The 72089-nt window shown below is 33.5% G+C and overlaps 1 protein-coding gene, 4 long non-coding RNA genes and 1 other non-coding gene across 7 annotated transcripts; all 6 read left to right on the top strand.

The window, feature by feature from the left end:
• Nucleotides 1-353: 353 nt before the first annotated feature.
• Nucleotides 354-4035, top strand: LOC107953020 (uncharacterized). Of its 2 annotated transcripts, XR_001699026.2 has the most exons (5): nt 357-986; nt 1086-1262; nt 1814-1837; nt 1940-2607; nt 3740-4035. It is a non-coding gene; the product is annotated as an uncharacterized lncRNA (long non-coding RNA). The 2 variants fall into 2 exon arrangements; XR_001699025.2 differs by having other exon boundaries at nt 354-986; nt 1086-2607.
• Nucleotides 4036-13549: 9514 nt separating this feature from the next.
• Nucleotides 13550-13656, top strand: LOC121203867 (small nucleolar RNA R71). Its single transcript, XR_005898801.1, has one exon. It is a non-coding gene; the product is annotated as a small nucleolar RNA R71 (small nucleolar RNA).
• Nucleotides 13657-19001: 5345 nt separating this feature from the next.
• LOC107956492 (uncharacterized) lies at nt 19002-26000 on the top strand. The gene is made up of 4 exons (XR_001700126.2): nt 19002-19189; nt 20693-20789; nt 21028-21127; nt 25547-26000. It is a non-coding gene; the product is annotated as an uncharacterized lncRNA (long non-coding RNA).
• A 253-nt stretch (nt 26001-26253) lies between these two features.
• On the top strand, nt 26254-26712 carry LOC121232254 (uncharacterized). The gene is made up of 3 exons (XR_005930601.1): nt 26254-26301; nt 26379-26471; nt 26546-26712. It is a non-coding gene; the product is annotated as an uncharacterized lncRNA (long non-coding RNA).
• A 12513-nt stretch (nt 26713-39225) lies between these two features.
• On the top strand, nt 39226-47261 carry LOC107953021 (chaperone protein DnaJ). The gene is made up of 6 exons (XM_016888248.2): nt 39226-39376; nt 39654-39746; nt 40655-40685; nt 46572-46598; nt 46679-46811; nt 46916-47261. The coding sequence occupies exons 1-6, from the start codon at nt 39311-39313 to the stop codon at nt 46968-46970; spliced, it is 405 nt and encodes a 134-aa protein (XP_016743737.1). The 5' UTR covers nt 39226-39310; the 3' UTR covers nt 46971-47261.
• LOC107953022 (uncharacterized) lies at nt 40692-44824 on the top strand. The gene is made up of 2 exons (XR_001699029.2): nt 40692-42554; nt 42679-44824. It is a non-coding gene; the product is annotated as an uncharacterized lncRNA (long non-coding RNA).
• Nucleotides 47262-72089: the final 24828 nt, after the last annotated feature.

The raw sequence follows: 72089 nt of genomic DNA, 5'->3' as shown, positions 1-72089 counted from the left end.
ATGTAAGAGCAAAAAACAAAACACAAAAAAAAGAAAAAAAAGTGAAATGGCAAAATGATTGCAAAATGTTGCCGTTTCCAAGCTTTATTTTATATGTTAATTTAAAAATTATAAAGATCTTTAAAAAAATTAAAAATTAAAAATTAAAAATTAAGAATTAAAAATTAAAAATTTAATATTTAATATTTAATATTTTAGTTCATATTTCAGTTAAAAAGTTCAATATTTAAAATTTAAAAAAAAATCTGAAAAATAATAAACTCAGCACAAAAATTTTGAAAGAAAAAATAAAAAAATGTTAAAAATGAAAAAAATTAAAATTAAATAAAAAGTTTAGATATAGTGGCGTTTTTGACGAAAACGCGGCAAAAAGACCAATAATTTTTAGTTCCCCGCTCATTACTCCCTCCTCTTCTCATCTCTGTCGCGCCCTAAATCCCCAAATAAAATTTTGTACTTATTCCTTTTTCCCTTTTACTTCAAAGTTTCCCCCAAATTCGCCCCTCTTCTCTCCCTCGTCTCTGCAAATCAGTTTTTTTCTTCTCATCTCAGTTCTCGCCCACCGCCGTCTCCGCTGATTTTTTTTGGATCTGACCTAATTTTTTACGCGTTTCCTTTCGCTACAAATTCTTTCATTTTTCTTTCCTTTTTTTCTGTAAACCAAAAGCTTTGGCAGCAAATTACTAATCAATGGCTTTCTACTTGAACTACAATACCCACTTTTCACTCCTTTTCTCCCTTTTGAGCTTCTCCTTCTCCCAATTCGATGTCGTCGAGGCTCCATCTCCGGCCGCCGATTCTTGTAACGGGATCTTCTTGTCTTATGCTTACAGTTCCAGGACCAAGTTGAAACCCACTGATCCTACCCACCAGCCCTACAGGTTCGAGTCGGTTTTGATGGTGCTCAACAACGGCGATGAGGAGCTTAAATTGTGGAAGGTTTCCGTGGAGTTTCAAAACGATGAGTAATACAAATTCTTGTGCAGGTAGTCAAACTTTCTTGTGCAGTTAGATTCTGCTATTCTTTTGAAATCTCTTATATCCCATCTCCTAAAAAAGCTTAATACAAATTCTTTTTTCTGCAGTACATGAAATTGAAACCATTCGCAAAAGTTTCCCAGCTAATGCAGTCATTAAGTCCATTAAACTCTCAGAATGGGACTCATGGTGATGCCTTATCCGAATCGAGCTCAATGGATTCCAACGGAGCAGCTTGGACTAGTCAAAATGTTTAATCCACTTGATAAAATTTGAATGCATGGGTGAAGTGGCTATCCCTTTTCTACCCAGTTTTTTTTTTGCTTTATATATTGAGATGAAAATACGATGTGCCTGTTATCATCAGTGACAGTGGATTGGAATAAGTTACAACGGATCCAATCCTAAGTTCTACCTGGGTTTTTAACATAGGATTTTCTAAGGTATAAAAACAAGATTGAGAGAGAGAGGGTGGGAATAGGTTTATATTATGTCTGCAATGTAAGGATGTGGGGGTAAATAGTGCAGTCTCTGGGTTTTAACTAGTGGTTGAGGGGACACAATTCAACAAATAGCTTATGGTTTATTTATTTTATCATTTGATATTTAAGAAAAGAGGAAAGAAAAATTAGTTCTATATGTTCTTTTGGGTACCCTTTTCCATTTCTTGTGCTTCTACTTTAGATTTATTTTTGTTTCACATAAAAGCAATTTGGGTATGAAAAAAAGCTAAAGATTTTGTTTAGAAGTGATGTAGTGAATGGTTTAATAAGTATAGCAGAGCCTAACAGATTTTGATCCTGATTTTACTGATTTTAATTACATTGTCATGCAGGTCTAGACTCTACTTCAACAGATAGTGAGTTCTTATTTTGAACTGTTTTGGTATTCTATAAGGAATTTAAGAACAATAAATTTTAAACAGATTTAGCTAATACCACCCTTCCATTACATATTACAGCAACAAAGGTTCCAAACAATGTCTGACTCCATCATTACGAAGAATATCCTTTTCATCTTATCTAGTTGTTTCTATGCGAGGGGATGAGTTGCATGATTAGTTTCTATAAAGCATCAGGGAAGTTCTGTTTTGTTGATCTTGTGGTTGTTTGGTGGAGGTTTTTAAGAATTTCACTTTTGCAATAAGCAAAATATTATTTGATGGTACTTTAATATTTTAATATATGCATATAACACTGCAGTATAAGCTAGATGGATCTCCCTCTTTAAAAAGACCATAGAAATCTTGGTTGTTTTTGCACATTTCATTATATGCCAACAAGATTGAGAAAGGTGATCAAATTGTGATACACTCACTTTTCCTTGTAGGTTTGATGGTTAGAGGATGCTAATGGTGATTGGGACTGTGTGCAAACTTTAGGTGAATCTATCAAATTGTGATACACTCACTTTTCCTTGTTGCTGCAAATGGTCTTGAATGCTACTGGAATGCATTTGAGTTGCCTTATACTTTTCCTGCTTCATACCTTGACCCTCAAAACTACACTTCATTACTTCCATTATATTCCATTCCACCTGAAGTCATCCCATACGAAACTTTCACGATCCATTGGTGATATGGATGTTGAGGAGTTCATTGTTCTTGTTCCATACGTAAAGCAAGTAAAGGTTTGTCTTACTCTTTCATAATCTACTTGCATAATGTAATTTATATCTTTTAGTTTGCCTATCCTAATATCTTGATTTAACTTGTGCACTTAATAGCATTGGATATGGATATTTTATTTGAAATTGCTAGCTAAAATTACATATTTTTGTTTCTGGTATTTCTTCAAAAATGTATATATAAAAGATATATGCAAACAATATATCAATTAAAAAATAAAAATCTCACGAAATGCATTAGTTTTAGCTATTCATAAATTTCAAATCTGTTATCAATTTATTCTTCATTATAAAATCTCAATAAGCAAAAGTATCTAGTTTTAAGTTTTGTAAAAAGAAATTTTTTTTATAAGCGGTTAAGATAAGCTGATTTATCTAGCACTAAACAGAGACATCAAAAAGAACATATGAATTTTGAGAAAAAAAATAGAACTTTTAAGATATTCATATGAAGGCAAGAATATATGTATATATATTTGAAAAAAAGCTTCTTAACAAAAAAATGGGCTTTGTAAAAGCTGTTGGTAAGTGGTAACTTAATTTCATATCCGTATCCTCATGTGTCCTATACTTGCACGTTGAAGTGCTTTTGCATTTGGAGTTTTCTTTCTTAATCAGTTTTCTTTAAAAGGGTCTGCTTGAACGAGTTAGTGTTTTATCTAAAATTAGAAGACATTTTCTTGATTGTTATTAATTGTTTTCTTTTACCAACTAGCCTAGCTATTTTCTGTAGCTGTCTATTGCTGGTGGTAGGATGATTATATCTAGTGATGGTGTTTGGGATGCAGTTGTCTAATTTTGCCCAGCAGAATTAAGCTAATTTTATGCTACATTCTAACTATCATTTTTTTTTCTTTATGGATTTTCACTAGCGTTGATGATGCAAATTAATCATTATTCATTCCAATATATTTGAAGAAAGGAACTTTTGTTCAGATAAAATATAGTATATATAGTATATATTATTATTCTTTAAAGAATAATTTCTATATAAAGTTAAACAACAGTAGGAGGTAAAATATAGTTTGAGGTGGAATTGAGCAAAGGCTTTAGAACTGTGATTTTGAGTTGAGTATCACAGCTGTGAACTAATTTTCTCATCAAATACCATAATCTCATGGACATTTATATGCAGGAATTGGAGAGAAGAGAAGAACTTGAATAATTGCTCTTGGGAGAAAGGGTATGAGAGAATGTGGGTGATTAAGTCAAATGGAGAAAGGGACATCATGTCCTTGTTGTGTGCAAGTGTTTTCTCCCTAAGACAGGCAAGGAACCTGACATCAAGAATGGTTCAACTTAAAGATGCTTCCTTATACTCATTCTCATCCTCTTTATATTTTCCAATGCTTTCTTCAAGTAGGATACTAAGAATTTCCTGTACTATTCTTTCTGATTGCTTATAAAATAGTTTGCTTATTAGAACCTTCATTTTCTCGTCTTTTATTTATTTGTGTAAATCATTTTTCTTTGTTTAGTGACAACGAATCTTTGAACATAATTTCTGTTGAGTTACATATAAATGGTTTTAAAAAAATTGTGTATAGTTTAAAGTTCAAATTTCAAAAATAAAACATAATATAATATTTATCATAGAAAATAAATATTATTTAATTGAAATATATTTTTTAAAGTTTATATTTTTTAGCGGCGTTTTTAAAAAAACGTCGCTAAAGGTCTGTCATATAGTGGCGTCCTGAAAAAAGCGCCATTAAATGTCATGGTCTTTAGCGGCGTTTTCAAGAAAAGTGCCGCTAAAGGTCATGGTCTTTAGCTGCATTTTTGAGAAAAGCGCCGCTAAAGGTCCTGGTCTTTAGCGGCGTTTTTTTCTAAAAAATGCTGCTAATTTTTGTGGCGCTGCATATATTTTTTGCGGCGCTTGGGAAAGCGCTGCTAAAAGTATTAGCCGCGTTTTTAAGCACCGTTAAAGGCAAAAAAAACGCTGTTAAAAGTCTATTTTCCTGCAGTGTTTATTAAAAAGTTAAAATAAAATTTAATTCTAAATGTTTATGTTTTTATCAATTTGGTCTTTATTTGGTCCTTACCTTTTAAATGTATATTAAAAAAATTAAAATTTTTGTTTCTTATTTTTAATAAAAATCGTAAAATTTTTAAAAACTATTTTAAAAAAACCAAGAAGTATTAAAATAAAAATATTTAAAATTGAAAAATAAAAAAATGAAAAGGTAAAAAAATTATTTTACCTTTTCTATAATTGTCATGTCAATAGCTCTAACTGGTAAAATTGGACGTATGGACCAAACTTTTTAAATAAAAGATACGGGTATTTAATGACAAAATAAAAAAATAGCAATGATATAATTCAAATTTGTTTTAGCAACAGCTTAGTGAAGCAAGAATCCAAAATTTGTGACAACAATTTAGATGATAAAACCAAAAACAAATTGAAGAGGTTGGAAGTTCAATAAAACTTACATCAACGATTTTAGTTTCACTAATTAAAAAAAGAAAAAAGAAAAGGTTATTATAATTTGTATAGGAAAGGTTTTGGTGATAAAGAAGTATTAGCCTTTACCCCTAAACCACCAACTTTCACTCTCTCATCTCCCAGTTATTGTTTTTGTTTTTGGGGGTCGTAGTTGGCTTTATTTATCTACACTGAATGGAATTCTCTGAAATATGAAAAGGGGCGTTCTTGAAGTAAATTGAAAGCGTGGGAATGAAATAAAGTCCAATCCTGTTGGCTATTATATGCTTTCATCTTTCAACAGTTCGATATTTTTTCTGTCTGCTACGTACCAAAAATAAAAGATATTTTCAGTTGCGTCCCTTAATAAATAATTATGATGCAGACTGCAGCAGCTAAACAATAAGTAGGAACATTTAAGTTAACAACCAATTAGCATCAAGCCCTTTCTGCCTGTCTACGTTAGGAACACTTTTCCACACGTTTTCATCAACTTGGCACTAAATTAAAGCTTACTTCCACAATCTTAAACTGCAGTATACTTGTCATTTTTTAGTGTAGATAGGCCTGGGTTCCATTAGTTTCCAGTTCCAACTAGAATAACCACGTACGGTCTAGGTTCAATGAATTCAACACAGCTTCAACTGGGATGGAGGACAAAGTCATTGAAATTTATGATGATATGAAAATTAACTCCTATTCCTCTTCATAAAGCATCATTTCTGTAAATTTCTAGTAATCTTTTGCAGTTTTTGACAGATAAAGACTCTTGGTAGCTCTTGATCACTACAGCCTGATGCACACCCGTTTATAACATGATACAATAACACTCTCTCTGCAAATTCAAGTCATACCTCCTCATTACACCGAGGAGCTAAGATCAGTTTCTTTTTCGCAAGAGCTGTAGTCTAAAAAGTCTTTGTATGTCAAATTCTTGTACCCATACCCAAATCTTCATGTGAACCATCTCCTACATAAAATTTAAGTAATAAACACTAAAATTAGTAGCATCGTGTCCAAAAGTTTATTAAAATAAAGCACATGAATATGTGGATTTGGCACACCATCAACAAGAGACCAAAGACTCAAGAAAAGAGCATCAGATATATTATTTATTATATCATCTCAACACTGGTGCATGTTTGGTTAATCCCAAGTTGATGTGTGATATTCGTAACAGGTTTTAAATATTTACAAATGAACGTTCTTAAGACTAACTTATTATCACGATTAAGGCAAGTGTACCTATCGAACAGTAGTATAGTTCAGCAAGACCGGATTGTCAAACCCAAAGGAACTACGAGTACTAGTATTTACTTCTTTTTTATTATCTAGCCTAAAAATTAAGAGGTTTGGTTATCTAAACTAATTACTAACTAAGAATGCACAGAAAGAAAACTTGGGAAAATACTTTTGGGAAAATTTGATTGATTAAGACAATACCTAAGGAAAAATCCACCTAGACTTCACTTGTTATTTGACTCTGAATTAGATGATTTATTCATTTGACTTTATCCGTAGAAATCCCTAAGTTATATTATTATCCCTCTCGAGACTAATAACGTCTAACCCTAGGTTGAATAATTGAAATCTCTTGCTAATTAACATCCTAGAATTGCATTAACTCAATCTATGAATTCCCTTATTAGGTTTCACCCTAATCTAGTAAAATCTTGTCACCCTATCTCTAGGCGCGCAATCAACTCCGCTTAATTATGACAATTTTACTCTTAGACAGGGTCTATTCCTCCTCTGAATAAGAGCGTTAACTTGAATCAATATCCTAGAATATTAAAACAAAAATTAAGAACAAGTCAAATATTTATCATACAATTCAGATAATAATAACAAGATCTGTTTTACGTTTCATTCCCCTAGGTATTTACGGGGTTTAGTTCATACTTATGAAAGAAAACATCTCAAAAGTATAAAGATAACAAAACATAAGAAAACCCAAAAACTTTTGAGGGAACTTAAAGGGAGATCTTCAGTCTTGATGATGAATCTGGCTTCTGAGATGGATCAATCGGCTTTTCTTGAGTAATTCCTTACTTCCTCCTCTGAGTCCCCCTTCTAAGTGCCTGTTCAGGTGTTTAAATAGGCTTCTGAATGCCTAAGAGCCCTAAAAATTAGCCTTTTCCGAATAGGACTATACTTAGGCTTGGCAGGGACACGTCCGTGTGACACGCCCATGTGCGATTACTCCAGCCCGTGGTTAAGGCTGTTGAATAGGCACGGGTGTGTAGTCTACCCGTATAAGTCGTGCTTCAATCCTGCCAAATGGACACGGCCGTGTGACACGCACGTGTGAGGAAGTCCGGGCTGTATTGATTTCCCACGTGGGTCTATTTTCTCTGTTTTTGGCCCGTTTATTGCTCTTTTTACCCTCCTATGCTCACCTAAGTATAAAACATGAAATTAAAGGATTAGGAGCATCATATTCACCAAATCTAAGGAGAAACCATTCATAAATGGGCTAAGCATGAGATAAAAATATGTATAAATTATGGTTTATCAAATACCCCCACACTTAAGCATTTGCTTGTCCTCAAGTAAAATCCTTAACTCACAATCAAAATAAATTCTTCTCAATTTATAATCCCTATCAATAATATCTCAAAATAATCCATAAGTATTTATACATTGAAAATTCAACTAAAAGTACATCAAAGTTTCAGACATTCTAAATTGAGCATTTTATCATGAAAACATAGGTGTCTCCCCTCATCTAAGTGATTTCCTTGATCAAAATATCACAGAGTTTAACATCCTCACTAAAGATTCACTCAAATCACTCAAGGTGTTTAAGGACATCAATTAAAGCACTCATTAGTCAATATGAGAAGTTGTTACCATAGGCTTGCTTGAAAATTAAATCTCCACCACTATATATTGAGATGATACCTCAATCAAAAAGGTCTTTAGAAGGTTGTAACGTGGCTTTAGTTAGGGGGTGTGGTCATAAGCTGAAAGAAAAGGTTAAAATCAAGATTGAATTGAAAAATTACCTAGCTAGAAAAATGACTAGTCATCAGTTGAATACAAGTGAGCTTCTTCTCAGAATATGGAATTAATACTCAAGCTCAAAAAAATGGTGAATTACTACTAATATGTAAGTATTGTTGTTGTTTTTTTTTTTAAAAAAAACAACTTAAATACGTAGAAGAACAAAACATAGCTAAGCAATTAGTTCAAATTAAATCTCAACAAAAATAGGGATCAAATTAGGAGATTTCAACAATAATAGGTTATGGGTTAATATTAAAGGTAAATCAATTAATGGTTTGTTAGGCTCAAAGGGGTTCACTAAGGGTTAATTATGAAGGTAGGCTTTTGAAGAGTGAGTGGGTTAAACCTAAGTGCCTTTATCATCTTGACATATCAAATCAAATGGTGTGGTCTTGACATGCATGATCAAGCAAGTTTTAAAATAACAATTCAATACTGACTCACTCAAAACAACAATAGAAGTGAGCATGAAAGAATAATAGATGCTCTAAAGGCTCAAAATCTCATAAAAATTATGGCTTTTTGATGTTTAAACCTGTGAATTTCAACTCAAGATAATACCTAAACTTAGGAAAAACAACCTAAAAGTTTTTAATTCTTCAAAAATCAACTTATCATGCTTGATTCCCTAATGTCTTAAAGTTTTAACACGTAATGCATAAATGCCTATGTTTTAATTCAAGACATATCAATAAAAATCATAAATTAATTAAAATTCATTCTAATAGTAATATGAGTGATTCACGTGAGAATAAGACACAATTCAGGAATTTCTAATGATGATATAAAAGACCCCCCACACTTAAGATGTACATTGCCCTCAATGTAAAAAGATAGATATATTGAAAAAGATAGATTTATAATCATAAGATAGGGAGAGAAGTGAAACCTCCTGAATGATGAATGAATTCATTGAACTAGAGTTTTGGAGAATAATTGACGTGAGAGTGGAGGAGGATACTCCGGTGGTGGTAGAGGTTCATTAGTCCATAAGTCCTGCGCCAAAAGAATATTATATCTGGTGGTAGCTATGGTCGTGGTCGAGCAGAACATGGCAATTGTGGAGAACCTTTCCCGGTGGAGTTTTTAGTTCCTATGCGATGATGAGCTTTGGAGCTCTTTTATAACTATGATAGAATCAGGAACCTTTTAGGAAATATAAGGAAGCATAATTACTCGTAATGAAATAGCCGAAATTGAAAATTGTAAAATAATAATTATAAAACCTAATAAAAATAAGCTTAAAGAAAAATAAAAAATAGTCTTAAAATAGAATAAAAGTAAAAACATAAAATAATAAATAAAAGTTTTTAAACATCTTCATCACTAGATGGTTCGCAAGGTGGTAGTGGCGATGAGATGTGGAAGTGCTGACAAATCTGCTGTAGAGTAGCATCAATGTTATTGAAGCGCTGAAAACACTATTGCTCGAATCGAGTAAGGCGCTCAAAGATGTCAGCGTATGAAGCCGTCGTACGAACTGGACGAGAAGGGGGTGATGGCTGAGTCGGTGGATCCTTGTGATGTGGAGGGACATCATCAAGAATGTCTTCTGGGTCCTCCTCCTCGATGGACTGGGCGATGCGGTACCGAGGAGGGTATGTGCCATGTCTTTTCTCGATCATCCTCATACTTAGCATGCTCAAGATGCCCTATGGGGACATCTGGATGATGAGAGTGAGGGAGGATGATTGGGCTGCTATGTTGAAGAGTCTGAAATACTAAGCCAGTCGAGTCACATAGGGCCCGATAGAGATGACCCCTCTCTTGTGTCGCTCCATCTGGTGGCGAATGGCGAAGGCAATAAAGTAGGCGAAGTCGATGATGTGCTCGTTTGCCATACTCCATAAGAAATAGGCATCGTGGGTGGTGACGACGCTGGTGCTCTCTCGTCTCCCTGTTAGAGTGTGAGCCAAGATGGCGTATAGATACCTCAAGGAAGGAGGGAGAGCTAATGCCTTGGAGCGGCTAGGATCGTAGGTGGCTGAGGCAGGGACGAGGTCCCTCCAACATTTCGAGGGGAGTAGTGGATGTGGCGGTGGAGGGTGTCGAGGTTATTGTTGTCCATAAACTCCTCTGTATACAGCCCTAGTGCAATCCTGAACTCGGGTATGCTCAACTGGCCTACTAGACCACCGATGTGAAATTGGACTGTTCTAGGATCGTCGAAGTTGGTCATGACTATCTGAAGATGGAACGTCGAGAAGAGTTCCAATGTATACTCGAGATACGTCGGCTCGACGATCTCGAAGAAGAGCCTTCACGGGTCAGTCGTTAGAAGGGCTCGGACTGCGTCAGCCAATTGAATCTGCTCGAGTGTAGTGAGTCAATGCAGCGACCCATACCTAGGGGTCAGGCCCGTAATATCTGATATAATTCCTCTTGGGGTCCCAAGGGAACTTGGAGGAATGGGTGCCTAATCTCCGTGGTAGGACCCGAGGATGACACTGCTCTTTTCCTCTTCTTCGAGGCGGGAATAGCAGTCTTCTTACCACGTAAGGACGACATTGTACCTGCATTGAAAAATCAAAGTTCAATCAATATTCCCCAAGAATAGTATGGAAAATCAAGGCTAAATATGAATATTTTATGAGATGATAAAAACTAAAACCGCTAAATATATCAAGTTAGAGGATTATGGGAATAATGAATGAATGCATGTGAGGAGGCATAAATTTCATGGAAACAAGGAAAAAATGGAAGAGTATAGCATAATGGAGTAACTAAAATGACAAAAATTTTTATTAAACAAGCATTAGTATTTTACTATTCTAACTATGAATATTCAAAAATAGTTCAATATAGCAAAGGAATCATGAAATAAGCAACATATTTAGAGAAAATAGAGAGAAAAGAGTAAATAAACGCAAAAAGAAGGAACTTGGGGCGTTGGAATCGGTGTTGTAGGCGGCGCACGGGCATAGGGGTAGGGCGTGTGGAGTTGCAGAGGCTAGGGTTAGGGATTTTTGGGGAGGGAGATGATGAATAGTGAAGGGTTTATTTTTTGCCTATGTGTTTCGGGAATTTTGAATTTGGGCGTGTCTAACATTCGACCGACACCCGTGTTGCTTGGGCATGTGGGTGCACGCCCCGTGTACATAGGTCCACGCCCGTGTTCGTTTTGATAGTGTTGACCACAGGTGGAGGGCACGAGCGTGTCGCACGCCCGTGTTACATTCTCAGTTTCAACAATGGTTTCAAGGCACGGGCGTGTCTCATACCCGTGTTGTTTTGGCAGTTCCGCCCATGGCCATGTCTCACGACTGTGGCAACTTATCACATCCTGTGTTGGGGAAAAATTTTACCCTTTTTTCACACGGCTGTATTGCACGGCCATGTCTCCACCTATGGTGTGAACACTGCCTAAGGCACGCCCGTGTGCCTGGCCGCGTGGATGGGAAAACCCTGTGTTTCAAGACTTAGTTAATAGGTTAAATGTGAAAAACTAGAATTTAAAAAAGTTATTATTGTTAATGCTCGGGTTACCTCCCGAGAAGCATTTATTTATAGTCTTAAGCTAGACTTACCTCTCTTCTGCATGGTCAAGGTGGTGCGAGGAGTTTACACTCCTCATCCCTGCTATCAACTTTATCAACATAAGGTTTAAGACGAGTATTGTTTACTTTAAAAGTACCGAATTTGGGATGAATTACCTCGACTGTACCATATGGAAAAATACTGAGTACCATAAGAGGAATTTCTTCATTAGGTTCAGAAGTGGTAATGCGAGGATTTGCTGCATCTAGTAGTACTTTGTCTCCAACCTTAAGTTGATTTAGTGAGGTATTGAGCTCGTCCTGGCTCGGTTTTGGTTTATCGGGTGTTCTCGATTTCTGTGTCCACCATTCATCTAACTCCTCGATTTGTAGCCTTCGTTCTTTATAGGTAAGTCATTTGTTGTTGTTTGAACACGACTCATATGCGTTCTTCGTAACTGTTTCCTGTACAGAAGGTTTTACCACATGATCAGTACTAGTAGAATGATTTATACAACCACTTTCAATTTTCGATGTGTTACTCAAATTACGAGCTTAAAGGGTGATTGTTTCGTCTTTCACATGAAGTGTGAGTTCACCTGTGCCAACATCAATAATGGTTCTAGCAGTCGCTAAAAAGGGTCGTCCTAAAATTAAAGGTGTGTTACTATCCTCTTCCATGTCTAGGACAACAAAGTCTACTGGGTATATAAATTTATCGATCTTAACAAGAATGTCTTTAATGATACCCCTAGGAAATCTAATGGTTTTATCAGCCAAATGAATGATCATCCTAGTTTGTTTGGGTTTTCCAAAACCTAGTTGTTTGAATATTTTATAAGGCATAACATTAATGCTTGCCCCTAAGTTAGCCAATGCATTATGAACATCTAAACTACCAATTAAACAAGGAATCGTAAAACTCCCTGGATCTTTCAATTTGTTGGGTAGCTTATTCTGTAATAAGGATGAGCTAACTGTATTCAATTCCACATGCGGCGCCTCATCCAACTTTCGTTTATTTGTTAAAAGCTCCTTTAAGAATTTGACTGCATTTGGCATCTGCGGAAGGACTTCAATAAACGGTAAGTTTATATGTAGTTTCTTTAAAAGTTTAAGGAATTTACCAAATTGTTCGTCTGATCAGTCTTTCCTTGTCGTATTGGGGTATGGCACATGAGGTTTATATTCTGTACTCACTGGGTTTGGGTTATTTTGGCCTACCTCATTCTTACCTTTGCTTACCACAGTTTCTGGCCTTGGTTTTGCAACTAACTCTTCCTCATCTTGAATGGAAATCACGTTGAGTTGCTCTCTTGTGTTAGATTCAGTTGCTTGGCAGGCTACCTTGTGGTCGTTTAGAAATTAACTTAGCGAGCTGTCCAATCTGAGTTTCGAGCCCCTGGATTGATGCTTGTTGATTTTTGAGTGCTATCTCAGTATTCTGAAAACGAGTTTCTGACACCGAGATGAATTTGGTTAGCATCTCCTCAAGGTTCAGCTTCTTTTCTTGCTGGTAAGGTGGTTGTTGAAAACCTGGAGGATGTTGTGGCCTTTGATTTCCTTGACTGCCCTACGAGAAATTGGGATGGTTCCTCCAACCTGCATTATAAGTGTTACTATATGGGTTATTTTGGGATCTAGAGTTATTGTTACCCATAAATTGGACTTGTTCCTCCTTGATGCTAGGGTTGAAGGGTTGATATTCTGTGCATGCTCCTCCTCCATTCGAATCGCAACTCATCACTGGATGTACCTGAGTAGAACCACACAAACCGTTAATCATTTTATTTAAGAGTTCTACTTGGTTAGATGGCATAGTAACCGCGTCGAGGTTGAAAACACTGGCTACTTTCGTCGGTTTTGTTCTCATAACTTGCCACTGATAGTTATTCAGTGACATCTCCTCAAAAATTCGTAAGCTGCCTCAGGTGTCTTATTATTGATAGTTCTTCCAGCGGCTGCATCAATGATCTGCTGAGTCGAAGGATTCAGGCCATTATGAAACGTTTGAACCTGAAGCCAAAGTAGTAACCCATAGTGAGGGCACCTTCTCAAAAGGTCCTTGTATCTCTCCTATGTATCGTAGAGTGTTTCTAAATCCATTTGTACAAAAGAAGAGATATCATTACGTAATTTGTCAAACCCAAAGGAACTACGAGTACTAGTAATTACTTCCTTTTTATTATCTAACCAAAAAATTAAGAGGCTTGGTTATCTAAACTAATTATTAACTAAGAATGCACAGAAAGAAAACTTGGGAAAATACTTTTGGGAAAATTTGATTGATTAAGACAATACCTAAGGAAAAATCCACCTAGACTTCACTTGTTATTTGACTCTGAATCAGACGATTTATTCATTTGACTTGATCCATAGAAATCCCTAAGTTATATTATTATCCCTCTCGAGACTAATAACGTCTAACCCTAGGTTGAATAATTGAAATCTCTTTCTAATTAACACCCTAGAATTGCATTAACTCGATCTATGGATTCCCTTATTAGGTTTCACTCTAATCTGACAAAATCTTGTCACCCTATCTCTAGGCGCGCAATCAACTCCGCTTAATTATGACAATTTTACTCTTAGACAGGGTCTATTCCTCCTCTGAATAAGAGCGTTAACTTGAATCAATATCCTAGAATATTAAAACAAAAATTAAGAACACATAATTAAGAACAAGTCAAATATTTATCATACAATTCAGATAATAATAACAAGATCAGTCTTACGTTTCATTCCCCTAGGTATTTACGGGGTTTAGTTCATACTTATGAAAGAAAACATCTCAAAAGTATAAAATAACAAAACATAAGAAAACCCAAAAACTTTTGAGGGAACTTAAAGGGAGATCTTCAGTCTTGATGATGAATCTGGCTTCTGAGATGGATCAATTGGCTTTTCTTGAGTAATTCCTTACTTCCTCCTCCGAGTCCCCCTTCTAAGTGCCTGTTCAGGTGTTTAAATAGGCTTCTGAATGCCTAAGAGCCCTAAAAATTGGCCTTTTCCAAATAGGACTATACTTGGGCTCGGCAGGGACACGCCCGTGTGACACACCTGTGTGCGATTACTCTAGCCCATGGTCAAGGATGTTAAATAGGCACGGGCATGTAGTCTACCCGTGTAAGTCGTGCTTCAATCCTTCCAAATGGACACGGCCATGTGACACGCCCGTGTGAGGAAGTCCAGGCCATGTTGATTTCCCACGTGGGTCCATTTTCTTTGTTTCCGGCCCGTTTCTCGCTCTTTTTACTCTCCTATGCTCACTTAAGTATAAAACATGAAATTAAAGGAATAGGAGCATCAAATTCACCAAATCTAAGGAGAAACCATTCATAAATAGGCTAAGCATGAGATAAAAATATGTATAAATTATGGTTTATCACAAGTGTAACAGGGTGTAACTTTATTTTTGCTGCAGTTGGAGTTCCACTTTGAGAGTTCAAGACCCTTAACATTTGGAGCATTCTTTACACACAACAACAGTAGTCTCTACATCAACCTTACGCTCAAACATGTCTAACAAAGAAGCAGCTCCCAGCATCTTGCACTTGCCACCAATGCAAACTTCACCTTTCTTGGCTGATCCTCCTTCCATAATGCTTCCTGATACTTTTTTCACCATTTTTGAAGCCATTTGAATATTGAAGTACTTTCACTTCGCTTCCAAATCAGATCCAATAGTGACTTAGCCAGTGATGCTTCCTCTGTCACCATTGGCCTTCCATGTCTTGTGGTGGTCTCAAAGCATTACTTGTTGGAGTTTTCATGTCAACTACCTCCCCACATATATTCTCTGTCAGTCAACCTCAGAAGAGGAAGAGAAAGATGATGATTTTGATTTCTCCAAAATGGCTTTAACAAAACAACACAAGCACAAATACTTACATATAAGTTTTATTCAATATTTATTTAAAAAAAAACAAATATCATAGTTTATTTGCGGCAATTGTTGTTATAAACCAAAGAGAAACTGTGGACTAAATTTTCAGAAATAAACTGTATCAATCCAAAAAGGACGATAAAGATAGTAACCAAAGAAAGGGGAAATTAATTTCTTACTGAAATCATCGTCACATTAAGTCTAGTGCACCAATCAATCCAATCCAGTATCATTTGCAACAGCCATTTGAGGACGCAATGACAAGTCCTTGGACATTCTCTTAAACCTTAACTTCTTTAACTCTTCTAATCTTGTCACCTTTTTTCCTTTCTCTCTTAGCAACATCACATATTGGGATGCATAATACTGGGGATACTAGATCAAGATATTCTAAGTGACAATGAGACCCTTAATTGTTCTCTTGACTACATGATCTAGTCAAGACCCCATTTTTATGATAAAATACTATCATCAAATTTCACTATTCGTGGTTTGTAATTAATTTTATGATAAAAGAAGTTTACTAGAGTGGCAATTAGACTTATTTCAATATTTAAAAGAAAAAGTTCTTACAAAGATTTCTTATGAAAGAACTTGATGTGTTAGGCAACTTAAGAGCTAAAAGGCAAACTTGTCACTTTTTGATCCATAAAAGTGATATTACAAATGAAAAAAAAAACAATAAAACTAAAAAAATTAATGAAAATTTCCCACTAACTTTTACACAAAATAAAAGTAAAAAAAATAAAACATACAATGACATAATAACTGGGTAGTATTGATTCAGTTTCTCAGATTTGGTGGAAGATTGTTGTTTTTCAATCCTTCCAGGAAAGATTAAAATGAAAATTGTAAGTCTCCCACGACAAATATTCCTAAGCCTAATTGAAACCAAGGAATCTCCAAGCTTGGAAAACCCGTTGCCAAAATCAACCATTGTGGCCACCAACATTGAGACAGTCCTGCAACCAATAATCGAGGTTATTCATGGTGAATGAATTCGGTACACTACCAAATCCTATTTTGCTGAGAGAAATAAATAAATAATTAAAATAGGAAAGACTTTTTGCCTTTTCTTATCCAATCATATAAATATATATTACAAGTCAAAAGCGAAATAAATCATTCATTAAAATTTGAAAGGTTACAATTTAGTCACTAATTAAAATTTACGAAAGTGACAAATTAGTCACTCGAAAACGTAACAGACAGCTGACGTGGCCTGTTAGGATGCCACTTTGGACATGATCCCACCATCAAATTTTTCTCTGTTTTTTTTAGTTGTTATTATTAACTTTCTAAACAAATACAACCAAAATTTCTTTTTTTTTTCTTTAATGTCCTCTTATCCCTTCTTTTTACCTTCAATTTTTTTCTATTCTGAAGCAACCCAGACACAACAGTAAAAAAACCCAAAAATCGACTTCGGACTGTTGTGCCTGCTTGCCAGCGGTGGTTGGAAAACTCCAAACTCTTAGCCAGTCTCTTTTTGACACTTTGAAGATGAATCCAGAGTCTGATTCTCCAAAAATTGCCACTACAGCAAAACAGGTTTTAAGCGGCGTTTTTAGTAGCGTTTGAAACAAAAACGGCTTAAAAGGTATACATTAGTGGCACTAAACGGAAAATGCCGCAAAAGGTTTAGCATTAACGGCGTTTATGATAAAAACGCTGCAAAAGGTCCAGCATTAGCAATGTTTATGAGAAAAACGCCACAAAAGGTCCATAATTAGCGGCGTTTATGAGAAAAACGCAGCAAAAGGTTTAGAATTAGTGGCGTTTATGCTAAAAACGCCGCAAAAAACATTTTATTTTAATCAAAATGGCATCGTTTTGCTCCCTATCTATTTATTATTTAACTTGTTCATTTATATTAATTAAAATACAATTTATTTTTAATTGAATATTTAAAATCTTCATAAAAATTAATGACACGTAGAAAAAATTTTAAAGTAAAAACATAGAAAAATATATGTTAAAATGAAAAAAATTAAAATACTATTATTTAAAATAATTTTAAAGTTTTTTGGGTATATGACTGATTTTTTTAATTTATATATTAAATAATTTCTTACATAATTGTAAAAGAGATAATATTAATATGAATATATTATAATTATAATTATAGTTTAAATTATTTAAGAGATAATAGATAAACTTTATATATGTTAAAATTAAAAAAATTGGTAACCCATGTATCTCCAGAGAAACAAAATGAATTAGTAAATTGAAAATGTTATTTAAATTTCCTAAAATATTGAAAGAATATATAATATTCAAATTTTATCTAATTAATTTAGGGTTTAAGGTTTAGAGTTAAGAGTTTAGGGGTTTGTTGTTTATGGGATAGGGGTTTTAAGTTTAAGGTTTTGAGATTTAAGGTTCAAATTTTATGGTTTAGGGTTAGTGTTAAGATTTAGGGTTTAGGGTTTAGTGTTTATAGCTTGGGTTTAGGGTTTAGGGAAGATCAAATGAAGACGGGAGTGAAGGAGAGGCCAATGCTACTAAGGAACGGTTAGGCTAGTGAATCAGTTAACCGATGTCAACCGGAACTGAGCTATTTTTAATCAAGCCTTTTTCACCTTTATTTGTAGGGTTCTTAGAATGTCATATGTTCGTACTCGTGTTGGAAACAAGTTTCAGACACGAATAATTTTAATAAAATCAAGAGTCAAAGGAATAGAATTAACCTTTCTATTAACCAGCCATGAACTTCTTTCGGATTGATTTGATCCTTTTGATTTGTTCGATTTTATTGTAACATCATAAGCTCCATCTTCTTTAATACAAAAAACTACGTATTCTTCATCAGGAAGACATATCCAACTCGAGTTTTCATATTATTTAAAATTATTTTCATACACAATTATAAAATTTAAAAATTAAATATATAGTGTGGAACAAAACAAATTTAATTTAAAGGAATTTAAGAAGTAATTAAACCTTTCAAATATAGAAACAAAAAAGAAAATTGGATTGAATCTTTAAATATTTAGTAGTATCAAAGGCATTAGCAGCGTTTATGAAAGCAAAAGGTAAGCAATAGCGGCGTTTTTTGCAAAAATCATTTTGTTTTCATAAAAATGGCGCCGTTTTATTGGATTTCTTAGTGGCGTTTTTGGTGAAACGCCGCAGTATGTCGGGCTGTAGCGGCGCTAGAGTAAAAACGCGGAAAAATGTTATTCTATTTTAATCAAAACGGCACCGTTTTATTTGATTTTTTAGTGTTGTTAATGGTAAAATGCCGCAATAGGTTGTGCTTTAGCTGCGCTACATGGAAAATACCTCAAAAGGTTAATTTGTTTTAATCAAAACGGAGCCGTTTTATTTTTTTAGTGGCCTTATTGTTAAAACGAGGCAATAGGTCGGGCTTTAGCAGCACCATTGAAAAACGCCAAAATGTTTTTTTTTTGTTTTAATGAAAACGGCGCCATTTTGTAGGTTTTTTAGTGGCATTTTCGGTTAAACGCCGCAATGTGTAGGGATTTAGAGGCGCTAGTGGATAAACGCTGTAAGAGTTGATTTCTTTTAGGCAAAATGTCGTCGTTTTGCTCTCCTCCATTTTACCCAACCAATAAATCCGATGAACCTTATTCATTTCCCCCTTTTTCCTAGTCTGAAATCCCTAAATTTCACCCAAAAATTGTAGCCCAACCTTTTTTTCTCTACTTTTTTTCCCCAACCTTTTCTCCTTATTCTTTTTCCCCCGAAATCCCTAAGTTCCACCCGAAATTAGCAGCCTAACTATTTTTCCCGAAATCGGCAGCCTTTAAATCGATATTGAAGGTTTGTTCTCGTGTCTTGATTTGTTTTTTCTACTATGGATTTTATATTATTTTTGGGTATGTTTTAAATGTGCGTAGCTATATTTTAGTTTATTATTGCTCAAAAATGGTTAATTTGGATTCAACTGATAGAAAAATGGATATAGGTGTTCATGGTTGTTCATCTTTTGATTATTTTCATTGGTTGCATGGTGCTATGCTAGTGTGTGATATAAATACAATTTATATAATTTGTTGTTCATCTTTAGAGGATAAATAAGAATTTCATGGCTACTTTGTTGTAATGAATGCTGCTTTGGAGTGGTTTAAGTGAAAATATACCTACTCGAGAAACTGCTGTTCTGCGTATAGAACCCTTCCCACCGGCCTTCCAGTCAATACCTCGTAATCCAATTATTTTAGACTTGACTTATAATGCCATTGATTTCCCATCTATAGAAAATAGAATGAAGAAAGACAAAAAGGGTTTCATAAGTAGGCTTTGGGGTTGAAGAAAATAGTTCAAGGTAAGATTTGATTTGAAAGGAATATAACCAAAAATTAAAAACTGCTTTCTTTTCACATGCTTTTGACTTTTGACTTCATGATTTTGGTTAACTGCAAAATTTTGGAATTTATACTGAGATGATGTGAAATATTTGAGAGATGATATTTTGGACAGTAAAAAAATCGTTTTTTTTTATTTGGATGATATTCAGATTCTGATATTAGTTTTTTTGTATCTGATAGGAAATTTCTTAAATTTGATATCTGAATCCATTTTTATTTTAGTTTAGATATTTGAATTTGTTTTGCTTGTATGGATAATAGATTTGAACTGATCTTACATATTTAATTTTTGAATTATTATTTTGTTAAGCCAATTTTTTTTATCTTCAAATGCATTTTGGATGGAAATATTTAAATAGATGTTTTACCATGTAAAATTAAAGTGATAAATATTAAAATTATACATGAATTTTAATCTAATGTCATATATGAATTTTGATTTTGTGGTTTTAACTAACAACATTATCGATATATTATGTACATAAACAATTATATTAATTCAATATGAAAATAAATAAATGTATTTATTAATTTAAATATATATGGTTGAATCAAAATTAAATTTATAATTCAAGTTATTGTACAAAATTAATTGACATGAATTTATATAAAAATTTGGTTTTTATCCTTAAATTAAATAATTTATAGCTTTTTGGTTTGGAAAATACATTAATGGATCATGTTTTTAACTTATTTAATTCTTGTTTATCCTTAGATTATTTTTTAATTTCATGGCTGTTCATTGTTATTTATTTTCTGAATGATGCTTCCTAATAAACGACAATTGAGTTAGAGTTTACAAATTACCACGTCGATGATAACGAGAGTGAATCAATGAGGTAGTCATTTAATGTTACCTCTTTTTTGGAGTCTACTCCTAGCAATTTGTTTATACTTTATAGTAGTCTTTTTTACATCTTTATATGATATATGCTGATTTATTGACACTTTATAGCAGGCATGCAAATGCATCAACGTTCAAACAAGCAAGTGGATTTTCAACCTACAAACTTCTGGAATTACATTAAAAAAAGTAAATTAAGAATATTTAGGTACATTTCTTATACAGATAAATAACTAGTATCATGTTAATTTATAATTGTTTTCAACTTACGTGCATTTAAATTTTAGATTTTTTAAAATAAAATTATTTTTAAAAATGCATATTAAGTTATGAATGACTCATAATATATTACTAAATTTAATATTTTGCAATCAAATAATAATACATGGATTAAATAAATCTAAATTGTAATATTTACAGTAACTTTTTTTCATGGAAAATGTTAGGTATATGCCTGAAGCTAGAGAAGAGAACAATGGTGAAGCTAGATTTAACGTTTGGATTGAAGCTTGGTGTTGAACCTACTGTTTTCGAAAGCTTATTAAGGTTAGCGTTCTCTTGAATTTTAGCATGCTTGTGCAAAATAAAATTTAAATATTTACCGGGCATGATTGTAAATGTAAAGAATATGGAAAAGAATCAAAAGAATGGCTTGCTGATATTACATCTCCATTGCTACCAATACAAATGTTGAGCTGAAAATGTTGAACTGAGTTGAGGTGTGTATATTAGTGAAATGGTAAAATCTTCTTTTGACAATACAAATGTATGCCCATGCAGATATTACTCAATTTACATTATTTTCATTTTCATTTCTTTAAAATTACATAACTTACATACCTTACATAAATATATATCATATCATAACTTACATACCTCACATAACATACATAACTTACATAACTTATATAAATATATATCATATCATAACTTACATAACTTACATAATGCATAAATATATATCATACCATAAATGTCATAACTTACATAACTTACATAAGTTACATAATTTACATAATTTACATAACTTACACAATTTACATAACTGACATAAATGAATATCATAATTTACATAACTGACATAAATAAATATCATATTGTCAACTTTAGACTTCAAGAACAATGAAATGGATAAGAGTTGGATGAATTTGTCAAGGGTAAGCAACGACTATCGAAATAGAGTACAAACTTTTCTAAATTTTGCATTTCAAAATGCAAGCCAAGAGAATATGATTCTTTGCCTGTGTAAAAAGTGTGGCAACATTAATTGGCATTTTTGTGAAGTTGTCTACGAACATCTAATTGTTGATGGCTTTATTCGTGGGTATAAAAAATGGATTTTCCATGGAGTGTGTACATCTAGTAGAATCTCTTCAATGATTAATCCGGCTTATCCTCATAGTGCTTACCATCAGTTTGTTAGAGAAGATGACATGGAAGGTATGTTATGAGATGCATTTAATACGCACAGTCATGGTTTGTAATCGTTTCCACCTGACTTTATTGCATCCGATGATTGTAATATTGGTGGAAATACTTTTACCGAAACGAGAAGAAGTGTACTTGATGAAGAGCCAAATAGAGAAGCGGCGAAGTTCTACAAGTTACTTAATAAAATGAATGAAGAACTTTACGAGGGATTAAAATATTCAAAAATGTTTTGCATTCGTCTATTTCACTTAAAATGTTGGGGAGGGTGAACCAGAAACTCTTTACAATGCTGTTGGAGTTTTGGAGAAATATGTTTCCGTTTACAAAAATCCCTCATTCATGCAAAGATATGAAGAAATTGATAAAAGATTTAGGCCTTGGGTACGACAAAATTCATAGTTGCCCAAATGACTACATGTTGTATTGGGATGATCGGAAAAACCAACAGTCTTGTTATGTTTGCTGTAAATCTCGTTGGATGAATATGAATAAAGAAGATGTGAATGAGGATGAAGGTGAGGCACAGTCAAGAAAGAAGCCAATAAAGATTTTGCGATATTTTCCACTAATACCAACGCTTCAAAGGCTTTTCATGTCATCAAAGACAACCGAGTCTATGACGTGACATCATGATCAACGAACTGATAATGAATTATTAAGGCATCCTGCGAATTCTTTAGCTTAGAAATCATTTGATAGTAAATTTCCAAGCTTTGCAAGCGATCCTCGGAGTGTGAGGCTTGGGCTAGCATCTGATGAATTTAATCCTTAGAAAATCATGAGCACTTCGTACAGTACTTGGTCTGTAGTGCTTGTTCCTTACAATTTGCCTCCATAGATTTACATGAAGCAATATTATTTTATCTTATCTATGATTATCCCTGGAGAGAAAGGTCTCGGAAATGATATTGACATTTATTTTCAGCTACTTATTGAAGAGTTAGAACAGTTATTGGCTGGTGTTGAGACATATAATGTATTGAGAAATGAGAACTTTTATTTACGTGCGGCTTTATTGTGGACTATTAATGATTTCTCGGCTTATGCCAATTTATCTGGTTCGAGTACTAAAGGACGTTATGCTTGTCCTTGTTGTGTTGTGTAAACATGTTCGAAGTGGTTATATAATGGGAAAAAGTTCTCTCATATGGGGCATCGCCGGTGGTTAGATGGAAATCATAAATTTAGATTTTAGAGGACTCTATTTAACGATACTGAAGAGTTCAGAGGAGCTCCTGAGCAGACCATTGGTTTTGAAATCTTGTTTATGTTAAAAGATATCAATTTTAGTTATGGGAAGATGAATCAACCACCCAACACGCAAACAAAGAGAAGATCAAAGGATGAATCTGATGAAGAGAATGATCCTAATGAGGCGGACTTATGGAAAAAAAAGAAATATTTTTTTAAGTTACCTTATTGGGAGCACCACATTTTACGCCACAATCTTGATGTCATGCATATTGAGAAGAATGTTTACGAGAACATCATTGGGACAATTTTGAATGTTGATGGAAAATCGAAAGACAATCTTCAGAGTCGACTTGATTTAGTTGACATGGGAATTCGGTGTGATCTTCATCCCCAAGTACTTCTAAATGGGAAATATCAGTTGCCGCCTTCTATTTTTGCAATGTCAAAGGAAGAGAAAGACGTGTTCTGCATGGTGTTTAAGGATATAAAGGTCCCAGATACGTATAAATCAAATATATCTCGATGTGTGAGTCTTAAAGATCGAAGACTATATTCCTTAAAATCACATGATTATCACATCTTGATGCAAGATTTACTGCCAGTTGCTTTACGGTGTTGTATGTCAAAAAAGGTGACGTCCTGTATAATTGAACTATCCAATATAATGAAAGCTATTTGTGACAAAGTTTTGAATGTTGAAAAAATTGAGAAAGTATAAGATCGAGTCGCTTTGACTTTATGCAATTTGGAGAAGATCTTTCCACCTTCCTTCTTCACTATTATGGTACACTTGCTAATCTATCTCCCTCATGAAGTAATTCTTGGTGGACCAGTTTTCTATCGATGGATGTATCCTATAGAAATGTGCTAATTTATTTGTAAAGTATTCATTCATTCACCTCTATACCTTTAGTTACAACTTTTGATAATGTTGTATATAGTGTTTAGGTTCCTATGCAAATTAAAGTCTTATTGTCATAATAAGCATTATCCAGAAGGATCAATTGCTGAAGGTTACTTGGCAGAGAAGTGTATGACTTTCTGTTCTAGATATTTAGAAGATGTTGAAACAAGGCTGAATAGACTAAGTAGAAATGCTGGGCTCACTGATCATAACTTGGCCGAAACTTATTTATTTCAAAGTTATGGAGAACCAATTGGTAAAGTTGAAATTGCAGAATTAGATGATAGATCTTGGATACAAGCACATCAATATGTTCTTTTCACTACGATTCAATTGAACCATTACGCAAGTAAGTTCTAGAATTTGATAAATATTCATGTTTTTGATTTGTTTATCTTCTAACCAATTAAACCTCTTTTTAACATAGTGAGTACAAACAAATCTTGAGATCTCGTTCACACTCCCGAAGATTACAACATCGAAAGATTAATAAGTTATCCACAGAATCTTTTCATGAATGGTTAAGCCAAACGGTATGCAACTGAAATTAATAAGTTACACATAATCACGATATTTTGCATCAAATAATAATGTTTTCTCATAACATTTATGATTACTCAATTTACTTTCGATTCAATAGGTTTGGAATGGGAAGGACGTCAATGACAAAGTTAAATGGCTTTCCCAAGGTCCGAATAGAGTAGTAAAAAGATATAGTGTCTTCCTTATCAATGGATTCAGATTTCATACAAAATATCGCGAGAGATTGAGGAGAACTCAAAATTGTGGAATTGTTGTTAATTCTTCAATTACAAGTAACGCTAGTGTTAGGGACAGTAATCCTGTTGAGGGAAATGTGGAGTATTACGGACTTCTTTCTGACATTATTGAGTTGGATTACTATGGAAAATGGAAAGTTGTCTTATTTCGATGTGATTGGGCTGATGGTAATACTGCTTGCGGAATTAAAAAAAGATCAATTTGGTTCTACAATGGTGAATTTTTCTTGCTTGATTCACACTGGACAACAATTGATAAACGAGCCGTATGTATTTTCTTCTCAAGTGAAACAAGTTTTTTATTCGAAAGATCCAACTAATGAGGTTTGGTACGTTGTACTCCGAAACACCCTCAGAACTTGTTTGACATGGGCAATGGAAGTAGATATGACATCGTCGAAAGATCAAAGACTTTGTCTTTTCCAGAACAAAACTTAAATGAAAATATCCATAGTACTAGTACACAATTTCAATGGGTTCGCCAGGATGTGGATGAAGATATTTACGAATTATGATGTAGTAAGATTTTACAATTTTTTAATTATATGTAATATTATAATTTAAATCTTAGTCTTGTTAAATATTTCAACTATTTTATATGTACTATTATTGTAGTAATTAGTTACTAAAATTTCAACTATTTTATGTGTATTGTAGAAAAAATGCCTAGAAGAAGATTACGAGATCTAAGTATTGTTCAGAATACTCCAAATTCGAAAGAAACAAATAGTGAACAATAGACTGCTATTGGATCTTTGAATGTTTCGAAAACACCTAACGAGCCAGCAGAAATTCAAAGTAATGTTAAATTTAATTTACATGTGTATTGACTTTTATTACTGATTTCTTTTTGAAATTATTATATTATAATATACCATTTTTTAGCTGAAAATTGTGGGATGCGCAGAGGTCGAGGACGTACGCTACTTAAATATTTATAAGAGTTAAATCCTGTCGAACATGTCAAAGTATCTAGAAACAATCTTGGTCAGCCTGTTGGATCAGAAGCTCGACTTTTAGCATAATATTTGGGCATTATAGCACGAAATGCCAATATGTTGCCTATCAACTACGAATCATGGCATCAAATGCCTGATAGTAACAAAAATCAAGCTCTTGATAATATTAAGGTAACAAAACATGAATGTAATTTATAATACTTTAGTTTAAGTTTCATTTATATTTACTTTCTAAACTTGTGTTTTTTAGGAGAGATTTGCTTTAGAGGTCTCGGATACTTATATCAAGAAGGCATTGGGAAAAAAATGGAGAGACCATAAAAGCCCTTTAAAGAAAGAATATTTTAATAAAGATATAAACCTCGAAGAGAAATTGTGAAATGTCCCTCTGGGAATTCTGAGGTACCAATGGGAAGATGCGGTGTTAGATTCTGGAATTCAAAAAAAGGAGAGGTATTACGTACTTTCAAACTCTTATAATTATTTCGATTTATAGTATTTACCATATACATAATAATTTCATAATGTAGGACCGTGAGCAAGTTAGAACAAACAGCAAGCAAAAACAAAAATTCACTCACACAGTAGGGTCGAAAAGTTTTGCTTGTGTAGCTGAGACCGAGGTATTTTGAATTTATTAATTGTGTCAAATATTAATTACTTTATATTAAATAATATTTTTACTAATATATTGTAGGAACTCTCGTCTGGGCAAAAAGTTAGACGCCTTCAGCTTTTTGACATTACACATAGGAAGAAAGATGGATCTCTAATGACTTAAACCTGGAGAAATTATGTTATATTTACTTAACAAAATTTGATTTATTTTAAATATTTATAATGTTTAATTATAATGGTTTAATTCGTCGTTAGTAGTTTTAAATAATGTTATGTTGCATTTATTTTTATTATATATTTTGTTTCTAGCTCTTTGATTGATTTATTAGGAGAAACTAAAGGATAAAAAGGCAGAGTATGAAGCGATTGCTTCGAGTGATAGTTCTGTTAATCTTAAGGACATTGATAACAGAATTATTACTAAAGTTTTGGGTCCTGAAAGGTATGGTCGGGTTCAATTTCAAGGATTTGGTGTTAACCCAACCCAATATTTTGGATCCAACTCGCAGTAATACATGCCTTCGGGGAGTTAAGCTCAAGCTGAAGTTCAGAGATTAAGAGACCAGATGGCTCAGATGCAAGTGAGCACAGTTGAGCAAACTTTTCAACTTAAAGCAGAGGTAGCATCGAGAGAAGCAGAGGTTTAAAGAAATATGAATAACTCCAGCTACAACTTAAAAAGGAGGTAGCAGCGAGGGAAGCAGAGCAAAACAGAAAATACAACGAACTCCAGCTACAACTTCAGAATATGATGAAGATGTTTCAGCAGTCGCAAAATCCACCATCTTAGACATTTGTTTTCTTATTGTAAGAATGTTTTAACAATATAACTTTTAACATTACTATAAGAATATTTTGTTATTTCATTTATTAATTTAGATAATATATCTTTCATTGAATTTTTGAAGTATCATTTAGATTTGCTGTTATTGGTTGGATTTGATGTTACAAGAAGGGTTGTATATGAATGAAAAATAGGATATTAGAAATCTGCTAAAATTACTGGCGTTTTTACTAAAAACACCGCTAAAGAACATGACCTTTATCAGCGTTTTTGTAAAAGCGCCGCTAAAAGTCATATTCTTTAGCAGCATTTGTATGAGAGGCGCCGCTAAAGGTCACGTCCCTTAACGGCGTTTGTATGGAATGCGCCGTTAAAGGTCACGTTCTTTAGCGGTATTTGTGTGAAAGGCGCCGTTAAAGGTCACGTTCTTTAGCGGCGCTTTATCAAAAATGCCACTAAAGGTCATGTTCTTTAGCGGCATTTTTTTACATAAATGCCGTAAAATGTTAGCGGTGTTGTCTTTAGCGGCATTTTTTGCAAGCACCGCTAAAGGCCCAAAAAAACGCAGCTAAAAACCTATTTTGCTGTAGTGTGCCCCGAACTACTCGAATCTATGCTTGAACGTTTGAACTTCTCCTTGCCTGATATTAAAATCCAACCATCGAATCAGTCTAATTCCAAGGTATGTTGTCTTTTGCGACCTCTTCTACATTCTTACCATTTAGATTTTTTAGATGACGACTCAAGACCTCAAAACTAACCTTAATGTCCTCTTATTTCTTTTATTTATTTATATTTTGTTTCTTCTTTCTTTGATTTGTTTCCCTTTTCTCCATTGCAGGCTTCCACTTGGTTTTCCTTTAGAGTTTTTTTTCTTTCATTTTGCATTTTTTGTGTTGTTGGTGGTGTGACTTTTTTGGTTGTTAAGGGTGTGGTGAGGATGTGTTTATGGTGGCAATGGTAAATAGAGTGGTTGTGAGGAGGTTTGGATTTGACAGTGATGGTGATGTATGGCAGTTGGTTAGATAGTGGTGGAGGTTAGTGTTGGGAGAGGTTGATGATGGTGTGGTTAAGAGAAGAACAAATTCAAAGTTTTTAAAGTTTTTTGAAAAAAAAAAGGAGTTGAAAGATGTTAAAGCGAGAAGCGAAGTTAACAGGGATGAGACAATTGAAGCGGGAATCGAACATGATCGATTTGAAGAGCTTAATAGAATGAGTTCTATGATACCCATTGCGATCCCCCTTTCTTCTTTTTCTCTTCTTCTTCCAGCTAGTCATGTCTAACATGCTAGTTAACGGGCCACGTGACTTGTCCCGTTAGGCCTATAATGGAAAATATTAGTGGATAATTGATTTATCACTTTTCAATAACGTTAATAAATATTTTGTTATTTTAATCAAAATTGAGTGGTTGTTGGTGTACATCACCCTAAAAATAAAGTAAAAAAATACACAAACTTAAAACCTCATATTTAAAAAAAATATAATAAAGTAAAACTAGATCAGGCAAAAGAAATAAATTTAAGAATTTTCTCTTATGACATTTTAATTTTCCAGCACTAAAATCTGAAATGATACAATTTAATATCTAGGTCGAAGTTTGATTGGGTTAAAATTGGTTAGAACACCAAATTGGAAAAATTAAATGAAAGAAAAAAATGAAAAGTTTAATTAAAATATCAAAAAAAGAGAAAAAAAATATCAATAAAGAAGAAGGAAGCATATGAAAGGAACCTGTAAATGAAAAAAAAAAAAAACAATTTGGAAGAGGAACCTATCTAAATGAAGATGAAAATAAAAAGAAGAAAAATTGCCTATTTTCTTTTCTAAACAAAAGAGGAGGGGAATATTGCAATATAAACCCCTCAGTGTTGTAGACTGTTAATTAAAGTTGCTCTATCTTTTTTATTTACTAACAAAATCCTTAATTTCTTTTTTCGTATTATTGTATTTCATTAAAACTTCATTATTTTATTTTATGACTTTATTTCTCGTTACTTTTATAATGTTATAAGAAAAAGAGGTTTTAGTTTTTTCTATCTGCGTCTTGGCACATATTGTTGGGTTTCCCTATCTGAAGTCTATGTTTTTTGTGGTTTTGCTGCGGTTTGTTTCTGTTTTTGGCTCATTAATTTGTTTATGGAATACGAGATTACGGATCTCACTCTTCATAATGATGAGAATGATGTGTGGCTGGTTCCTCCTGGTGTTTCGAAACTTGAAGCCGAGTTTGATTTCTGTTTGATGGGTTGTTTCTGATTGCTAGTGTTGTCTGTTTTAAGGCAATGCGATCCACCATGGTGAATTTGTGGCACCCAATTGAAGGCATTTTTATTTCTAATTTGGGGGAGAAGCATTTCCTTTTTTTGGTTTTATGCAGAAGGTTTATTCAGGATAACCCTTAGACCTTTAATAACCACTTATTGGTGTTTCATGGATTGGTGACAAGGGAGGACCTTCTTCAAGTCTCATGAGTTATGTTGATTTTTAGGTTCAAGTTCACGACCTTCCTTTTGGATTCTAGAATGAGCATTTGGCCAGGTAATTTGGGAATTTTCTTGGAATATTTCTAGACTACTATTCCACTGCTCTTGGTTTTGGTTTGCAGCAGTGCTTCTGAATATGGGTTTTTGTGGCTGTCCAGTTTTCATTGAAGTGAAAAAAGCATTTTGCTTTGTCTCTCTACCACTATGTCTATGCCCATTTTCAGTACAAATGACTGTCACTTTTTTGCTTCCTTTATGGAAAACTAGGTCATAGTGAGATCTTTTGCCCCATTCGATTGACCCTTGCCATGAAAGAAGTTTCAATGGGATGACACATGTCCTTAAGGGAAATGTCACATAGACTTCAGGCGCAGTCTAGTGTTTGGCTTAGTAATGTGCCTGCAAAGTGGGTACCGCGATCTAGGGATTGTCGAGTCAAACTAATGCTACTACACCATAGCCGTTTACTTCGACTTTCGTGCAATTGTCAGTATTAATTTGGGCCTCAATTTGGACGGGAATGAGCATACGAGGCTTTAAATGATAGCTCCAACGCGGATGATAGATCTACCATCATGGTTAACTTTTCCAAGTCTCTTAAGGATCATCCCATGACTGTTGTACGTGGGAAGAAGAGGGCACGATTCACTTCTACAACCTCTGTTGTTTCTACGGGTTTAGATTCGGCACAGGCTCTTCACACTTTTGATGTGGTTGGCTCTGTAGAGCAGAGTAGAGCAGCAAAACTTACATTTGTGTTATAGGTCGTGTGAAAACTAGATTAAAGCTTGAAAATTTTTTTATGGGACACACAGTCACATAGTGACAAACGGCCTGACCACACGGCCGTATGACCCACTTGGCCTAGCACATGGCCGTGTATCATCTTTAAAACTAGGTATTTTATTTTATTTTTTGTTCCTCCCTACCCTAAACCCTACAGTTGTTTCCTCATTCTAAGTCATCTACCCCCCACAATGCCGGCCACCTCTTACCGTCTTCTTCTAAACATTGAAAGCCCTGTCACATCACCGCCCCTCTTTGCCAACCGCCATCTCTTCTAACACACACACACACACACACACACACACACACACACATACACACACGCACGCAGTCGTCGTCCTGGCTCTGTCCCTCCCTCATTCATGAACCATCACTTTCCCCTCGCTATCTCTCCACACTTGTCGCTATTCTTTTTCCCTCCCTTTCCTTCCTCTTCTCTTCGTAGGCCCAACCACCCACCTTCACCCCTAACCATCCACATCCCTTCTCCTTCTCATATTTTCTTCTTCAAGTCTCATATAACCGTTTCCCCCATATCCTCCCCAAGCCATCGTCACCCTCTTATCTGTTTCTTTCCTCACGCCATCTCCAGTTATAGCCCTGCTGTTGCTTCGTCTGTCGGCCTTCCATTTTCCTTCCACCACCATTTTTGTATACCCTTACCACTATTTGTCCTCATCCTTTTCTGTTTTGTTTTATTTATTTATTATTATCTTATTTGTTTTATTATATTGTTATTCATATTGTTATTTCTATTTTTATTCTGCTAAGTTGGTTATTACAATAGTATTAGATTTTCTTTTTGTTATTTTATTTTGAATTATTTAAATCTTAGTTAGTGAGTCAGTTTTCATTGTGCAGTAAATTGAACTTGATCTATTGTGTTTCATATTTTACATTGTTCAACTGTTATATTAATTTGTATTGGTGCTGATATATCTAGTTGTCGTCTGTCTTTTAGGTACATAATGTCGAACACAGGAGGCAAGAGTAAAATACTTGCTCATTCCAAGAAACGAAAGGTTACTAGGACCTCATCTTTGTCCTCTTAAGCCACAACCACTTGACATAGATACCTCACATTCAATCATCCACCCCATGAAGAGAGGTACCAACATCTGAAGGACAAATCATTGGGTTTGGATATGTGTATCGACTGGGCAACCATTTAAACATTGAGTCTATCATTATAGGTTCATACTTTATTGGACAAGACATCGTGGGAACGATTCTTTGCGATCGTGGAGTCAACGTATGCTGAGCTTACTTTAGAGTTTTGCTCCACATTTTTCCTACAGGCCATGCTATTGTCTAGGGATGAACCTCGAGCAATCTCATTCCGTCTTGGGAGCGTCACTCAGTATTTGAGAATTACGAGATTTAGATTCGTTTTCAGTATACATTCTGATGAATTCTTAGTTACGCTCGAGTTCTCCACCCTCCCATGGCATATCCATCAACCAACCCCTCTCTACTGGTCTAAAATTTCTGAGTTTGCCACTTCATACAACCTGAGCCAGTCCAAGGCTCGCTACCTACCCCTAACCCTGCGTTACATTCACACCATTTTATCCCATACTCTGACTGGTCGAAAGGAGAGGACGAGCGTTTTGGTAAACAAAATTGAGAAAATTCTATCTCCACACACTCCTATATATATACACATTTAGCACGATTTTCATCGACCATCTCTACCATTTATCCTTAATTATTTTGTCTCCTACTTTGGAACTAGTCAGTTCCATCCTAATCGAACCAGGTTTGAAATCCAACTAATCAAAATTTGGCCATTAAAATTTTTGAATTCCTTAGTGGAGTCAGATAATTTGCTAATTCTTTTAATTTAGTCCTAACTTTCCTTAAATTTCGAGTCGATAAAGATACTTGAGTATTACACCGGTAGTCCCACATAACTTGAGTTATAGTTCCATCTATTTAAATAATATTTTTTTCCAAAAATTGGCCTAATTAAATAATATTATGATATTATATGATAGAATTGATTTTACCTTGTTACGAGTGGGAAAGTATAAGGGTAGTCGGGTCGAGAACATAGAAATGGTAGCCGAGACCATGTCCATGACTGCAGAAGGAGTATGCAACCACCAATTTTAATTTTTCGTGGTCGCGTCACCCGAAACATCTTTCGATACGTTGCCAACACGGCTGATCCCTAACTAAGTCGACCTGCTTCTTTCAAGTCGATAAGTTGTAGCAACCACATTAAGTGTACAAGAGTTTGTATAACACCCCCATACCCAACTCGATCGTCGAGTCAAGGCATCAGGATGTCACATTCGTTGCCAAAGCAACTACTGAAAATTTCAGATCAATTTATCATATTATTTAATTAATTAGATCATTAACTCATTTTAGTACTAATTGAATTTACAATAGAACTAATTATGAGTTAAATGAGCTCATTAAAACACGATATTCAATTAAAGATAACAAAGTTTATAAAATTAACACAAATATTAAAATTTTACAAATAAGACCATTAGAGGACTTGCACTTGCAAAATTAGTTTACCTACTTTATGTATATTTCATATATATTTCTAAATTGTGCCAATCAATTTAATTCTTCATAAAATTTTAACATAGAACTCACTTCAATTAACAATTATACACTTATTATATTATCAATTCGTTTAAACATACTCATATGTATCAATCATTCCATCACCTACAACCATTTCGAAACTTTTCAAATTCATCTACTATATATATTCATATATTTTTTTCCTCCTCCTCTCTATTCCACATCCGTTATGTATATATTTGTTAGAATCTTTAGCTATTTACTTATGTATTCATATCAAAGCTATCTACTTAATTGTTCATATAATTCCACTATTTACTTATGTGTTCATATCAAAGCTGTCTACTTAAGTCATAGTCACTAAATTATTTATATCTTGAGCTAAAAAATTCTAAATTAAGATCCTCTTGATGTTTTTAAAACTAGACTCAAATATCTTTTTACCATAAAAATTTCAAAATTTATGACTTAGCCAATAAGTACAGCAAATTCTTCAAATTTGTCTATGTTCTGCTATTTGACAGCTTCGACCTTTCTTTACTAAAAATTAATTATCTCTTAGTACGAGGTTTGGATGATGTTTTTGTTTGTTTCTCTTGAAAATAGACTCATTAAGAATTTAAAAATATAAATTTAAACCCCTAATCATTTTTTTATACAATTTTTGATAATTTTTCAATATTAGTACAAGGGAATCCGAAATCAATCTGACCTTATCTCACAAAAATTCATATATATCATAATATGAAATTTTTTTTCTTACACCGTATTTTCTATGTAAACTAGACTAAATAGGATTTAAATTAATACTTTAATTAAACTCTATTTCTACAATTTTTGGTGAATTTTCAAATTTAGACTACTGCTGCTGTCCAAAATTGTTTTAGTGCAAAATGTTGATAACCAAGTTTATAACACACTTTTTTCCTTTTCTCTATAATATTTCCCATCACTTCCTCTTATTTCCCTTCACTAACATTTTAAGAACATAAAACCTTATATAAGAAAACTCTACTTTAACATTAATTTCATGCTTTTTTTAATAATATCAAACTTAAAAATATATTAAATCTTGATGTTCTTACCTTGTCCTACTAATTTCAAACTTCAACTTGATTTTCTCTCTCCTCCAACCTCCATTTTCTTGAATCCAAGGTTATTTTCTTGTTCATCATAGTCTACTTATCACTTTTCTATCTTGGTGATTATGAAAATTCCTTGAAATTCTAGGTGAAAATGGTGGATTTTTTGTGGAAAGACCAAATTGTAAAGACAACAAAGGTTTCTTCTTCTCTCCCCCTTACTTACATTGGAAAGATAGAGGACCCTCTCCCTTTCTTTTCTTTTTTTTTCATCTTTCTCTCATTTTATACTAGCTATTTTTAATAAAATATTATTAAAATATCTTATTAAAATATTAATAAATTATTATTTATCTAATTACATAATTATAAAATATCATCAAAATATCTCCAATATGATCATTGCCTTATAGAGTTCTCTCTCTTTCTAATTGACCATTTTACCCTTTATGATCTTTTAAAATTCCATCCTTGAATTATCACTTAATTTGGTAAAATTACGATTTAGTCACTCATGATTCTTCACCTATTCAATTTGGTCCCTGCATGCCAATTCCATATCATATTAAATTGGATTATTTTCAATTTTGGTCCTTCAACTTTGTAACAGCCCGTTTTTAGGTTAAATAGGAACAGTGGTTTCGGGATCACAAATCTGAAGTCAAAATATTTATTTTATTAATTTAATAAGGTCTACAGCATGTTAGATTAATTATGTGAAAGTTTCGTAAAGAAATTTTACCGTTTAAATGCTTAATTCGGTAAAAAGGACTTAATTGTATTAAATGTAAAACTTGTGTGCTATTAGTTTAATGTGTTTAATGGCTATGGCTTATTAAATTAAATGTCCTTATTATGAAATTAGACCATGTATAATGAAGATGGACATGTATGGACATATATTAAGCATGTTTTTAATGTATTAATAAAGATTAAATTAGTAAAATGCAAAATAAGTAAAGAGTAAATAAAAAAAGCCATATTATCGTCATTTTTCTTCTTCATAACCGATTAACAAAAGAAAAAGAAGCCAAAGAAGATATATTAGGGTTCGGCACACATTTGGCTTGATTAAGGTACGGTTTAAGCTCTATTTTTGATAATTTTTACGTTTTTGAGATCGTTGCTTTGTATTCTAGCTAGCCCATCCCTTAATTTTTGACTTTGTTCATAATTTTTTGAAGTGCTGTTGTTGAATATTTGAGTTATTTGCTGTTGTTGAATATTTGGTAATAGTTAAACTAGTTTTGTAAAGTAATTTTTGACAAAAATGTCAAAAAGGGATTAAATTGTAAAAATATAAAATGTGGTGGTTAAAAGTGTGAAAAAATAAAAGATATGGGCTGCTAAAAGTCCTTATAAAATTCGGCTAGGCATGGGTAGGTACTAAATTGCATGAATTTGCAATTTTATGTGATAAAGACTAAAATGTAAAAATTGAAAAGTATAGGGGTAAATGTGTAAATTTTCCAAAATATGAATTATGGGCTAAATTGAATAGATTGAATGTTGAATGTACTGAATTTGATAATATATAGATTAAGATAAGCCGAGATCGAGTTTAGATCGGGGAAAATGAAAAATCGACGAATAGCCGATAGTTTTTATCTGAGCAATTCGAGGTAAGTTCGTAAAATTTGAATCAAACTTTTATATATTTGAAAATATTTGAAATGAATGTTTGTGATTGAGTAATTGATATACTTGAAATACAAATGCCTTATTGATATAGTTTAATGGTTACCGAGTCTCATTTGAATTGTATGAATTCATAGGATACGAGTGACATGTCGAGCTCCTGCATTTGTTGCGGACTCACCATAGCTCGTATGAGCTTATCAATATATCAGCTCGTAAGAGCTTACTATTTTTAGCTCATTGGAGCTTACCGTTTCAGCTCAATAGAGCTCACTGTTCATCAGCTCAGGAGGAGCTTACCGATCATGGCTCGAAAGAGCATAAATGATAATGAATTGATGGATTATTGATGTTTATCACCCGAGTATGCTTTGGAGTTCTAATAGGTTCAACAAGCATAAATTATGTTTATACGGATGAGTATTGTTATTGAATGGATTATTGGTTATATGATTGAGAATGAAATGTTGAATGCTAGTTATATTGAGTATTGAATTGTGATAATGGATGATTTCATGTATTAACATGTCTAACCTATGGATAGATGCTTGTGATAGGCAATTGGAAATTGTATGGAGTTTACCTTAGTTATTTGTATTGGTTTGGTATAAATGGTAAGTTTAATTCTGAATTATACGGGATTACTAAGCTTTAAAGCTTATTCTGTTTCTTTTTCTATGTTTTATAGAGGTTAGTTAGTTCGCTCGTTTCGGACAAGTTGGAGTTGCACATCACACTATCCAATTTTTGATTGGTACTTTTGAACTTGTGGATATATGTAAATATGGCATGTATAAGCTAGTTTAAAAGATGTTAGTTATGTTACTTGATATTATGGTTTTGGTATGTTTTTGTGTATAAGTTAAGCCATGTGATTTGGTTTATTTTGGTACTATGTTTTGGTTGTTTATAAGTGTGCAATTATGATATGTTTTGGGCAAGGAATTGATGGAATGAAAATGTGCAAAAGATGTATTGTTATGTAGTTGATAAATGAATAGATTATGCATGATATTTACTAGGTAATTTAAAACTCAATTGAATTGGTATATTTTATGTATGAAATATTATGGAATGATTGCCAATTGGGTTATGAAATGTGGTCATTTATGCTTGTGAATGCTTGTGTGTATAGGGTGGCAAATGGCTTTGCAAATAGCCTATTTTTGTCCACATGGGCAGGGATACGGGCGTGTGTCTCAGCTGTGTGTGACACATGGTGATGTTGCACGGCCATGTGTCCCATGGTGTTGAAATGGAATTGAAGTCAGTATGCTCTACACGGCCTCACACACGGGTGTGTGACCGGTCGTGTGGTACCAGCCAGTATACCCTCCTAAATGGCACACGGCCTAGCACATGGGCGTGTTACTTGACCATGTTGACAAGTCAGTATACCCTAAAGTTTTCACACGGCCTGGCACACGGGCGTGTCCTCGGCCGTGTGACACAAGTCAGTATGTATGCCCTATTTCTACACGGTCTAAGACACGAGCGTGTCTACTAAGCGTGTAAGGCACACGGCCTGTTCACACGGGCGTGTGATACTTGAAATATTGAAATTTTTCCAAGTTTCCAAAATTTTCGTATGTTATCGATTTAGTCCCGAATGCATGATTTAAGCTTTGTATGCTTGATTTAAGTACATATTGAATGTGAATGAATGACATTTATTGAAATGAGATAATATTTGATAAATGATTGTTCTGAACTGAGTTACAAGTCTGGTAATGCCTCTTAACCTATTCCGGCGATAGTTTCGGGTTAGGGGTGTTACAAACTTTCCTTTTTTACACTTTGATCCCTTAAATTTTGAATATTTACACTTAAGCCAAAAAATTTTCACATTTTTACAATTTAGTCCTTATTTAAATCAATATACTAAAACCTACTTCTTAACTATTATTTTTTAATACTCCTCAATATTCTCTTTTATCATCTTTATATCATTTTTTCATTTTATCGAGAAATCAATTATACATCATGTCATGCTTCTTGATTTAACTCTCTTTTAATATCTTGCAACTTTCATTTTCTTTGATCTTATACCTTATTTCACTAAAACTTTATCTCATATTATGTACCACCAAGGGGGTTTTGAGGCTGTTACCATTTGAGGCTTATCGGGCATTAAAACACCTCCAATTAACCTCAGGATGTATGCTAAGGCGTATTGTTCTCTTTCAAGGGGACTCAAACTCTCGTGGAGATTTTAGAAATTTTCTTGCAACCATTTCATCTCTATCTGGCTACTGAAAAACTTGTTTGGCACCTTACCTAATAGTTGTTCACAAATGTTGCTTCAATCGCCAACGACAACTGATCTCGTAACGACTGGCCCATCCACCGATAAATCGTGTTGTAATTGAACGTCTTCGAGTGTGATTGTACACTCACCATATGGATGATAAAATGTGCATATCTCAGGTCTTTATCCTTCCACCAACACATTGATAAGTATGGGGTCCAATTTACACCTCCGAGCATATGGGACACGTGCAAGAATCCCGCATCTTCTGGCAATCATACGTGATGACCTCAAAGATAGATTGTGTATATATGTCTCCAAAATCCGATCTTCAACTTGATTATAAAAAAACAAAAAAATAAATAAATTTTAATCTTTTTAGCAACTTAATAATAAACTTAAAATTAGAAAGGTTAGAAATATTGTCTTCCCATTTGCAATTGAAATGCAAAAATGTGGTTGTCATCGAAATGAATAAGAGTATTTGCCATTCCAGAATTGAATTAAAACAAATAAAAATCGAAAAACAGAATTAAATCAAGACGAATTTGAGAGAACTTTAATTAAAATTCTAAAACTAAATTCTTTAGAGAATTGAGATAATTGGATTTGAATGAAAAGATGAGGAAAAGATTTGAGTTTATATAGAAATAAAACTAGTTTTTTTATGGCTGTTGGGGAGGTTACTGTTGGGTGAAAACGTGTCCAGCTAGACGCGTTTTCTGCTGATTGTGCAGGAAAGCATGCCCAACTGGACGCATTTTCACCCTCTTTCTCTAAAATCGCCCTATTCCGATAAGTATGCCATAAATCGGTCTAATCACTCAATATTTTTTTAAATCGGCATTTTTACATAATTTAGCCTTTTACTTTCTTTTATTAAAACTTTCAAATTTATTTATTTGCATAGTACTTTTTTAATTGATTTCTTTTCATTATTTGGTATACATTTATATTATTTTTCATTATAGATAAAATAATAGTTAATAATTTGACAAATAATTTTAAGATGTATTTTTTAAAATATATTTAACAAATTTTTAAAACATATAAATAATCTTACATGGGACGGGATAAAAAATTTGCTTATATAAAACACTTACGAATGCTGACGTGGAAAAGTCGTTACGCTGGGCGGTGCCGCGCTCGTGTAGATTTCGCTTTGCCACGCTTTATTAGTTACCTGTTGACACGCACTAGCATTAAGCCCACGCTTCACTTAATTAAAAAATTAAGTGCCCAGGAAAGAAAAGCTCAGCCCAATTAAATCACAGAAATGCAAGGTGATGAAGCGAGACTCCTGCTAGGCTTCCCCCCTAATTCTCGCCCTACTCCTTCTCAGGTTTTTTTCTTTCTTTTTCAAATTTCATTCAGTTTTTTATTTATTTTATTTTATTTTGCTCTTAACTTTGATTGCTTTAGGGGTTTTTAATCTCATTGTTTTTGGTTGTTGACTTGGATTGAAATTGATAAATTCGAGTTGTTTTCCTTTTGGAGATTGTGGCCTTGTTTACTTTCTTCAAATCAGTTAGACTAACAAAGTTTCTCGATTTTTTCATCTTTGTTTATGAAGTTGTATATTTGATTAATTTCTTGTATTTTTTTATTTGGAATTTTAGATTAAAGCAGCTTATAGAAAGAAAGTATGGGAATCGCATCCTGACTTGTTTCCCGTTCACGAAAAGCGTTCGGCGGAGTCTAAGTTTAAGTTGGTAAGCATCGATGTGCCTTTAAAACTTTCACCCGTTTTCTAATATATTCTTTGATTGGAATGCACATCTTCATTGGGGCCAGTTTGAATTGTTGTTATATGGGTACTGGCTTATTAGTGATGCGATCATTAGGGATCTGAAAAGGAACTGTTGAAGCGTGTTGAGACAAGCTTAAGCATTTTAGAGGTTGATTTGATCAAGCTAAGCATTTTACAATGTTAGGGTTGAAAGATATTAGCTTAGAGCAGTTTTGTGACTGTTAGTAATTCCACTCTATTTAAAATATACTACTTGGGGAGTCTTTCTTGATTCTTTTTGCTATTTGAATTCTTTGGAGGGAGCTAGATTGCTTGGGGGTTTCTATCATGTTTTGGTTAAATTCATGGTGCAAGCAGCGATTTAGAATAGTATGTTCTGGTGAGTAATCAGATCTGGCTGTACGTTTATATCCTTTCATGAGATTTTTGGATTTCTAACTGCTGAACATGTTAAGTCTAACCTTGGATTTGGGAGATAAACTGAAATTTACCTGGTAAAGACTAGGTTTAGTCTTAACAAACGGTAGTTTTTATTTGGAATAAGTTACCTCACCTTCACAGAAACTTATCATTCTAGACTGGCCTTTTGAGCCATATACTTTCTAAATTATGGTACGTTTTCTGGAGGTTGCCATTCTTGACAAGAGCCAACATACTGGAAAACAAGTAACCGATAAAGTATTAATATTAAGTTTTTCCAATTAGTTTATTTCATTTATCATACCTGAATATGAAATATTTCTTTCATCTGGGAGCACTGAATGAGATAATTGTGTGGATACCTTTAATCCTGTATTTGCAGTTTCAAAATAGTTCCAACTGCATTTACGGTTGTGACAGATGTAACCTAAAGATGTGCATTTTTTGCAGATTGCTGAAGCTTATACTTGTCTACAGTCTGGTAATTCTCCTGACTTCTTGAGAAAATATTGAGTTTTCCAAGAAATCATGGTTTGCAAACTCAATAGATAGTCTAACATGGGAAGAAATCTCTTGTTTAATGTTCTCCAAAGGTAGCACATTTTGTGGAGACATAATAGCTTGTTGTCTAAACTTAGAAGATAGGAGAATATCTGTCCTTGCCTCTTTCTGCTGTCCCCTTGGCTAACAAAATGACTTTTGCATTCACTGTTTTAGTTTGAGCTTATCTATTTAAGATAATTTTCAATTTAGTTTTTCAGAAGTCATAAAAAAAAAAGAAAAAAATATATAAAAAGAACGATTTTTTTTTTTTATTAAAAAATGCAGCTTGGTTTGAATTTTATTTAGATTAGGCTAGAATTATAAAGTTGGGATAAATAAGCTAGACTCTAGATTTAATTAATTAAGATTATATTTTAGATTCTAATAAGATTCGGATAAGTAGTACTTCTATTTAGATTGATTAGTATTAGACTTCAATATTAATAAAAATTCCAGGTTAACTTAATTTAGGATTCTAGGAATTTTGCAATAAATAGGTAGGTGAGTCTCGGTTAATTGGTACTTGGGACACATAGAAGACAAAGAGGTCAGAACTAGAATCTCAACAATTTTTTTTTTTTTTTTTGAGTTTTGGTTTTTGGTTTTTGCTTAGATTTTGAGAATATTTTGTTAACTTTAGGCTCCATTTGGTTACAAGGAATAGAGATCATTTTTGTTTTCTTGGAAAATGAAAAATATTAAAGAATGCTTGTTTTGTTGAAAATTTTAAAAATGATCATTAAAAAAATAAAAATAAAAGTAGTTGAAATTTAGAAAATAATAAAAAGTTGTGTTCATTACTTTTACTAAAAATGCTTTGTAAAGGTCAAATTGAAAATGTTGAAAACAAGTGTTTTTAAATTTAAATGAGTTGATCCTGGATCAAACTCATATAAATGTAAAAATATTTTTTGCTAATAGTTTTTAAATATCAAATATATTACCCTGATTTGAATGCTTTTATTTTATGTCTTATGTTTCTATTATAGGAAAATAGGTACCAAATGTGTTTTTATTTGTTCATTATTGAGAACAAATTTTTATTTTTATTCATCAAATGTGTTCTTCAACTTTCAAAATATAGAAAATGAATTTATCTTTTAAAAATGAAAATAGAAAACAAAAATGAGAAATATTTTCAGAAACTAAACAAAACATTAAAGTTTCCAACACCTGTGTGCGTTGACCACTTGATTAGTAGTAAGAAATCCGGTGAGGAGAAGAGGATCAGTCACCTGTATTTTAGGTTGCAGAAACTTAAGGTTAGACCATCGGTAAAAATCATCACACTTCAGCCTTCAATTGTTAAAAGTCAGACGAGATTTCTAGGATTTTCATTCCAAGCAGGGATTTAAATAACGGTCGCGGTCGCGTTACGTTTATCGCGGTTGCGGACATAACGGATGCTATTGCGGTCATCGCAGGTGTCGCGGTCGTGAATTTTTTTAAAATTCGCACAATTTATTGTAAAACATTCCAAGCCTTTTCCACAACTTCACTACTCTCCTTACTCTCTTCAGTAACCAAGGGCTTAACTTGACCACTTAGTTCTCCAATTTTACCGACTATTGCATGGCTTCCACGTTGTTCTTTACACTTGTGCACGTGTAAATCAAACAAACTCCTCTTTGTTCTTCACTTAAATTTTTTTATCAACAAATTCAACGTTTCATTACTTGAAAACACAGAGGAAATACACCCCCAAACTACTTTCTTTCAAAAATATTTCAGGAGAAAGAAAGTGAGTGCAAGTGTGCAACAGTTGTTCTGGTTTCAACAGCAACATGGATATTGCTTCAGCCTACAAGTATATCAGTTCAACTTCATCACTGTCGCTTCATGGCTCATCATCTTCATCCTTGCTTCACTTTTCCTTTGGGGAAATGTTCTCAGGCTTCTCGGATGTTCAAAGTCTCTCATTTGTTTTTCAGGTGGTCATACAATCGGCATATCCCATTGCCCGGCTGTTTCGCGCCGGTTGTACAATTCCACTGGCCCCCGCAGAATCGACCCAACCATGGACAGCAAGCACGCTGAAAACCTCAAGATCTTAGCTACTACTCACTCTTGCTCAAAAGAAGGGGTGGGCTGTGAACCTAAGCTAATTCTTTTCTCTATTGTACCTGAACGGAATCCCCAACCTTCATCTCATCCTTCAATCTGATGCTGCTTTAACCACTGTAACGGAAAATAACGGGAATAGCGGCCCGTTATTCCCGCAATTGGCCGTTACCCGTTAAATTGCGGCCGCGATCCACCGCTATTGGTGTGACTCCGCTTCATACCGCTATTTTTAGCAATAGCGGTTTCGGACGGCGCCACTACCGCTATATAACGGCCGCTATTCCGATATCGGTCCGCTATTTAAATCCCTGATTCCAAGTCTTGATCAGCCCATGATATTTCAACAATGAAAATCACAAAATCAAGGTTTTGGTTCTCTAAACCTATAAAATCAAAAAGAAAACTACCACAATAAAATCACAGTCGAGTTCAAAGAGAAAGTAATGGAACCTAAAAAAAAAAAAAAAACTACCACAATAAAACCACACTCAAGAGAAATTCAAAGAGCAAGTAATAGAAGTGCCAAAACTAAAGACATTCTTACCCAACAAATCCAAGAAAACCTGGAAAATCTTGATGCTCCTTGCGAAGTCCTTGAGAAAGCTTGTAGAAAAATGAGTTTGGAGAAGTTAAACTGAGAGAAAGGCTAGTTTTGAATGACTGGGCTGTGGCCAAATGTGTTAATGGAGGCAGAGGTTGGTGGGTAATTTATGTATTAATTAATTTTATCCAAACCGTTCAGGTGTTGTGATTCGAAAGGAATGGTGTCGTGACTCTGAATACATTCTTGGCAAAAAAATTATTTCGAGACCAATGCTTGCAACAGGTTGATGTTGTTGCAACAGGCACTGTATTACTAACCCAGAATTTTTATTTTGAGAGCAAGGTGTTATGACGTGCATGAGTGTTGTTGCGGTTGCAACGTTGACCCTTGTGTCTAAAACTTACACAAAGCAACAAATGGGTGATTTTGCAAATTTCTAGGTGATAATGGTGGAAGAAGTGATTTAGAGGGCTGCCCTTCAACATTAATGGTCTATTTTTAATTAGATTTCTTTCAAAAATTTAATGGGCAAATCATTTTTTTTGTTAAGCTATTTGAATGTCACACAGATCGGTGATTCCTTTGTTTTTTTTTATTTTAAGGGAATTCTTTCAAAATTTCTCGAGAATGGTGGAAGTGACTTAGAGATATTAATTTCAATGTTAAAGTTTAAATTATCTTTTTGAATGCAATATGATAATTTTTCTAGTAAATAATAGTTTTGATCAAATTTAACTATTTTCATAAACATTAAATATTCCAACAAAGGAATCTCTTTGAGGAAAGAGTGGTCTTTCTTGAATACTTGAGGTGAGGAAATATCTTTTAGCTGAACTTTTACAAAACAGTGGAAGAGAGAACTAAAGACTATTTTCAATAATTTTGAAATTAAAACAAGATTAAAAGATAAGACCATTTAGATAAACGACCAATTTAAGGTAAAACAAAACTATGTACACTATCTTTTAGATAGGTGTTATGAAGTTGCTTGTTCTTCTTCCACATGTAATTGAATTCCTGAACCTAGTTCTGATAATGTAGACTAGAACTTATTCCTTTTAGGGTACTTTTGTTAAGCTTAAGATCACTTAAAGGGTAGGTTCATCTAGGTGACTAATCACACCTAGATGAAGATATAATATATATATTTGCGGGGACTACTAGATATGATTTTAATCTAGCATGCTATGTGTGAACATAGCACGTTATGGCAACTTTGATTGAATCCTATTTGCATTGATGCCTTGTTGGATCTAGACTCACTTGTTACTTAAGTTTTGATAATTAGCTCAGGATTGATTTAAAGACTTGTGCAATGATTTGAGTAGTAAAAGTAAGAAAGCTGGATATCTGAGGGATATGACGATTTGCTCTTTCATCATTAGCTTCATGGTGGCAACAACATGGGATAAGTTGCTTAGAGCTGCAAAGAATTGCCATAAACGTGCTATGCTATACATGTTCGTGAATCAAATGTGAGCATACCTTGAGTGCCCTTCATCAGGTTCACAGCGAATGGCACAGCTGTTTGTCTCAGAAAATAAGCCTTGATGAGTTGGTTTCCTTTGACAGTTCCATGTTAGGAAGTTTATTAGATGATGACTGGCTTGTGGAGGCAGAGAAGCAAGCTATGCAAGAAGATGAGGTTCCATTCATTCCCAGTTAAATTATTTTCATTAATCAAGTCTTAAGAAATATGTATTTTGATTTGAAAATTTTCCAATTTTTAATGCTATTCTTGAATTATTTTTCCAGATTTAGGAGATCACTTATAATGATGTGCAACAATTTTATGGAGATGATATGGATGAACTCAACAGTGAAGAAAAAACACATAAAAAAAGGTCAATTAGCTGGTTTGATTGAAGCATTGGGTGTTATTGCTGCTACCATAGGTGTTACCATTGACGATGACAGTCTTGATTTTCTTGATGATGGTTCGACGGATTAGTTAATCTTCTCTTCGTGGCTCATAAAACTTGGAGTAAGCCATGAAATACCTATTTCCAGGAAAAATATATAATTTGATGTTGTCAAAGACTTGCATTGTAATTTGTAGTGGCATATATAGTTATGAAGGTGGATCAAAATATGCTATTAGTGTCTGGATTATGTGTAAGTCGCGGGTTAAGTCTGTATTCTCATTTGGCTATTTTTAGTTTCTCTGCTTTTTGAATTTTGATGTTTCAGTCTTAACCCAAACGGTAGCCGATAAATTTGTTATGTTAAATTTTGTTATTTCCAAAGTTTTTTGTGGCATCGGTTATCCGTTGAGTCAAAACTGAAATTTCAAAAGTCGAAAAGTATAAAATCTAAAAATAATCAAATTGGAGAATGATAGTTAAATCCTTAGCTTACTCGTAGTACAGGAATAATAACTGAATTTGATTTAATGGACTTAACTATTACCTTTTGAGTTGGGAATGAGATTTTAAAATGAGAGAAGTACATGGAATTGAACTAATTGAAGTATAGGGATTAAGTTTGTAGCTTATGCCTAGTACAAGAACTAACAACAAAAGTTGACCTATTAATATGTAACCAATATTATTTCAAAATTTACTTTTGATGCCAATTCTTTAGTAGTGAGCCCATTTGTCAGCGTCTTTCACTAGATTTGGTACTATCTAGCTTATTCGTTTTGTGTGCCCATTTTATGTCCCATCTTCTGTTAAAGGTTTCGTTGAAGTATATGGATTTACTATATTACAAATTGTGATATCTTGATGATGGTTGGCACATGGCTTCTCTTTTCTTCACTTTGATTAGATTAGTCATTTGTTACTGTAAATCCCAATTTCCAGAAGATGGATTGGATCTAGTAGGTCTGTACACGTAACTGCATCTATTGCTACAATTGGTACGGTCACTGTCGAGCTTACATCCTAGTCTCTTATTTGCATTCTCACTAAACCTTCTTTTTTAGTGTTTGATAAGTTGATACTATCTACCTATTTTGTCTGCTTTATTAAATTGGTTTTATCGTGAATCCTAGGTTTTGTACTCGATGGGATTGAATCCAAGGAGTATAGATCTACTGGCCAAAAACTGGTTAAGGATTAATCAATCCGATGTGGATCCCAATACTCCTGAACATAACTTAATAGAATTGAGTTTGCAAACCTGATTTTGGATCGTTCTATCTTCTTACTAGTTACATTACTAAGTACAGTTATTTTGACATGCTATTCAAAATCATCTCAATGATTGTCACAGGTTCAGGAAGAGAAGGTTCGTACTCAGGTAGCTTCTTGTTCGAAAAGTATTGACAACTATATTTTATTTCTTTGGTTTGTGAGTTAGATATTGTGTTTCTTCTATAGCTACATATTCACGTGTCGTCAGAACGGGAGTACCAAAGGCTCATGGGGGAAGAAGAAACCGTGGTTTGATTCAGATTCCTTTCCTTCTTATAGTTCTGGGAACTGTTGGACTTGGGGGATTAAATGCAACCAGGTAACCAACAGCTTGATGAGGATAATTGGTTCTTTTTTCCTTTCTTTTTACTGAATATTACGTTTTATTAGGGGTCTAAATAGTGAGTTTATTAATCTTGTCAGGGCTTATAGAAAGCAAAAAGAGGCATGCCCTTCTCACAATCCATTCCTCCCCTGACCAAGACATTATTCTGTTTTTTCATTTGGTATCGGTATGGAAGATTCAATTTATGTTAGCCTTATGTATCAGATGTGTTATAGCCGATAAGTATAAGCGCAAATTTGGGTTATATAATCTTCAAAAAGAAAAAAGAGGTTATATAGGATTCCTTTTGACCTCGATCGGTTTAAATAGAGATGCGAATAAGTAATCACAGTGAGCGAATTTCATAATGTAAATTCTACATTGTACGTTGTACTCATGTATTTGTACTTATATCTTCGGCAATTAAGATCAATGTTGCTTAAATCGAATTGGACGGTCGGTATACCAACCTAGAATCCATTGATTGAACTGGTTTTTTATTTTTTGTTTGGCCCAAACCTAAAGAAAACCGGTCCAACATTAAAAGAAAAACTTAAAAATGAGGGGAAAAAAAGAGAAAAGTCTAAAATGAGGGGTTATGGGACTGGAGAAAAAGAGTCATTGGCTGAAAAACGGCAGTGCTGTGGTGGTGTTGCTCCTCTCTGGCTGTTGCTGCATCTGCCGTCTTGAAGCTCGCGCGAGTATATATTGGGTAGATCTAATTATTGTTGAGTTTGGGTCGATGTCAAATGTTTTTTAAGTTTGAAAAGTAGATTTAAAATTTTGCTTAAATTGGTTTGGATAAAAAGAAAAATTAAATTCTAGCTTGATTTGGTCTATCATATTAATTTTTTATAGCATTTATGTAAAAGTAAATTTTAAAAATATAATAAATATATTAAACATATTAAAATAAATATCCAAACAAATACCTCTAAAATGATAAAAGAAGAATTAGCAATAAAATAAGAGTTATGGAATATCTAAATAATAACAATAAAATAATAACAAAATGGTAATAAATAATTGTAAAACATTAGCAAATAGAAGCAAACAATAGTAGAGGAAAAAATTAGGTAATTCGCGTCGGGTTAGGCTTGGGGCAAAAGGTTTGTACTTTGAGGGTCAGTTTGTTTAGATAATGAGTTCTATTTTTTTTAAGTTAATTTTTCGAACTTATATTTCTATTCAAACATTTTCACTTTTTAAGCAGAACTTCGAGTCTGGACGGATAACCTAGATTAGTTCCAACATTGGGATAGCTGCGCTATAAGTTGTTTTATATAATAATAATAACAATAATAATACTGCAAAGAACACAAGAATAATAGATGAGAATAAGAGGGATTCTATTGCAATTTTCTTCTTTTCTATCATCATTACAAGTAGTATACTCCTATATATATATATAGGGAGATTAGACTCCACATTTTCTAATACATAAATAGGAAAGGAGTTACAAAAAGATGAAAGGTGAAAAGCTGAATAAGATGAAAGGTGAAAGGTTGATTATAATGAACATCCTGTTAATAGCATTCATAATAATCCTCCTTAGATGCTCATTGTATAAAGAATATGCCTCATTAAAAACCTTACTAGGAAAAACCCTGTAGGACAAAAACCCAGTGAAGGAAAAAAGAGTACATAATCCTTTGATACACAATATGTCACAACTTTAAAAGGAAAAATGTAGTGTTAATTTACTCCCCTCAAGCAATCACCACTTAAGATCTTTGAAACGATGCAATCCAATGCTGAAAATTAACTTCTCAAATGTAGCGGTAGCCTAATTGAATTCTTGATTACTCTTCACATCGGGTTAGGGGTGTTACAATAGTGCATATTTTGCTCCTCTTATTTGAACATCATTTTATAACTCAAATTTGAGACATTCAATATTATTTATCAATAGTAAATTATCAACAAATACAATAAATTTTATTGATGTGTATCAAGACAGCAATAAAATTCAATTGCATTCTCATGCTTTAGATGCCACCAACAATTTTATAAAGCATGATGTATGGTATGATTCACTATTATCAATACAATGAGTGCATTGAACATATAAAGAAATGGTACTTCAGGACCATCGTTTTATAACATTATTATTTGACCATTTGTATTCATTTTCAATATCTCCAATCTACATGAAAAATTAGCCTGATTAATTTTGATTATATAAACACTATTGGATGCTTAAAAGCAATTCTTTATAATATCATTGTGTAACAATTTGTTCTTATTGAACACTTGATCTTCATGTCGAGATAAATTTTCATTTTTATATAAAGTTTATCTATCGAATAAGTATTTCTCTTGAAAATTCTTCAGGAATTCCAATAATTTTCTCATGAAACTTGAGTTTTACGCTTCAGGCATCAATATTATCAAATCATTTATATCAGCTAATTACAAATTCACTAGACGTAAATAAATAACTTTATATTTGATTTTTGCATTCACCATAAATTACTCATTTTTCATAACCAAAACCAACTTTGATGTGAACGTTCTTGTTACAAGTCAATTCTATATATTATTACATGTATTATTTTTCCGCTATTATGCTAACATGTACTCCCCTTGACTTTAGACAATTCAGGTGTTTGCAATTCTTATCCGAGATGTATTTCATAAGTTATAATAAAAACGTTTACTTATTTTGATGACTTGTTCTCATCTCAACGCTTTCAAATATATTTTCATTCAAGATCCCTACTTTTCCATAATATTGAAGTATTCTATTCATATTATCGTTGTCAACAATAATTTTCTTTTGTCAGCTCCATCATATTTAATTATGACATAATTGATTGGGATATTCCATTATATTCATAATTTCAGGTACTTGAACCTCTGCTGGGGTTTTATCAAAAGTTATGCCTTGGGTCTCTTCATGAGTACTCGTCTCCTTTAGCATATGACCATCGTCATTTCTTTCTCTCTTCTTTCAATATTTTTTCATTTTATGGAATTGACTAGTTTTTCATGCTTCTAGCATACCCAAAGCTTATTTTTATCACATTGTCCTTTTAGGACATATAATTATTTGGAGCATTTTAGTTGGTATATGTATCAAGTAGTAAATGTGATCTTTAAATGTCATCACTAAACATGTTTGGAAAATAATTTTATCATTCAAACTTTGTGCACATAATATTAGTGAGGATCACAAAAAAAAAATGATGACATAATTATTCAACCAATTTGTCTCCCCTTAATACTAAGAAAAATTGTAACATAACAATACTTTTTCAAAATTATAAATATATATCCCTTCAACTTTTTCACATCTAATAAAAATTCTAAATTTTATCAACTTCATACTTGATGATCTATCTGAGTGCGTTATGGTAGAGCATTAAATAGATATTGCACATCCAAATATTCTTAGATGAAATCTATTAGTATATAAATGAAAGCCAATTCTCATGAGACAAATATTTCTTACATGTTGGCCTTGATGCAAATAAAATTACATGCTTGTTGTAAAGCTATTCTTATATTAATGGTTAAGCAATTAAATGGAGGCATAGTTTTGCTAACCATTAAGTATAACATATATAGGCATAGACAACTTAATATTATTCCAACTAATACTACGAAAATCAAGCTTGAGATATAGTGCACTAGTGTTGTTAGCATAATTTCATACAATAAATATTGTGCATAATCAAATTATTTCAAGAAATAATATCGCAAACTTCAGGTCGCACACATGTGATACATGAGCTCATATACTATTTGGTTATCATCAAACAATACAACTGACCTCGAACTTTAGTTGGTGTTAGTTCAATATGTTGTCAAAATAACTAGTATTGATTACAATTATTAAAATGCAACTTCTAATTCTTCAATAAAATCATATAAATTTTCATCAAATTGTTTCGCATCATCATTGACTCGGGATGGTCTAAACAGTCGTACCAACACTATAAACTTCTTTTCACTATCTCATATGTCAATCATATACGTGTAATGTATTCCTTCGGAGAATATTTATCATACAAAAACACGAGTATCTCATGTCATTTCTATCCATGGTTTTAATGTAAAACACATAAAGGTTACCTTCAACATATATCTTCTTGATCTAAAAAATAATATTATGTTTTACAAAATTTTGCATCATAAGGAGGTGCAAAATTAACTCTTCAAGAGCTTTTACAATCTAATGCAATAGTGATTAGCTCTTTAAGAGCATGAAATGAAATATTATTTTATCATATTACATTAGTAAATGTGTAATTTATTTTTAAAAAATATGCAGTTCTGCAATTCTTTTCAATATAGATGATAAAAATTTCAAATCTTAAAAAAAACTTTATTTATTCATATAAAAGACAATATATTTTTATATAAAGAATAAGTATAAATAAAACATATGTTAAACATAGCAAAGAATAAGTTAATGTCACTAATCAATCACTTTAAGAAGCATGTAGTTAGATAAATTGTTTTATATACCATAACACAATAAAACACAAAATATTATAAGGTCACAATAAGATATTAAAGCTACAACTATAGTGTAACGACCGGATAGTCACAGGTAATTGAAAAATATGTTTTCGGGTCTCCGTTTTCATAAAACAGATTCGTAAATATTTATTAAAAATATTTACAAAGTTAGTTGTGTGGTCAATTAAGTTTTGGTTAAGTGATTTAGCTTGAATTAAGGATAATTAGGTAAAAAGATTAAATTGAATAAATTAATTATAGATTAAAGAAAAAGTGAATGGACTAAATGAGCAATTAAGCCAAAAGTTAACAAGTGGATGGTGATGGTGGTGACATGTGGCAAAATAAAATACATATATTAATATAATAATTATTTATTTACTTATAATTTAAGTAAATATTATTTATTATTAAATTATTATTATATTATACTATTATAATAAAATATAAAACAAAGCAAATGAAAGAAAAACATTAGAAAAAGAAACAAAGGTGGAACGGTACAGAGGGAAAAGAAGGAAAGAAAAAGAGAAAGAAAGAAAGAAGGAGAATTTAGTCTCTTTTCTTGAAATTTTTATGTTTTTAGAATTTAAGTGTTAAATATTACTTGATTTATGTTAAAATTTTAAAAATTTTTAGATTTTTAGATGTTATTTATGTTGAATAAATTGAAGGATTAGGGGTTAAATTGATAGAATTTTAAGTTAGAATTGGAAAAAGGGATTGAATTGTAAAATAAAGTATAAGTTTTGAGCTATAGGGACTAAATTGAGAAAATTTTGAAATTTAAGGATTTAAGTGAAATTAGAGAGTTGAAATCAGTTTAAAGTGGAAATTGAATGAAAATATGGAATTATTTTTGAAGAAATAAAGTTAGTATCGGTTTAGGGACTAAATTAGAATTTAGGTAAAAGTTGAATACAAATTGAAATATTCAATGTGAAATTGTGTTGTGTTGATGATTTTTAACTGTTTAATTTCTATAGCTAACGTTGTGCCGAAACCTCGGCTAAAAAGGGAAAGGAAAAAGTCGACAAGGAGTATCCGAAAATTCTGGTTTGTATTTCTATAATCTGAATCTAATAATTATTATTTGTTGTATTTTGATTAAATGTTATGGTAAGTAAATGAGGTGAGTAATTATCATTATGACATTGAATTGAAAGCCCGTGATTTTGTGATATTTGAATATTGGATGAATGTGATTTTAAAAAGTGAAATTGAAACCCTATTAACTGTATTAGACTGAGTCGAATATAGATGGTAGGCCATAGGATTGGAAGAGTTCATGAATACTTCGACTTCGAGTCGATGAGACACTGGGTGTCACATTATTACTTCGGATAAATTCGATGAGGTACTGGGTACCAATTTACTTCGGCATAGCCGATGAGACACTGGGTGTCAACTTGTTACTTCGAACTATCCGATGAGGCATTAGGTGCCAAACTAGTGTGTTTTGGTTGGATCCATGTATCCATCCGAGTCTGAGTCGTGTTAATAGGGGTAATTGAATTAAACAGTGACATGATTGATATTGAATGATGAATTGAGATATGGATAGAAACATAAGAATTGTGAAATTATAAATTGGATACAAATGAACAACATTGTTGTTCAAATGAATTGAGTTTACATTGTGAAAAGCTATTTGGGATAACAAATGATAAGAATTGAATATGTTATAAATGCATTTCTATGAATTGATTAATTGAATAATTATGGTTATTATATGATTTAATGATATGTTATATTAATTTATAATTAAGCATTCGGATTGTAGAAATACCACTGAGTTCATACTCAACGTACGATTTGTTTTTCTTGTGCAAGTTAGGTGTTAAAGTTGATTGTCGTTTCAGCATCCACAACAATCCCAATAGCAAAATATGGTGATGTATACTTCTTTGTGGTAATGGCATGTACCTAGGATGTCTTGTAACACCCCTCACCCGTATTCAACGCAGGAATAGGGTTACGGAGCATTACTGAACATATTATACAATTAAACATTCATTCCACATACATTTTCAAATTTCATATAATCAGCATTCACATTCATTCACATCATCCCTAATATGAGCCTACGAGGCCCAAAAGATGCATTCGGGGTGGTTCGAGACTAAACTGATAACTTTGTAAACTTTTAGAACACTTAAAAAATTTTGCTAGAAACAGGGGACACATGACCGGTTGGCCCGACTGTGTGTCTCACACGGCCAAATACACGTCTGTGTCACAGGCTGTGTGGACATTCAAAATGGGAGCACATGGCCTGTCCTAGCCTGTGTCCAACCCCGTATAACTCTTTGACTTGGGTCACACGGCCAATACACACGCAGTGTGGCTATCCCGTATGCCCTAAAAATGGCCACACACGCCTGTGTGCCAGGCTGTGTGCTAGGCCGTGCCAAACCTGTAGGGTATACTAACTTATACTACACGGCCAAGTCACACGCCCGTGTATGAGGCCATGTGGAGCATACTGACTTAGTTTCTATTTCAAAACCAAGAGACACACGGCTGTGTACATAACCGTGTATCACACACAGCTGAGACACACACTCGTGTGGATAAAAATAGGCTATTTACCAAGCCATTTTGCCACCCAAACTTGTGCACACCTACATCAATCTAAATGGCACAAAACATAGCACAACTAGCATTTAAAATAACTTCAATCAAACTCAATCCATACCATTCAATGCCAACCAATACATAACACAACAATGACATAATATACCATTCAATTCTATATCAAATCTTCTAATTTCAAACATCAATATGAACACTTCCAAATTTTGTATCGTCTAGTTTAATCTCACAACATACCAAATTCAATTTTCAACCATTTAGTACACCAAATTGCCAAATATCAACAAGCATAACATATTCATCTTTAATCACATAACCAAGCCATATGCACATTGATATATACATAACCACATCAACTAAACAAGCCAACTCTCATGGCTATATACAAACCAAAACATTTAACATTTACAAGCCTATTCAAATTACCAAAATCATTATCAACTCATAACCAAAATAACCATAAATCTTATACATGCCATATAACCAAAACATAAGCTCAAAAGTGCCATAATGATAGTAGAATAGTGTGACGAAGTCTCCAACTATCCCCGAATCCAAGCTAGCTTTGAAATCACTATAAAACACAGAAAAATAAACAGAGTAAGCTTTATAGCTTAGTAATTTCATATGAAATAAACTCAATCTAATCATAAATACACAATTCAAGAAATTGAATATATCAACATGTAGCTCATATTAACTAACAAACTTTTCATATATTCAATCATAAGATTATACGTGTCCTTCAAAAATTTCTTCAATTTAAAGCTTATACGGTTCATTTAGATACCTATACCATCTCATATCAATCTCACACTCAACCATATCTATCATTTACCCATTGAACCATTTAGAATACTATCAGATACTTGGGAAACTCACACCCTAAGTGCCACATATTTAGCCGAAGCTATCTCAATCTTGTATCACATATACTACTCACACTAGAGCCATCAACGGGCCTGCTTACACAAGCTGTCAGTCAAGACGTAGCTACACGGTGCTACTTAAACAAGCTGTCAAGTAACTGCAACACATGCCGGTATACTCAGCCACCGGTAGGATGTACAGGACCAACACCTGGATCATAATATCACCTAATGACATGTCCTTCGTATCCTAATCTATTCCTAAGGTTCAACCGAGATTTTTACGTTTGTCAAATCATTGTCGAACATGTCCATAGTCTCGTATTCACAGTTTATGTAATATCAAAACATTTAAAATATGTTTATAAAAAAACTGATTACATACGAACTTACCTCGATTCACAAAAATGATGAAATAGGTCGATTAGTCGAGTACTTTATTTTTCCCTCGGTCTAGATCCGAAATTCATTTTCTTGATCTATATAATATCAAATTTAGCTTATTCAATCATTACTCTATTCAATTTAATCCAAAACACTCATTAAAGCACATTTACACCTTTGCCCCTAGTATTTCACAACTTTTACAATTTAGTCCTTATTTCATAAAATCACAAATTCATGCAATTTTGATTCCAACTCATGCTAGCCGAATTTCCCTAGTATAGAAGTCAGCCCATATTTTTTATTTATTTCACATTTTAACCACAAAATTTTCACATTTCACAATTTAATCCCTAATTTGCATTTTCACTAAAAATCACTTAACAAAACTTGTATAACTATCATTAATCACTCATAATCCATCATCAATAATTAAATATCATACATATTCATCAATGGAAACATTCTAAACCTTTAAAAATTTTGCAAAATAGTCCCTGGGATAGCTAGACCTAGCTGCAACAATCTCAAAAACGTAGAAATCATTAAAAATGGGACAAAAAATCATACCTAATTGTAAGGATTTAACTTGGCCAAATGAAGAACCCTAGTGTCATCTTTTTCTTCTTCAATTTCGGTTAATGAAGATGATAATGGATGAAAATTTTGTTTTATTTTACTTATTTTAACTTTAATTTCCAAATACCGTAATTAACCTTTAAAAATAATTCAATTTGCAACATTACCATGCCACTATCATCCACTATCTCATTAATGGTATAATTACAACATAAGGACCTCTACTTTAATAATCCATAGCTATTAGATACCTTTAACTAATAGAACTCCACTTTTACACTTTACGCGATTTAGTCTTTTTCATCAAATTAACCATTCAAATGATAAAATTCTTTAACAAAAATTTCACACAAACATATTATCATACTTTAGACATTAAAATAATAATAAAATAATTATTTTGAAATCAGATTTGTGGTCTCAAAACCACTATTCTGATTTGACCAAAAATAGGCTGTTACATGTCTTATGTTTGTCATTTTGAGAAATGAATGTAAATGATGTTATAAGATGATATTAGTTGCTTATATAAATATATTATACTGAGGTTTAATATAGGATGTATGTAACAAACCTTACTCGAGTCTGAGGCCGGGATAGGCACGAGGCATTACCATACTTAACCACATGTATACAATCATTTTCAAATCACCAAGACTTGATCAAATTTAAAACTCTTTCTAACCTTGTTTAAACTCCTCACTGTGGGCCTACGAGGCCTCAAACTCTTATTGGAAATCATTCAGAACCAACTCGGGTCCTTAAATCGACTTAATAAAAATGACCCTTGAAATAGGGCACACGCCCGTATGGTCGTTATAAATGGCCTTGCTGATGGCCCGTGTAATACACACGGCCTAAGAATCTAGGGACACGCCCATGTCTCATACCCGCATAACTTAAATTCTAAATTCGAACCTACAGGGGTTTTTACACGGCCTGACACACGCCCGTGTCTATGGCCAGTGTCCCACACACGGCCATGGCACGCCCGTGTCCTAGCCTGTGTCTAAAAATCTTGACATTCTATTTCTGACGTTAGCAATCCTTAAAAGTTACACGGCCAAGGCACAAGCCGGTGTGCTAGGCCGTGTCCTTCACACGGCTGAGACACACGGCCGTGGCTCTACCCATGTGTTTACTACCATGCATACTGACTTGAATTTTTTACGTAAAGGGGACACACGGCCGGACAACACACCCATAGGGCTGAATGTGTGTCACACACGGCCTAGACACACACCTGTGTGTCTATCTGTGTGGACAACTTAGAGCTATTTACCAAGCCCTTTGCCTCCCTGAAGCACAAAATAACAATATCCATCATGCTAAACATCACCCTAAGATGATTTCTCAATCCAACAACCACATCTAAGGCCTTTACACATTTCATATTTACTAAAACAACCAACAAATTACCCATTCATGAAATAACTTCTTGTATTCATATAACAACTTTCAACTTTAGCCATTTCCATGGGCTTATACAAAATGAATCAAATGCTAAAGTAAGCCAACACATTTGGCCAATAAACAATGACACAAAATCCTAATGTCAGGGTCCTATACATGTCATAATCAAAATAAATACATCTAACTATACCAAGTGCTTCGATTGATAGTGTGATCGATGCCTCTGACGTCCGTTGATCCATGAGCTAATTAGGCGGTATTATAAAAAAATGAAAAAAAATAGGGTAAGCATAAAGCTTAGTAAGTTGCACGCAATAAATATAACAACAACTATACCATTCATCATCAGACTCACAGTATGTAAGTAGGCATAAGCACAACTTACTCATCACTAGCCAATACGTTTCACATATCATATATTGAGTTCACATCTCATACATTTCAAATAGGTACCTGTACCACTCACAACATGGTTATACTTTCCTTGTTTAACTTAGACTGTGACTCTCACCGTTGAACCATTTGGAATGCTATCAGATATTCATTAAGCCTCAAACATAGGGTGTAATGCCGATGCCATGTCCCAAACATGGTCTTAATGGTCTTACACTGGCTCATCCATCAAGTCGATGACATGTCCCAAATATTGTCTTACACTGACTATCGAAATCGAGGCTGATGCCATGTCCCAAACATGGTCTTACACTGGCTCTCACATCTTTGTGTTGATGCCATGTCCCAGACATGGTCTTACACTAACACATCTCGTAGCCGATGCATGTCCCAGACATGTCTTACACTAGCTTTCATCTCAATGCCGATGCCATGTCTCAGACATGGTCTTACACTAGCTCTCATAATGTGGTCCATGCATGTCCCAGACATGTCTTACACTAGTGCACAAATGACCTAAATGTCATGGCACGAATATCCGATTTGTTTCTAAGGTTCACCCGGGAGTTCTATTATCTCAATTATCATCATTTATTTTCATTACCACAATTAAAAAATTTATGCTATATCAATTCAAACACATATAATAACAATGTAGTTGTATTATTGACATACAACTTACCTCGGTACTCAAAATGTGGCGACTAGTTCAGCTTAGTGCACTTGCCTCGTTTTTCCCCGATCTAGGCCCAGATTTTGTAATTCTTGATCTAGAATGATAAAAATTTACGACTTTAATCATTTTATTAATCTAGATACTCAATAATTTATGGGCAAAATGATCATTTTTCCCCTAGACTTTTACAAAATGATCATTTTACCCCTAGGTCCAAAAATCAATTTTCATCAATTTTCTTCATATCTTAAGCCTAGTCAATTACTTTTTACACTAGAATCAGTCCAGAATTCTCAATATTTCACACCTTTATCACCTATTTAACAACTTATGCAAAATAGTCCTTTTTAGGGTTTTCATGATAAATCTCTTCACAAAAGTTGTTTACTTCACAACCATGGTTCATTTTCTTCCATAAAATTTTAGAAAACAACATGCTTACTATCATGGAAAAACCCTAAACTTTCAACTATTTTTCAAAATAATCCCCTCATTTGAAAGCACATGTTACAAGGGTTCTAAAAGTTCAAAAATCATCAAGAAAACCATCAAGATCACTCACTTGTAGAGAGATTAAGGGGCTGAAAATTTCAAACTTCAAAATCCTCCTATGGCTGATATTTTTGGTCAAGAAAAAGATAGAAAAGGGATGATATCATCCTATGTTTATTTTATTTTCTTTTTTGTCAAATAAGCCATCAACACCTACTTAACCTTTGACTATTTAAATTCCTTGTCCCATGGCCGTCCATCACCTATATAATGGCCTAATTTCACTTTAAAGACCCCCAATTTATGATACATGGCAATTTAACACCCTAAACTATCAAATTAAAACTTTTTCTCTTTATGCGATTTAGAGCTTTTTCGCAATTAAGCTTACAAACGCTAAAATTACTTCACCAAATTTTTCATGCACTGACATAAACATGCTATAACTCTAAAATAATAATAAAATACTTTCTCTAACTTTGAATTGGTGGTCTCAAAACCATTGTTCCGACTAAGCCCAAAATCAGGCTATTACAATTTCCCCCTTAGGGATTTTCGTCCCTGAAAATCTTACCGGCGAATATGTTCGCGTTTTGATCTCTCATAGTCTCTTCAGATTCCCACGTGGCTTCCTCGACTCCATGTTTATGCCACAAAACCTTTACGAGTGCTACATTTTTATTCCTCAATTGTTTGACCTCTCGAGCCAAAACCTTAACCGGCTCTTCACTGTAAGTCATGTCTGAGCTAATCTCAACCTCTGTTGGCGCTATTACATGCGAAGGGTCCGATCTATATCGACGTAACATGGATAGATGAAATATGTCGTAAATCTTTTCTAATTCTGAGAGCAAGGCCAATCGATAGGCAACAAGCCCTACTCTCTCGGTAATCTCATAAGATCCTATGAAACGAGGACTCAGCTTGCCCTTTCTACCGAATCTAAGGACTTTCCCCCATGGGATACCTTTAAAAACACCTTATCCCCAACTTGAAACTCGATCTCTTTCCGTTTCAAATCTGCGTAGAATTTATGTCTATTCGAAGCGGCCTTCAAGCAGTCGCGAATCACTTTAACTTTCTCTTCAGTCTCTTTAACTAAATCAATCCCGTGTATCTGATTCTCTCTCAGCTCGGTCCAATACAAGGGTGTTCGACACTTATGCCCATATAAAGCCTCATAAGGCTCCATTTTCAGGCTTGACTAATAACTATTGTTGTAGGAGAATTCGACTAGCAGTAAATACTTTTCCCAACTGCCTTGAAACTCAAGAACACAACACCGTAACATGTCTTCTAATATCTGAATTACTCTTTCTGACTGACCATTGGTTTGCGGATGAAAAGTTGTGCTAAAATTCAACTTTGTCCCCAAAGCTTCTTGCAACTTCTTCCAAAACCTCGAGGTAAACCTCGTATCCCTATCCGAGATAATCGACAAAGGCACCCCGTAAAGTCTCACTATCTCCGAAACATACAAAGCAGCTAATTTCTCAAGGGATTAGTCGGTACACACCGGTATAAAATGTGCTGACTTGGTAAATATATCAACAACGACCCAAACATAATCCTTTTTCTTTGGCGTCAAAAGCAACCCTGACACAAAATCCATGGTTACCTGGTCCCATTTCCACTCAGGAACCATCACAGGCTGAAGCAAACCCTAAGGCAGTTGGTGTTTGGCCTTTACTTGATGAGTTATTCAGTTCACCTGACTCAACCCGAATAATATCCCCATTCTTACATTTCATTTCAATGAACTTACTACCATAATTCACTATCACATTATAAGCAGTTAACCAATCCATGCCAAGAATTAGGTCAAATTCATCAAACGGTAGTAGTATGAGGTTAGTCAAAAAATAATAATCTCTAATCATTAAAGGACAATCTCTACACACTTTATCAACTATCACATGCCTGCCTAACGGGTTTGATACTTTTATCACAAATTCGGTGGACTCAATAGACATATTCATACTGGGTATTAATTTCATGATACATAGGAATGAGTAGACCCTGGATCAATCAAAGCAATAACAGAGATATCGTGAAGAGAAAAAGTACTTGTAATCACATCTGGTAAAGATGCCTCTTCGCGAGCGCGAATGGCATAAGTCTTTGCAAGTGCACGACCCTCGGATCTCACTGCTGAATCTCTAGGGGCACCTCTACTGTTAGCCCCATTACCTAGGTTCTTCTGTGGCCTACCCCTCGTAGGAGTACTACTCGCCTCACGTTTTGCTTTTTCTCTTTCTCATCTAATTTAGGGCAGTCTCGATGAAGTGGTCCAAAGATCCACATTTGAAACAACCTCTTTCATTCGCCTGACATTCGCTGAAATGACGTTTACCACATTGTGAACACTTTGGCCTGTTTGGCCGAGTACTACTAACACTCGTGACAGAAGTGGTTTGGACTTTAGACGTCGTATGTTGCTTATTTTTTCTCTTATTCAAGAACCCCACTAACGCATTTGATCTGGTAGGAAACTCTCTCAGTCTCTTAGATTAGGTCTGCTGTGATTTTCCCATTTGTCTCTTCCTTGAGTCTCGAGACTCAATGTCAGCTCTTCTCTTCTCTTTGGCCAATTCCTCGGCCTTACATGCTCTCTCTATGAGCACTACAAATTTCCTTATCTCCAAGATGCCAACTAATAGACGAATGTCTTCGTTCAAACGATCTTCAAACCTCTTGCACATAATGGCTTCTGTAGATACGCACTCCCATGCATATTTGTTGAGTCTCACAAATTCACGTTTGTACTCAGCCACTGTCCTACGGCCTTGCTTCAGCTCTAAAAACTCTTTTCTGTTCTTGTCCATAAACCTCTGACTAATGTACTTCTTCTGGAACTCCTCTTGGAAGAACTCACATGTAATCCTTTCCCTAGGTACAACTGATACAAAAGTGTTCCACCATAGATAGGTTGAGTCTCGTAGGAGTGACATTGCGCACTTCACGTATTCCTCATGTGTGTACGATAACTCATCAAATACCTTAATGGTATTTTCTAACCAAAATTCCGCTCTCTCTGGGTCATCATCAATCTTAGCCCGAAATTTCCTAGCCCCTTGCTTTCGTATCTTATCTACTTAGGGTTTCTCTTTCCTAACCAAATCCACTCCTTGCAGAGCTACAAGGGCATACTGAGGAATCGAAAGAGGTGAGGGAGGCGGAGTATTCAGATTCCCACGAATGAACTGCGAATACCACGCGTCCATCATATGGAGGTAAGCTTCTCTAGCTCTTCCGCCCTGACTCATCGTCACGGGCCCACTATCAACTAGCGTAGTCTCTTCAGTGAGAGTTGGCACATTACTTTTTACGTCATCTGCTGAAACTACGTCAGGATCCATTTACTATATGAAAAACGTAATTTATAATCATCAAGAGTCGTCACACTATCAATATACAACTATGGCATGTATAGCTAGACTCGTACTCATGCTAGATTAGTCCTAGAACTGACTAAACCATAGCTCTGATACCACTAAATTTAACAATCCTTACTTGAGTCCGAGGCCGAGACTGGGCACGAGGCATTACCATACTTAACCACATGTATACAATTATTTTCGAGTCACCAAGACTTGATCAAAATTAAAACTCTTTCTAACCTTGTTTAAACTCCTCACTGTAGGCCTACGAGGCATCAAACTCTCATTGGAAACCATTCGGAACCAACTCAGGTCCTTAAATCGACTTAATAAAAATGACCCTTGAAACAGGGCACACATTCGTATGGAAGGGCAACACGCCCGTGTGGTCGTTATAACATGGCTGTGCTGATAGCCTGTATGACACACACGGCCTAAGCATCTAGGGACACACCAGTGTCCCATATCCGCATGAATTAAATTCTGAATTCGAACTTACAAGGGTTTTCACACGGCCTGACACATGCCTGTGTCTATGGCCAGTGTCCCTCACACGGCTATGACACGCCCATGTCCTAACCCGTGTCTAAAATTCTTGACATTCCGTTTCTGACGTCAGCAATCCTTAAAGGTCACACTGCCAAGGCACACACCGGTGTGCTAGGCCGTGTCCTTCACACAACTGAGACACACGGCCGTGTCTCTGCCCGTGTGTTTACTACCATGCATACTGACTTGAAATTTTTACGTGCAGGGGAAACACGGTCGGACAACACGCCCATGAGGCTGATACACGGCCTAGACACACGCTCGTGTGTCTACCCTGTGGACAACATAAGGCTATTTACCAAGCCCTTTGCCACCCTGAAACACAAAATAACATCCATCATGCTAAAGATCATCATAATATGATTCCTCAATCCAACAACCACATCTAAGGCATTTACAATTCATATTTACTGAAACAACCAACAAATTACCCATTCATGAAATAACTTCTTGTATTCATAAAACAACTTTCGACTTTAGCCATTTCCATGGCCTTATACAAAATAAATCAAATGCTAAAGTAAGCCAACACATTTGACCAATAAACAATGACACAAAATCCTAAAGTCAAGGACCTATACATGCTATAATCAAAATAAATACATCTAACTATATCAAGTGCTTCGATTGATAGTGTGATCGATGCATCTGACATCCGTTGATCCACGAGCTAATTAGGAGGCATTATAAGAAAATGGAAAGAAATAAGGTAAGTATAAAGCTTAATAAGTTGCATGCAATAAATATAACAACAACTATACCATTCATCATCATGCTCATAGTACTTAAGTAGGCATAACACAACTTACTCATCACTAGCCAATACGTTTCAAATAACATATATTGAGTTCACATCTTATACATTTCAAATAGGTACCTGTACCACTCACAACATGGTTATACTTGTCTTGTTTAACTTAAACTGTGACTCTCACCGTTGAACAATTTGGAATGCTATCGAATATTCATTAAGCGTCAAACATAGGGTGTAATATCAATGACATGTCCCAGACATGGTCTTACAATGGCTCATCCATCAAGTCGGTGCCACGTCCCAGACATGGTTTTACACTGACTATCAAAATCGAGGCCAACGCCATGTCCCAGACATGGTCTTACACTGGCTCTCACATCTCCGTGTCGATGCCATGTCCCAGAAATGGTCTTACACTGACACATCTCGTAGTCGATGCATGTCCCAGACATGTCTTACACTAGCTTACATCTCGAGGTCGATGCATGTCCCAGACATGTCTTACACTAGCTCTCGTCTCAATACTGATGCCATGTCCCAAACATGGTCTTACACTGGCTCTCATAATGTGGTCGATGCATGTCCCAGACATGTCTTACACTAGCACACAAATGACCCAAATGTTATGGCACGAATATCCGATTTGTTCCTAAGGTTTACCCGGGAGTTCTATTATCTCAATTATCATCATGTATTTTCATTACCACAATTAAGCAATTTATGTTATATCAATTCAAACACATATAATAACAATGTAGTTGTATTATCTACATACAACTTACCTTGGTACTCAAAATGTGGTGACTAGTTTGGCTTAGTCCACTTGCTTCGCTTTTCCCCGATCTAGGCTCGAATTTTGTAATTCTTGATCTAGAATGATAAAAATTTACAAATTTAATCATTTTATTAATCTAGATACTCAACAATTTAAAATTGGGCAAAATGATCATTTTGCCCTTAGACTTTTACAAAATAACCATTTTACCCCTAGCTCTGAAAATTGATTTTTATCAAATTTATTCATATCTTAAGCCTAGTCGATTACTTTTTACACTAGAATCAATCCAAAATTCTCAATATTTCACACCTTTATCACCTATTTAATAACTTATGCAAAATGGTCCTTTTTAGGGTTTTCATGAGAAATCTCTTCACAGAAGTTGTTTATTTCACAACCATGGTTCATTTTCTTCCATAAAATTTTAGAAATAAACATGTCTACTATCATGGCAAAACCCTATAATTTCAACCATTTTGTAAAATAGTCCCCTCATTTGAAAGCTCATGTTACAAGGGTTCTAAAAGTACAAAAATCATCAAGAAAACCATCAAGATCACTCACTTGTAGAGAGATTAAGGGGCTGAAATTTTCAAGCTTCAAAACCCTCCTATGGCTTATATTTTTGGTCAAGAAGAAGATGGAAAAGGGATGATATCATCCTATGTTTATTTTCTTTTCTTTTTTGTCAAATAAGCCACCAACACCTACTTAACCTTTGACTATTTAAATTCCTTGTCCCATGGCCGGCCATCACCTATATAATGGTCTAATTTCACTTTAAAGACCATCAATTTATGATACATGGCAATTTAACACCCTTAACTATCAAATTAAAACTTTTACATGTTATGCGATTTAGTGCTTTTTCGCAATTAAGCTCACAAACGCTAAAATTACTTCACCAAATTTTTCATGCACTAACATAAACATGCTGTAACTCTAAAATAATAATAAAATACTTTCTCTGACTTCATATTCGTGGTCTCGAAACCACTGTTCCAACTAAACCCAAAATCGGGCTGTTACAATGTATGAGTAAATGCATAAGTGAGCATAATATAGACATATTTTGGTAGAAATTGACATAATTTTAGAATTAGCTTGAATGGAGTTTAAATGGATTCTTTTCATAATAGATATGAAGTAACTATTAGGGAACATTGATTAGGCCATTAAATTGATTGTTTTGACATGTTTTAGATGTATTTAAATGTGTTTTGGATTGATTGAACGACTGGTTTTTAAGTTGCTTGTTGCTAAAGATTGCAGGGTATGATATACTTGATGCTTAAGGTTTATTTTGAGCCCACACGGGCGTGTGACTAGACCGTGCTAACACACGGACATGTGATTTGGCCGTGTGTCCCCTGCAAATTTAAAATTTCAAAACAAAATGCCCAAGAAATTACTCACGGGCAGAGACACGGGCATGTGTCTCAGTCGTGTGTAGCTAGCTGTGCGGCTTAAGTTAGAGAGTTACATGGGGTTGGACATGGCCTGAGGCATGGGCATGTCTAATGGCCACATGCGTGTGTCCTTTATCCATACGGGCACGTGACCCCTGCACCTAGGAAAAAAATTTAAAATTTCATGAAAAATTTCTAGAGTACCTAATTTGGCCCCGATTTGTTTCTAACTCATATTTTGGGCCTCGAGGGCTTAAAAAAAAGATAATATGATTAAATTATGATGTGTATATTAAATGATTATGTAATGTTCGTATTTGATCTGAAAAGTTCGGTAATGCTCCGTAACCCCGTTTCGACGACTGATAATGATTAGGGGGTGTTACATTTAAAGGTTTAAAATTAAAATTTTCTAACCTCTACCTCTTATAGCATAATTTCAATTCAAATTTTATTATCATGCATTACAGAGCATCTCTTTTTCTTTATAATACTTTGCAAAATTAAATGTTAGACATGTTACAGACATGTACACGATGCTTTCATATTTATCATAATATTTATTAATATTATCCTTTTTTTATCCTTATACTTTTTCGCAACTAGTAGAATTATAATGTTAATATAAACTGTGATAATTGATAATTTGATTGTCATTCATTTTATCTAGTATCCACATATAAGTAATATTATGACATTTACTTCTAGAAATGTATAAACCACTGAAAGGTCCATAATGTCATTATTTCAACAAAATAAATATAATTTTTATAAAAGTATATATAACCTTCACTTTAAGGAATATGTCAAAATTTTCAAATATCCAAATTGAGTTCAATGATCAAAAGTGATCATAAAATTTATTATATTTATTGCAAACATTCATTTCAAGGAACGTATAAGAAATAATTCAGAAAATAATGTAAACTTATATCATATTCTTTGTCAATAAGATCATAAGATATTACCCACGCCAAAGAATGATTAATTAGTATAAGCAATAGATCATTTTGTTTCAAGAATAAATATTTAGCAACATTTTCGACTATCCATCTTTCATTTATATATTTGCCAATAACAACAATAAGTTCCATTCACTTTTAGGAATGAATAAACAATATAATTTGTTAACAAAGCCAATAAAGCCATCATTGTGATATACATTGTTCCTTTTTCTTTTTAATCAAACCTTGGCAAAATATTCAACCAATATGCATGTGTCAAATGATATTTGAGTATAACGTGAATATTTTCATTATCTTTGGAAGGCTATTTGGAAAACTGATCCATAATTTTAAAGAATCTTTTACATGTTTTCTTACAAAAATTCATGATTAATATCATTATATAGTTCTCAAGCATGTATAGATTTGAAGTCCAAATTAATCATTGCATATAATACACATTTACAATGGACAAAAAGAGATAAGAACAATCATATAATTTAATCAAAATTAAAACAAAACCAATAAATTTTATAAAAAATAACAAATAAAAAATATATATTCACATAGAAAGCACAACAATTAAAGCAAAAAGGGATTTATAAATCCATAGAGATGCAAATAGATAATTATATAAATTGAACGTCTTAATAGAAATCGAATAAAATTTAAAAAAAAAAAAAGATTAGGCTTACTTAGGTAATTGTGGATGAGAAGTAGAGACTGTGAGCATTCTTTGCAGTAAAGAGAAAGTGATCATCCCCAATCAAATCTTGAGTAACCACTCACAATTTTTCTAACCAGATAACTAAGAGCCCAACAAAATTTTGACATAAACTAAGGACCTATCACTCTCTAATAAAATCGTGTTGATAACGTATTATAAAATAATAATAATACAAAGAATACAAGAATAATAGATGAAAATAAGAGGGATTTTTTATTACATTTCTCTTCTTTTCTATCATCATTACAAGTAGTATATTTTTATATATATATAAGGAGATTAAACTTCTCATTTTCTAATACATAAATAGGAAATGGGTTACAAGGAAATGAAAGCTGAAAAGTTGATTATAATGAACATTCATTTAATAGCATTCATAACATTTTAATTTTTTCTATTTCATTTTGCAATTCCATGACACATCAGGTAGGAGTTGATTTATTTCCTCCTTATTTGCTTTTCCAACGCAGGGGTGGGATTTTCATGATTTATCTCAACATAATTGCATTACAATTGGTTGTTTAAATTTTACATATTTTATATTTAAACCAGTTGAACCAATAGTTTAATCGGTTGGATTGGTTAAATCAGAGTTGATTCAATTATCAGTTTGATCTTAAAAACATTTACTAAAGGTTTGTTTATTATTGAAGTTGAAAAGTGCTTTTGAAAAGTTTTATAAAAAAATATTTTTTAAATTTTTGATAGTGTTTATCATTGCCGACCATAAGTGCTTTTGAAAAGATAAAAAGTCTATTTTAAAATGATGTCACAAAGTAGAAAAGTCTAATGAGATAAAAAGGTAATTTAATGAAAAAAAATATTTTTTTCAAAAGTAAAAAGTTAAAAATTTTGATTTTTTAACTTGCCTTAAAATTCTAGTTTAAAATCAATATTTAATATAAGATGTCTAGTTTTTTATATTATATGAAACAATATGGACATATTAGGTTGCTCGGAAGAAGTGCATGTCCACTTCCTAAAGCACGGCAACAAATTGGTTTGTTTCCATATTTAGGTGACTGTCAATTTCTTGAACCGGATTTTTGGGTTGTATTGATATCGTGGGTTGTATCTAGCCCATGAAAAAAGATCATACCACTTTACGAAACTTGTTTAAACAATCGGATCATCTATATCTAATCCCTTAGATTGAGGAAGTTGGATCAGATTGGAACGTTGAAGACTTAACTGCCAACAACCTTATTTGTTATTATATTGTATTCAGCTAGTTCTGTTGCTACTTAATAAGGATTGTAGTAGATCTTCACTATGTTAGCAAGTCTCCAAAAAATCTATATAATTGTGAGATTTGTATAGATTATTTGTTGATTTTTTTGAGCACTTAATCTGCTCAAGTGAGGAACATTATTTGTGTGAGTGCATTTGATTGTAAAACCTTATTGTGGTTTTACAAGCTAAGATCATAGGGGCAAATTTAGTAGTGAGAGTACTAGTTTTTAAAGATACAAAAGTGAGAAAATTATCACTAGGGTGTGATAGATTTAGGTTCACTTGTTGTAAGTGTTGAAGATAGTGAATATTTCTCACCGAGTTAGGTTATGCAGACATAGAGAAACTGAACTGCATAAACAATCTTTATGTCCCTTATTTTTATTTTATGTTTCACAGTGGTTTGAAAAATGCCAAATCCTAGTCATTTCTGCCAACACTTAGCTTATTTTTAGAAATTGGTTCAATTCAACATATTACTAGTTTCTTATATCGCACAATGCACATATTTGATTGTATGTAGTAATACAATATTTGGGTTTGAGGACAATTAACCCTTAAATGGATGATAGCCATAAAAGATATGGTGAAAAATGGGAGGCTTGTCGCTTCTCGAAGATGATTATTTCCCTCTGATATTCATGAGATCATCTAAAGATGATTTTTGTTTTGTGGGAGAAAAATTTGAAAGAATGTCAAAGAGTGTAACAACCCGATTTTCAATGATATCAGAAATTTTAGTTTCAAAGTCAATTTTCTTGAATCGAGCTAACCCAAAAATTTTTAATTGAGTAGTTATGAGTTGAATTATTAAGTATAGTGCAGGGACCATATTGGTGGATTAGCAATTAAGTTGTTCGGAGATTAAAATGTAAGTAAGAAAATGTGAAGGATTTGATGAGAGAGTATTTAAGGGCTTATGCATAAATTAAATCATTATCAAGATTAGTTTAAAGGACAAGATTGATCACATCCATTGATCTCCATCGTTTTTCAACACCAATTCATAGCCATTGGATTTACTATTATTAAGTTAATTATATGTATATGGCTAGTGGGTGAGAGAATGGATAAAAGTTTGATTCAATCTCATTTTCTCCAACGACACCAAACAAAGAAAAAAAAATTCTCAAGCTCTCTTCTTCCTTAGCCATGAGTTAATTTACCAATGTAAGCAAATTTTTTCTTTTGATTTTTATTTAGAATCTTAGTTTTTTTATGTTAGATTTGTACAACCATTCATTAGATTTAAAGATTTGTTAAAAAAATGCTTTGTATATCATGATGTGAAGTTTAGATAACTAAGTAAAGGAAAGTTTAGAATCATGAATATTGTTTGTGTTCAAGTAGGAATCATGGTGGAGATAAGTTTAAAAGCTAATGGGTTGTGCAGGCACACAGGTTGATTAAGTATAACTAATGTGGCCATTGATGAATTCTTTGGAGCTTGAGAGAAACAGATGAGAACCTTAGGAAATAATTATGTTATTGATAGTTTAAGGTCCTTAGAGTTTATGCGTAAAGTGGGATTTAAATTCGAACAAGAGATTTTTGAGTTATACGAAAATTGGACATTTGAATACAAAAAGGTTAAATTCAGAAAATATGTTTATGATTTGTTTCGATCAAATTCTATATTTGAGTAGGTTACTAGCTTCATTTCTATATTTGGATTTATTGATCGAAGCTAAAGGTGAGGCCAAAACATTAAGGCAAAAAGGTGAAAATGGGCGTCGAATGATGAATTCGGTTTGTGCTTTCATAATTTGCTTCAATTCATAACTTATTGAATAGTTAAGTGGAATGGAATTATATTAATGCTTGATCTCATTAAATGTATGTTAAACTTGTAACCTTAATGACATTGTTATGTTAATATATATATATATGTGTCATTCTGTGACATGTTAAGATTATGAAAATATATATACTTATGTTTAATGATATTATAAATGTCCTATTAAACGATTTCGGATAGAGTTACAAGCATAGTTGGTATGCTATAGGATTCGTTATATCGAAGTTATTTTTAGCGTTAGGTACATATCATTCGGTAGTTCTTTAGAACCCTGGGGTAAAAACGTACCACTTTAGCATTGGGTGCATTTCATCAAATAGTTCTCCAGAGCCCTGGGGGTTCGTGGGAATGTATCACTAGCTCTCGAGCCTCGAGGGCTCGTGAGCGTATATTGATATAGTAATTCATGTATCTGTTCTTGAGTTCGCATTTGGTTAATAGTCACTAAAATGTTTCCTATGATATGTAATAATGATGGAATTTGAATATGAAACATTAAATGATATAAAGAAATGAATTTGATATACTTGAGAATGAGATTAGTTAAACATGCATAATTAGTGCTCAAATAATTTTTAATTAAGTTCCAGCTTTTTGTCTTTTAATTATAAACTTATTTAGTCACAAAATGATTCCACTACAGTATTGTGATTAAGCTCTCCCTAGTTACATACCATTACGAAAGCTACTTAATAAGTGTTCATCCAATGACCATATCATAAGTGTATTACCCTCATAGGATATTCTTAATCTCTTTCGGACAAATTTATTCTCCCAATATGATCATATTTTATCTCATGGTAACCGTTACATCTTCCTTTATGAAAAGTTAACTGCTATCAAATAATAATCAAGCCATTTATCACAAAAGACAAATTACCCATGACCATGTTTACTTTTCATTTATCATGTAATGCCAATGAAAGAATATCATTTACCCATTAGTTGGGCTATGAATTCTACTATTGAGAATTATGCTATTACTGTAAAAGTCGTATACCCAATGCACCAGCTTTTGGTTCCTTACCTAGTTGAATTCAGACTTTTACTTACATAAAAGTATACGAGACATGCATACATAATTCATCATCCACTCGAGATTGAGGTATGCCACACTATAAACATCACAAGTGAATAAATCCTTAAATGGATATAGGATTTATTCTGCTTGAGTCCTTTCTGATGTAGTGTTAGTTTAGTCTGTCATATCTATGTATTTATCTTCTGGAAGTCATCCACTCTGATGCTTAAGACAAAAAATCTCCCCAATTGGATTTAATAGATGACATATTAGTATTTTAATTAGTTTGCTCATTTCTGATTATACTAAGGACATGTTTAAGTTTATCTACTAATACAAGTTGTCTTTCTGTATTATGATCTGACCATGTTATATTGCTTATCATTAGTTAAATGTTAGATAACCAATGGGCCAATATTTACTTCCATTTTGCTTTGTGTGCAAAAACATTGTATACAATATACAAAAAAAATTAATGTAGGGTGCGTTTGTTTACCAAGAAAATATTTTACGTAAAATATTTTCCTGGTTTTCTAGTGTTTGGTTGTGTGAAAACATTTTCCATTTGGAAAATGATTTCCAAGACACGGGTAAAATGTCTTACGTTTTAGGGAAATTGTCTTACCAATTTCATATCTGTAAGACATTTTCCAGTCCCTCAGCCACTCGAATTTTCGATATTCCTTTTTATTTCTCATCAAACGAATGGCATCTTCTTCTGGAAATCCTAGCTATTCTTAGCATGATATTGGGGAATCTCATTGCTATTACTCAAACAAGCATGAAACGTATGTTTGCATATTCGTCCATA

This window comes from Gossypium hirsutum, chromosome A07 (genome assembly GCF_007990345.1).
Source record: "Gossypium hirsutum isolate 1008001.06 chromosome A07, Gossypium_hirsutum_v2.1, whole genome shotgun sequence".
NCBI lineage: Eukaryota > Viridiplantae > Streptophyta > Magnoliopsida > Malvales > Malvaceae > Gossypium > Gossypium hirsutum.
The sequence above is the reverse complement of the archived record's forward strand: the minus strand, read 5'-3'. Positions and strand labels throughout refer to the sequence as shown.

Excerpts from the sequence above, each read along its gene's own strand:
- LOC107953021 (XM_016888248.2), top strand. The coding sequence starts at position 39,311 with ATGCAAGGTGATGAAGCGAGACTCCTGCTAGGCTTCCCCCCTAATTCT. Across the intron at positions 46,599-46,678 it reads AAGAGAAGGTTCGTACTCAG|CTACATATTCACGTGTCGTC; the intron begins GTAGCTTCTTGT and ends TTTCTTCTATAG. Across the intron at positions 46,812-46,915 it reads GGGGGATTAAATGCAACCAG|GGCTTATAGAAAGCAAAAAG; the intron begins GTAACCAACAGC and ends TAATCTTGTCAG.